At 47.0% G+C, this 72,089-nt stretch overlaps 1 protein-coding gene across 1 annotated transcript; it reads right to left on the bottom strand.

Annotated features, from left to right (window-relative positions):
* Window positions 1-24,112: 24,112 nt before the first annotated feature.
* Window positions 24,113-28,223, bottom strand: LOC143363291 (uncharacterized). The gene is made up of 3 exons (XM_076803904.1): window positions 26,650-28,223; window positions 25,718-26,603; window positions 24,113-24,937 (listed from the first exon to the last, which is right to left on the bottom strand). Exons 1-3 carry the CDS (start codon window positions 28,221-28,223, stop codon window positions 24,113-24,115), a joined length of 3,285 nt encoding a protein of 1,094 aa, XP_076660019.1.
* Between the last annotated feature and the right edge of the window lie 43,866 nt (window positions 28,224-72,089).

Here is a 72,089-nt window from a genome sequence, read left to right on the forward strand (position 1 = left end):
GTGCAAAAGGTAGACTTATGGATAAAAGGGAATTGGAGGGCACCAGAAAGGGAAACATAGAAAAACGTAAAAAGAAACAGAGAATAAAAAGAAAAGAAGAAGGAAAAGAAAAGGAGATAGGAGAATTACCTTTTAAGATAAGCGGAACCATTTGCACTGTGTCAGTAGATAGTTTAAACAAACTGATAGGAATAAATAGAAATAAGAAATAAGACGCAGCTAAGGATTGTCATGGAAACGGGTTCGAAATCCGAGAGAGAAGTAAATTTTTAAATACTTATATACAAGAAAGAAAAAGAATCGGCAAAGAGAGGAAATAAAAAAAGGCAATTAAGATTGTAAGTTAGATAATAAACGCGATAGAATCCAGTTCAAAAATAAAACGATAGAGATTAATCTGAGAGATTAGGAAATGAATAATCAAATAATAAGGGGTACGGCACGTACGCACAGACTATGTACGTGTGTAAGTGCATTAAAGAGATATAGCAGAATAAGAACCGTTTCCCATGACAAGGAGCTTGGCTAACGAACAAAGTTTAAAAAGGGGGGAGTAACCTCTATATAAACACGAAAGTAAGAAAAAGACCGGGAGCAACGGCAACCCCGAGGTCGCCGGGAACCCCCCAAGGGTAAGACAGTCGACTAAAGATAGTGTAACCGTTCTTTCCTACCTTTTCTTTCTATCCGAATACGTTGTTACCCGTATCTCTACTTCGCGTCTCGAGACTATCCCTTACCGTCTCGTAGGGCCGGTTACTACCCTAATTTCTCGAAGCTCGCAAGTTCGCGAGATGGGATGGATTCGTGCCTCCAGGCACTGGAAAGCGGCGAGGTATGGACGAGTTAAATGAGATATTCGAAGCCCAGATAAAGTAACAAAGATGATGTATTCTCGTAAGAACCGTTATGTGTGTGTTTGTATACAGTTAATTACCGTTATAATTGTATTAATAAATATTAATTGTACCGTGTGGAACAATAGGTCGGCCTCCCCTGCCGACGGCTCGCGACGCGTACACAAAGTATAATGAACGCGTGAAAAAAGCTCGCGGTACGCTCGCTCGACTCTACGTCCGGTTTTCAGAATCGGTTTGGAAAATTCACTCAGCACGGATCGCGCCCCGCGATGAGCAGTTCGTGACCCGTCTGACCGTCCCTACACTCGGCCGGATAATCGTACGAGTGATCAGGATGGAGACAAACACGAAATCGCAGTCACTCCACGCTTCCAATGAGTCTGCCCTTCGGCACGTAATCGTGGCCTCTAAGCAATCTCGGACGAGGCGGCGGCAGAGTGTCAGTGACCGTGCAAAGTCCGATCGCTCCTATCTGACCCGACATCCGCGATCGAACGACGTCGTACCCGTCAGACCATCCAGGCACCTGGACGATGTTCGTACAAGTGGCCTGGGTGGAGACGCAAACTAAACCTTGGTCACTCCACGGAACGCACGAGTCTACCCTTTGGCATGATACATGGCCTCGGAGTATTCTCGGGTATTGGTCACGGCAGAGTGTCCACGATCGTGCAAGGCCCGATCGTCTCGATTCAGTAGAGCCGTACACTAAACCTCGATTATTCCCCGGGACCTATAAGTTCACCCTTCGGGACGATACGTGGCCTCGGAGCAATCTCTGATAAGGTCACGACAGAGTATCCGCGATCGTACGAAGTACAATCGCCTCGAATCTGGTCGAGGCCCACACCAAGACCTCGGTAATTCCACGGGACCCAGAAGTGTACCCTCTGGCACGGTGCGTGGCCTTGGAGTACCCTCGATTAAGGTCACGGCAGAAAAACCATGATTGTGTGAAATGAAATAGTCCCGATCCAGACGAGACTCACGGAAAACCTCGGCAGTTCCTCGGAACCCAGGAGTTTACCCTTTGGTACGTTTCGTAGCCTCAGAGTACGCTCTGTCGAGGTTTCGGAAGAACCACCGCGATCATGCGATGATTGACTGTCTCGCTTCGACCCGTATAGTACGTACAGTATCTTTGAAACGATACTTCTACGTATCCTATAATAATATTTATACTTTGAAAGACTAAGCGAACCTACTGTGTCTGTTCGACGCGATTATCGCACGCTTCGCGAAGCGTTTCTATCTCTGCGCGACGCAGTTCTCTAAATTTTACAAAATTGTGTCATGCGGACACACGGCGCTTTCCACTCGCCGTCGCTCCTAGTACTCGCGACTTGCTCGCTGCAAGTGATCTACACTGACAATAGTAACACTTTACTTCGTAATTGATAATTAAACATTTCCCGATCAATCTTTAAGCGAGTGAAAATTCTATGATTTTGTTTGACTACTACGCGGTCACGTCCGAGAGTCACGGAGCTTTATATAAAATGTTGCGACAGTGCCACGGCGCGGTTTGTGCTCGTGACTCCTCGGTTTGAGGCGCGTACGTGTTGAGAGCAGGAAGGACGGTTTGCCTTGCTCTGCCGAGTCGGTTTGACTCCTCTAACGCGTACCGTGTTTCGTCGAACAGACACTCTTCCTAAACGCGTGTTTCCCGGACCGCTTCCAGACGTAGAGTGCTGGATCGCTGGCTCGCATCGACCTCCTTCGATCGTTATCGAGTGGGGATCGATGCGTGCGCAACTTGACAAGGATCGCGATATCTCGCGATCCCTCGCTATCTCCGGACTCGCGAACAACGTAGTGGGATATGGTGGTGGGATCAGTATCGCCGATCGAGACGTGCGATGTATCGATGTGTAATCGACACGGTTACATATTACCCCCACCTCCACTTTCGAGATTACCCGTGCAACACGCAGTATCGATGCATGGTAATCTCGAACACTACCGAATACGAATACGAAGGAAAACAAACGAAAACGTTAAACTAAACGCAGTCTTTTCGTAATAATCAACTGAACTCAACTTTTCGCATTAACTAAACGCAATCTTTTGTGTTAACTTAAACGCAGTCCTTTTTCAAAAGTAAATGAAACGCATGTTAAACTAAAACGCAGTAACGAGAAAAAAAAAACAAAATCAGTCTTTTATCACATGACGGAAATAAACACTTGTTTAATCGTTTCTCAAAATTAACCGCACGCCGTAAGTAAAGAGAAAGAAAAAATTTAAACAAAGCACAGTGAGTGAATAATAAAAAAAAACACTTCTTTATATTAAATGTCTAACGACACGCAGTATACAATCAACCAAAACTGAATCGTTTCTTTGCTCTCGGTGACAAACAGAAAAATTGTCTCTTCAAAAAAAAAAACACAACTAAAAGAAAATTAATGTATACACTCTTATGTACGCGAAAAGAAAATAAATAGTCTTTGGCATTCAATAAATCGCAAACGCATTGTCTGTTCAAAAAAAAATTTTAACGTACGCATTCTTATGTAAGTGAGAGAGAGAGAAAAAAAAATATGCACATTGTTAGGTAAACGAAACGAAAATCAAAATTCACGTTCTTGCTTCACTCACACAATTAGAATTTCTTAGAACTTGTCCATTGAATTCTTTTTGAGCACGTCACTGGTTGCCTTTTGGTGACTCAAGGAGTTCCTCGATGAGGCTTTCCGTCATGGACAGCAATCCCAGCGGGTCCCGTGCACCCACGGTCGGCACTGGAAGCCGCGGGTCCGGATCCAGGTCACTGGAGGTCCAGGATATGTCCGGGTCCCCGGTTTCCTGCTGCTGTTGTTGCCGCTGCTGGTCCTTGGGTTCGGGAATCACTTCCCACGACATTTCTAGCTCGGCTGCACCCGGGCTCCTGGCAATGGTCGCGCCTGGACGCGCTTCCTCCGGATCGGGAGAGTCCTGGGTCTGGGTCGTGCCTCGCCGGAGGCTTCCCCAGCTTCTTCGTGCCCTCTCTGGTCCCCCTTTCGGCGTTTGCGTCTGTGCGGGAGCGCGGTTAACCCTGGCTTGGGTCGGCACGCCGTGCGCGCACCGTCGTTTCTACCACCTTCCCTGTTTCCAGGGGCCCGCAGTCTTCGTATTGAGCGCTGTTGGAGGTGGCTCATGGAATTTAATGTCCATGCCTCTTTTTGTGTCGGGCGGCTGACCATGGCCAACGCGGCGTGCGCCTGGTTGCTAGCGTCGACGGTGGCGTGGTTCGTTTTAACGGACAAGATGGTGTTTGATGGTGGTCCTGCCATGCTGACGACTAATTTGCGATTGCCTTCGCTGGGCTTCGTTTGTCCTTATAATTTGGGACGGAGTCGGGGTTTCTCAGAATCCCCACCCGGCACGACCCTGATGAAGTGTACTCCGGATCTCTTGATGACATCATGGGTCCTTGTCCGGTGGCTGTCCTTGTTGGCGGTAGTGTCGTAAACACGAAGCGTGGAATGTGCCACGGATTTCCTTCGTGTTAGGGGTTTCCAACATGTACGTCGAAGGTCCCTTTTTTCGTACTATCTTGTACGGACCTTCGTACAAATGGAAGAACTTGGCTATCTCCCGGTCGGCGGCATTTGACACCGGGTTGGTTTTTACCAACACATGGTCACCCAGTTCATATTCTACATGTGTTTTTCCAGTGTTAGCTCGCTCGCACCGCTTCCGTGCTTTGTTTGTCATGTGCCGGAACGCGAGCTGTAGCTTGTCGTGATGTGGCTCGTCACCTGTCGTTCCAAACTCGGTGGTGTGCTGGACCCACTTTGCCCACGGACGCATGGGTTTTTTATTTAGCAGGAGTTCGGTTGGCGTGAACCCTGTGCCGTCGTGCACCACTTCGTTGCAGCAGGTTTCGATGACGTCGACCCACTTGGCCCAGGAGGCGTGTGCATGGGCTGCCACCGTGCGAATGATCCGTCCGATCTCGCGGTTTACCCTTTCTACCGGGTTGCTCTGGGGGTGTCGGATGGAGGAGAGCACGTGGTGGATGCCTTCCCTCTGTAGAGCTTCCGTCCACTTCCTTGAGGTAAATTGCGTCCCGTGGTCGGTGATGATCTTCTTGGGTTTCCCGTACGTCGGGATGTACCGCGTGAAGATTCGCGCGAGCGTTACGCAGGTACTCGCGTTTCGCATGGGATACAGTTTAACAAATTTTGTGAACAGTTCCTCCACTACGAGAATATATCTGACTCCCCCCCTTGATATCGGCAACGGGCCGTAGAAATCGATAGACAACACGTCGAGCGGACACTTCGGTATGATACTCTGCATATCGGCATGGGTCGCGTATGTAGGAATTTTGACTCGTTGGCATGTATCACACGTGGATACCAGTTTTCTCACATGTCGATGTAGTTTCTGTACGTAAAAGGATTCGGATACGAGTCTTACGGTTTTATCTCCACCAACATGTGCGTAAACTTTGTGTATCTCACGTATGAGATTGTCGCGTAAAGCTGCGGGGATGACCGTTCGTTCCCCACCACTTTTGTTCACGTGATACAACGTGCCATTATAGAGACGATACCGAGATTTTCCGTTAGCGCCTTGTTTTACGCACTCTTCGCGAATGTGACGCAATTTATCGTCCTTCTGCTGCCATTCAGGTAGCCGCTTCAGGGCCGTCGCTAGGGCTGGTGATATTGCTCGGGCAAGTGCTGTCATAATTGGTATGCAAGTCTGTCGATCTGCCCTCTCTCCACTCCAATCGACTCATGATATCTGCCGGGATGTTTTCTTTCCCTGGGCGGAACTGTATTTCTAGATGGTAGTCTTGTATCGACAATATCCACCGAGTAAGGCGTTGATTTAATAGCTTGCTATTCATGAGGAACGTAATGGCTTTGTGATCGGTGAAAAGTACGACCGTAGCCCCGTACAAGTATGTCCTAAGCTTCCCTAGCGCCCATACTATTGCCAGGAGCTCTTTCTCGGTGGTAAAATATGCTAGTTCCGGCCCTTTTAGTGTTCGGCTCGCGAAGGTGATTTCCTTAGTTCGCCATTCGCGTTATTTTGCTCAATTACTGCTCCGATTGCCGACGAACTTGCATCCGTGGATAGGAAGAACGGTTTGCGCGTATCCGCGTATTGCAGTACCACCTCGGTACAAAAAGTGTTTTTTATTTTGTCGAACGTCGCTTGCAACGTGTCGTTCCATGTCCAGCGTTGTCCCTTTTTAAGCAGGGCGAGCAGCGGTGCCGTTGTCTCGGCATGCTTATCGGTGAACTTGCTATAATAGTTCACAAGCCTGAGGAAACCTCGTAGTTGTTTGACGTTTCGAGGAGATGGAAACGCACTGATTGAGGCGAGTTTTTCGGGATCTTGTTTTAGGCCTTCTGTCGACAAGATGTGCCCGAGGAATTTTATTTCGCGCCTCATGAATTTACATTTCTCGAGGTTTAGCGTGACATTATGGTCCCTTAACCGTTTTAATAGGGCGGAAAGATGTTTGATGTGTTCCTCGAATGTTGTAGAGAAACAAAGGATATCATCGATGAAATTGACGACGTATCCATCCATGCCCTCCAGAATTTGCCTCAGCGCTCTCACAAGGCTTGCGCTACTTGTCTTGAGACCGAAAGGTGTCACTACGTACTCGTAACACCGCCCGCGGTACAAGAAAGCCGTGTATTTCCGCGAAGCTTTACTCAGGGGCACTTGCCAGAAACTATTGGTCAAGTCGAGGCTCGTCAGATAATCCACTCTCTGGAAGCGTTGGAAAATCGCATCTGGAGTCTCTGACATTTCGTGATCGTCGACAAGATATTCGTTTAACTTCCTCGCATCGAGACAGAGCCGTAGCGTCCCGTTTTTCTTCAGCACCGGCACCACCGGGTTCAAGTACGGGCTGGTGCTCGATCGGATGATATCGTTCTTTAACATTCTTTGGATTTCCGCATCTGCCGCTTCCATGTGCTTTAGCGGTATCGGATACGTCCGGCTGCAGTATGGCTTAGGAGTTTTCACGTGTAGGTGATGCTCGTAACACGCTACTCTTCCTATTTCCTCCCTCCATACTTCTGGAAAGGCCTTGATGACACGACGCAGCGCGGATTTTTCTGTTGGCGTCGCAGGCACGGTTTTTAGGAGGTGTGTTAACGTCTCGCTCGATGTCCTTTTCAGCTCGTCGGTTTGTTTCGTGGCTTCTCCCACCGTTCTTATCATGGGGTCAGCTGGTTCCGTTTCTTCGGACATTTTGATCGTAATTTGCCCGTCCCTGGTGTTTAACAAGAGCGAATCTTGCTGGAAATTTACCGTAGCCTGTGCCTGTCTCAGCGCATCGACGCCGAGAATCATCTCGCAAATTAGACCAGGTACAATCACTGCCGACGTCTCGATCGTCTTGTCGTTATGGCTGAGAGTCACCCAGATTTGTTTTTCCAATCTGGCCGACCTGCTTCCCGTCGCTCCAATTACAACGGCCCCCGTCACCGGCAATGTTGGGCACGTGCGCAGTTGATCTTGGTGCGACGTGTACCATGCCTCTGAAACCGCTGTGACCGTACTTCCCGTGTCCACGAGGGCTCTGACTGGGATGCCTTCGACCTTCAACGGCACTTCCGGACAGCGATTTACTTCTTTACGTGGTGGTGGCGATTCTTCGTCCTCTTTGAGCTCCTGGCGCGTGTCCGGAAACAGCGAGCCGATGGTCAGATGAACATTTTCCCCGTTTTCGTCCGAGGAGATACCTCTCGTCTGAGGGGGGGAACTGCTCAGACGAATCGCTGAGGCTCCCCTTAGTCGTTTTCCGCGGTCGCTTCCAATTCAGGGGCGTCCGCCTCCTCTTCAGGAACGTCTTCGTCGATTTGCGCCGTTCGGATGCGAGTTGGTGTCGAATCCCTCGGTCGATCTGGTGGCCGCCTGTAGTCTTGCCAGGGACGAGTAGTTTCGTACCTCTGTCTCTGGTATTCTGCTGCGGGTCGCGGTTATTCTGTCATCGGACGTTGGCCTTCCCGGCTATCTCCGGACTCGCGAACAACGTAGTGGGATATGGTGGTGGGGTCAGTATTGGTGGTGGGGGCAAATTTAAATTCCGGAAATAAGATCCGGAAGGAAGGGAAATAAGACGAGAAGAGAAAAGAGAGCACGTGGTAGAAAAAGAAGGCACGGTAAGAGATTTCTTTAGTTTATTGGTAGATAAATTGAAGTAAGTTTAAAGTGTGGTTTAACCAACACCGTAGCCGGTTCTGCTCTTGCTCGTTATTAAAAATAAAAACTGGAAAGTTGCATAAAACAGATATATAAAATCATAAATTTATGTAGCAGAGGGATAGAAACGGTAGACTCTGGGCCCTTTTATTACGTAAAAGGGATAAAACGAAGAGACAAAGGAGTTTATCCACCGGATTCGCCCTCGAAATAACGGAAAATTTTGTAATAAAATAATTTCACGGGGAAATTCTGAAAAGGGTAGAAAACTGCATGTAGCGGCCAGCCTGGGACATCTGGTTATGGCATGGGTACTGCTTTACGCTCTTGGAACGTGACTTTGGGGATTTTTAGAAATTAGGTACGGAGTGGCCTTGTCACCGTTTTAGCTAATGTCCCATTCGTGTCCGTTCCCAGGGCATAGCACTTGTATATAGTGTAGTATATGGTTTGTAATGTTTGTTTATTAAAAAATATAAAAAGGTATTGAATAGATAACTACACGATGGTGGAAACTCTCATACAACGCACACGCGTATGTGTCTTTTGCAATCCCTGACACCTGCTTGATCATCCTCATCTTCGCTTTCGTCACGTTCGCTTTCATCTTCATCTTCACCATGCTCGATCTCTAATGTCAGCGCTGCTCTTAAACGATCTTGCAACTCTTTTTTGTTTCCACTCATCTTTAGTTTCCGTTTCCTTAATTCTTCTTTTAGTTCGATCAGCTTCATTGATTCTACGGCATTCAACCTGTCTGCGGCACTACCTTGTACTGTAACATCAATTACTGTATCATTGCCTTCCGACATGTTGGACAATTTTTCAAAGTCAACTCTTTCCACAAATGCAACTTGGATAAACTGCAGCGCAGCTACTTCAACACGTTCAACTCAACACAGTTTGTTCAACACAGACGACACTGTCAATCCAATACACTTGCTTCAACACGACTAATACAACACAGTTTATTCAACGCAGACAACACAGTCAATTTGCTCTATTCAAATCCCGGACGAGCCCCCAAAAATATGTAGTATATGGTTTGTAATGTTTGTTTATTAAAAAATATAAAAAGGTATTGAATAGATAACTACACGATGTTGGAAACTCTCATACAACGCACACGCCCTTCGCTCTCCGCAGTCAACGCAAAGTCTGCTCTTTCTCCCCAAAGATGTCCTTTTATACGTTTCACTTACACACCCGCACTCATCCCCAAATCCTGTGTGTGCCCCTCGAAAATCCCGGCCTACCCTTGGGTCTGTTTTTCGTCAGGGATACTTTCTTTTTTATGGCCCTCATCCCTTGGGCCTGGTCTTCGTCAGGCCTCGATGTTCTACGGCCCTCTTCCGTTGGGTCTGGCTTTCGTCGGGACTCGGGGTTTTATGGCCCTCTTCCTGCCATTGGAGACCCAACGACATTTTGCCCAAATGTATGATACTACAATAGTTTTCTAGGCCCATGCCATAAATCTGCCGGAGGTCCCATCCTGCCCTTCTCTAGTTTCGCACTTGACGATTGCCAGACGCCCTGGGTCTTTCCCAGGCTCTGGCAACTCTTCACCCGTGATGAGTGGTTGATGGCCCTTGGTTCATCAGGATGGCCTTGGGGCCATCAGGATGTTCCTCGGTCCCATCTTCCACTTTCCAACCGTCCACCCCCCAATTGGTCCTCGTCTTGGCCAATCCGGGATATCTCTCGTCATCCAGGGAAGGGAGGAAAATCCCGAAGTAGAGGGAGGATCTACCCTTACGTGGGTTCTTGGCTCGATCCTCCCAATCAATTCGACTCCAAGCACGCTAGGGAAAACGACGTTCTCTAAGTGCTCTCTTGTACGCTATTCGTTTGTATTCGACCGGCTCAATCATTGTAAATACAGTCCACTTTCTTAGTTTGCTATATTTGGTCTTGCTTTATTACACAAGGAAAACTCCTACCATTAGTCGACACATCGCGTGTAAATCAACATCATAAGCTCGAACATCCTTCGGGATAATCACGAGCAATTAAACACTGCACATTCACATTCACAGTCACAGTCACAGTTACATTTACATTTACATTTACATTTACATTTAAATTTACATTTACATTAGCATTTACATATACATTTGCATTTACATATACATTGACAAAGATGTTTAGGATAATGATATATGCAGGGTGAATATAAAGCAGAAAATAAGGCAAAAAATTTACAAAAATTTTATTATAATAGTATCTCACATTACATTGCATGACATTTTATTACAGTACATTACACAATAGTAGTATAAATAAATAGAGGAATAAATAAATAAATAAATAGATAAATAAATGAATAAATAAATGAATAGTTTAAGTATGTAATAAATAAATAACTTCGCGTACACTCTTGAAAAAACTTCCTGAGTAGTCGTCGAGAACGGCAACGGGAAGCATACCTGAAAATAAAAATAAAAATATAGATTAGAAATTGATCCGTAGAAGATTAAAGATAGGAATAGAATAATAAATAATTAATTAACTATAAGTGGAATTAGACAAGAATATACCACTCCGCTTAGGACCGAAAAGGAGAAGAACTCCGAGGCAATTTAATTTAGTTATAAATTATAGTAGTTTAGACTAGAATTAGAGTAGTTTAGAGTAGAATTAAAAATATAAATAGCATAATAAGAGAATATAGAAAAGCGAAAAAATTCTCCGATCGGGCCAAAAATTTATAACGGACTATTTCCGAGGGTAAGGAACAAATAAGGGGGAATTGGAAGAAATTTGCTCCCCCTGCGAAAAAAATTTTAAAATCCCCACTCCCTCGCGAGATATTGGCGATAGGAGGGCAGTTTTGGAGGGAAATTGGGAAAGAGACCGGAGGAACACACAGGGTTCGGCTAGGGCTTTACAACGAGCCGACGCACGAGCGAATCGGAGTACTTTTAGGATAATCGTATAACGGGTGTCCAAAAAGTAACCCGGAAGGAAAAAAATTCTGAGGGCGTGGGTCGTTTAGGTAGGGGATTTTGGGCAAGCAGCCCGGGGCGGGCAACTAATAGTTCCCCGTCGTGAAAAAATCACTCCTCTACCCCCCCCCCCCCCGTTCGCGAGGTATACGCATTTGCTAGGTGAAGGAAACGATTTAAGAAAAAACGCAAGATACGCCGTTTGGTGGGTAGCCCCAGGGCTATTCAATTCGGCAGAAAAAAGTGGGGTGTTATTATCTGTTAGAGATTTATTTCATTATACATCCATTGGACATAATTCCTCATCTCATTATAACAAGTTTTACAACGTACAATTTTATACCAATGCACAATGTATACGAAACACGAAAATAAACAACGACAACGATCTATCGATCGGCCTCGGCACGCTGCTGTCCCCGCACCGCGCCTCTCGCTCCCCGCGAACGCCACGGGTGGATCGAGCAGCTCGAGCCTCGCGGGTGCGGCGGGGGGGCAGAGGCGGCGGATCGACGCGACCTGCTGATCCATCAGTTCGTCTATTGACACTACAACCGACAGTTCTTACGTGATTCAAACCCATCCCGCCTGATCACCTAGAGTTTCGTCGATCTTTAGCTATCGCATTTATCTTAGACTGACCGGTAAGATTTCAATACTGAAATCCCCCAGAAGTCTAAAACAGGACTCGTTACACATATACAGGGTGAGTCACCAAACGTTAGCACCTCAAATATCTTTGTTGTTTCTAAAGATACGTAAAATATGGTAAGTACAAAGTTGAATGGTACAATGGGGCTGACACGATGCAAAAAAAATTTTGTTTCTATGTCACTTTTTTGGAGATATCAAGGTCACCTTGATTTTTTTAAATGGAACCACCCTTTTCTAAACACCTACAATGATAGTCCCTTTTATTAGGAATTCAGTGACTATAATTAGTCCTAGGTCATTCAAGGTCAAGGACTGAAAAAACGTATAAAACTAAAATATGGAAGCAGAATACCTGTATTTTATAAATGTTCGAAATGATGGCCGTCTGCGTCGATACATTGTTGTAAACGAGCTCTGAAGGAATGTTGAACTCTGATAAGTGTATCCGACGTGATATTCGTACATGCTGTGATGATACGCTGACGCATATCTTCAACTGTTGTTGGAGCATCCGTGTACACGGTCTCTTTTAGCAGACCCCATAAAAAGAAATCCAGTGGATTTAAATCAGGCGAACGTGCTGGCCATGAAACTGTTCCGCCTCGTCCAATCCATCGGTTTGGATATCGAGAATCCAACGTTTCTCTTGCTACTCGTGCATAATGAGCAGGACAACCGTCATGTTGGTACCACATATCGTAACGATTTTGTAAAGGGACATCTTCTAACAAAATTGGCAGATCTTCCCGGTCCCGTCATCATTCCGTTAACGAAATATGGTCCAATTACTTTGTCGTTCAAAATACCACACCACACGTTTACGCTCCATTGTCTTTGATGATCAATTTCTCGCAGCCAGTGCGGATTATCCACAGACCAATAATGGGCGTTCCGTAGATTAATTGAGCCATGATTAGTAAATGTTGCTTCGTCCGTAAACAAGACATTAGAAAAAAATGAATGATTTTGAAGCAATCCCCATTGACAAAAGTTAATTCTATTTTGAAAATCATTCCCGTGCAATTCTTGATGGAGCGATATGTGGAACGGATGAAATTTATGTCGGGCCAGAATTTGTATTACGCTACTTTGACTTATGCCTGCTTCCCGGGCAATTTTTCTCGTACTCACTTGAGGATTGACAGCTATAGCTGCTAAAATATTAATTTCATTGTCTTCATTAGTCGTGGGATTCTTCCGTTTGTACTGTCTTGCATGTACACTTCCAGTACTTCGAAACAACCTGTACGTATTAGTGAAAGTATGTCTAGAAGGAGTGTTTCGCTCGGGGTACCTTTCTTCATAAAGTAGTCGGGCCTGCACTGCATTTTTCTACATTCACAGTAAATCGTGATCATACCACACTTTTCAGTAATCGAATATACCATAGCGGAATCGCGTTTGGAAACATTCTGATAGTAAATAAGAATGTTGAATAACATTGAAGGACCTTAGTATGTTTACTTTAACTACGACCATAGTATGTTTACTATTTCCTACAAGTCTCAACCGTGATTATTGGGATATGGGTGTTTATAATGAAATCACACTCTTTATCTGTATACGAAATAATTCTTATATTTCAATCGATTCTCTAAAAGCACGTCGTCAGACACGTCTTCACGGTTTGAGAGAAACGTCGCGAATGAAACAAGGAAATGAAACAGAGGAGCAACAGTCCAATATGAACAACTGAGGATCGAGGGTCCCATGCCGGGGACAACATACAATGTATATTAACTGCAGATACAATGTATATCAAAAGCCGATTCAAACGATCCTTGCTTCTAAAGAAATAACAGATTCATTTTGTTCTATTTATGAAATAAAATCCAACAGTGATAAACGTATTCTGCATCCATATTTTAGTTTTATACGTTTTTTCTGTCCTTGACCTTGAATGACCTTGGACTAATTATAGTCACTGAATTCCTAATGAAAGGGACTATCATTGTAGGTGTTTAAAAAAGGGTGGTTCCATTTAAAAAAGTCAAGGTGACCTTGATATCTCCAAAAAAATGACATAAAAACAAAATTTTTTTTTGCATCGTGTCAGCCCCATTGTACCATTCAACTTTGTCCTTACCATATTTTACGTATCTTTAGAAACAACAAAGATATTTGAGGTGCTAACGTTTGGTGACTCACCCTGTATAAGGAATACAATGTGCGGGGGCGAAGGCCCGACAGAAAAGAAAAGATAAGGTGGCATTTTGTCTTTGTAAGCAAAAAAGAAAAATAGAAACAAATACGACTTTAAAAAAAAAAGACGTAGAGTGATCTATCTGCGGCACGCATCGACCTCCTTCGATCGATATCGAGTGGAGATCGATGCGTGCACATTGTGATTGTGACCCTACGTGACATTAAATCTTAAACAGAGTATCCCCTTCATTTTCAAGGTATATAAACCCGTACATTTTCGTCATCTTTGGTTCAGTAGCGGTTCAGTAGTCGATCAGTAATCGTGCAGTCACGTCGCGTTATACGCACAAGAGTCAATTCTAGTGAGATCGGGTTCAAGTCCCTTTCGAATCAAATCGTTACCTTATAGATTCAGTTGGTTCGGTATATATTCTATTTTTCATTCAACAATTGTTCTCTGACCCCGCATAGACATCGCGTCAAAACCGTGCATCATAGATAACAATTCCTTCAATTTTACACTTGTAATTATTTCCATTCAGAATATATTTGTCTTGTTTGTTAACTCGCGTAATCTACAACCCTTAATTATTGCCTAATATTCTAATCTAATAATTGACCGGTCCCACACGATAAAATCTTACCGCTCGGATTGTATCAATTGAATTATATATAAGTTACGAGGCTTACTAAACTTAAACTTAAATCAACAGAGATTTCTCCAACCTAGTGGCTCCCCGGTTTAGCATTGGGTGCGTCCGCTTACCTAACTAACAAATTGAAACCATATTCCTGGGTTAATAACCACTCGCTGGCCTCTCGCGTTGCTCGCAGCCCTGGCTCGTAACACTCGTATATTCTGGTACATATATTCTTGTAGGATCAATTATATTCCGGTACATTCTATTATATTCTGTTATTTTCTGATATATTCAGCTATATTCTAGTATGGTCTGGTATATTCCGGTATACTCTTGTGTATTCTTGTATATTCTAGTATATTCTGGTATATCGTATTATATTCTGGAATATTCTAGTATATTCAGTTATATTCCGGTATATTCAGGTGTATTAAATTATAGTCTAATATATTATGGTATAATCGGTATGTCCGAATATAGTTTGCTATATTCTGGTATAGTCGGAATATTCCAGTATAGTCTGGTATATTGAATTATATTCTGTGACTTCCTGATATGTTCATGTATATTCAGGTGTATTCAAGCATAGTCTGGCATATGCTAGTATATTCTAGTACATTCTGGTATATTCTCATATATTCGTGTATATTCTTGTATATTCTTCTATATTTTTATATATTCTATTATATTCTGTTATATTCTATTATATTCTAGTATATTCAGTTATATTTTGGAATATTCTAGTATATTCTGTTATATTCTGGAATATTCAAGTATATTCTGTTATATTTTGATAGTTTCAGGTATCTTTAAGCATAGTCTGGTACATTCTAATATATATTGCAGTATATTCTCGTATATTTTGGTATATTCATGTAGATGTAGGAACAGGATTCTTAGTATAAAAAGTATGTGCCCTTTATTCAGAATAGCGGCGGAAGCTACAATGATATCGCGAAAAGTATAATAAAACGTGTCCGTATTCGTAATCCTTAAACGTGTGCCGTAAGTCGTATTCGCAATCGTAAATCCTTAATCGTAAGCCGTGATACGTAGTCGTTAATCGTGTTTCCGTGGTGCTGTTCGTATCGTCGCGTTTCACCAAAAAAGCTGTTCCGCGTCCTCCGCGGCCTGTCTTTATTGCTGTACACACAGGTGCGATCGAATGCACCTACATGGGTTTTTTCCGTGACCCGGTTGGGGTACGGGCGATGACACTGGCCTATGTTTATAGGCCAGTTCATTCCCCCGGTCCCCAGCCGTTTACATTGTGTCAAGAAACGTGCGACATTAGACGGTCGGGCGCGCGGGCAGTGACTCGGCCGGTTGGTGGCCTTCGCGGTGCAGTCATTCCCACACTCGGCCGTCCTGCATCGATAGCTGCCCTCAGCTATCTTCCTCCACTTCGCCCTCATCCTCTCCGCTTTCGTCGTCTGCGCTGATCCATCTTTTCATGTGGTCCGTCGAGGTTGAGGTTTGCCGGGGTCCTTCGTGCTCTCCGACTTTTGTCACTAGGTAACGGCCGTTTCGTAGTACGCGCGTCACCTCGTACAGTCCCAGGAACTTCCCGGCCAGTTTCAGCCCTGGTCCAGCCTGGGTGCGTTGCACGGAGACCAAGTCTCCCTCCTGGTACACGGTGGCCTTTTTCCCTCGCCGGTCGTACTGCCGTTGGTTCTCCTGCTGGATACGTTGCAGCCTTTCCTTGGCTTGCTGGCGCATTTCGTCCCAGTCTGTCTGAAACATAACTGACAGCTCGGACTCGAGGATATCACGCACCTGAGGGTCGTCTTTAAGATGCATCTGCGTTCCGAAGAGCAGCGTGAAAGGTGATACCTCTGTGCTTCGGTGGAGTGTGGCGTTGAGCAGCATCTGGGCCCTCTTGAGATGCTTGTACCATTCGGTGGCATTTGGTGCGGATATTTTCGTTAGCAACGGGATCAGCGTTCGATTCACTCGGTCCACCTGCCCGTTACCTCGTGGTACGCCGGTGGTGATGAGGGAATGTTCGATTCCTTCGTCGCTGCAGTAGTCCCTGAAGGCGTGAGACATGAAGGCCGTGCCTCTATCGGAGATTATCCTCCGGAGGTTCCCGAAGACCTCTGCCTGCTTACGCAGGCGGTCCATGACCTCTTCCGCGCTCGTGGTCTTGTTGGCATACAGCCATACAAATTTCGTGAACGCGTCCACCACGACGAAGATGTGCCGGTACTGTTTGCGCGTCGACGGAAGAGGACCGAGGAGGTCGACGTGGTACGTCTCGAGCGGCCGATCTCCCTTCTCGATCGCGTGTAGGAACCCTTCTTGCCGTCCTTTTTCCCGTTCTGCGAGGATACAGTCGATGCAATTATCGATTACCCTGTCGACTTTCGCTCGCATGGAAGGGAACCAGTAGTCGCGTTTGAGCAGCGCCTCGGTTTTTACGGCCGAAAAGTGCCCGTTTTCGTGTGCTTTCCGTGTGACCTGCGTTTGTATTTCCCGGATCACGACAATACGCAGGTCACCGTCTACTTCCCGCATTAGCAGCCCCCGTCGTATCACGTATCCGTCGACCCCTCGTTTCTTGATGCCCGTTATTATTTTTTGCAAGGCGTCATCGCGTTCCTGCGCCCGGCGGACTCGCGCTGTAACGCTTTCCTCGCTCTCAATTGCGAGGCATGTTGACCCGGGGTTGCGACTGAGCGCATCGACGTGTTGCATCGTGCTTCCTGGACGATGCTCGATCGAGTACTGGAATTCCTCCAGCAGCAGTGCCTAGCGCGCGACCCGAGGAAGCTCTGCACCTGCCTAACCGTGGTCGGTGTCGGAAACCGAGCTACCGCTTTGGTTTTACTTTCCGAGGGGCGCACGGTGCCTCCCTCCACTATGTGCCCGAGATACTCCACGCGTGTCTTAAGGAACTCGCATTTGGTCCAGTTAATTCGTAGCTCGCATTCTGCCGTGCGCTTGAGAACCGCTATGAGCCGTTGTGTGCCGTCCTCGTGATCCGTTACGGGTATGACTATGTCGTCTATGTACGTTAGTACCGTCTTTTCCGTGATCAGGTACCTGAACGCAACGTTTATGAATCGCTGAAAGACCGCCGGCGAATTGCAAAGGCCGAACGGGACCTTCAGGAATTCGTTTTGCCCGTCGGGTGTGATAAAAGACGTGTATTTCCGGCTTTACTGCTCGACCGGTACGTGGAAAAACGCGTTCCGCAGGTCGATCGTGCTGTACACCGAGGCACCTTGCAGCAAATCGAGCTGGACCTCGATTAGCGGGGGGGGGGGGGTACCGATCTCGAACTATCTTCGCGTTCAGTTGCCGATAGTCTACGCACAGGCGGGTGGTATTGACCTTCTTCTTGACCAGGACGACTGGGCTCGCGTACTCCGAAAGAGAGGGTTGCGCGACACCGTCGCATACCCACTCGCTGATCTGTCGGTTGACCTGGTCCCTTTCGGAGGGAGAGAGCCTTCTCGGCCGCTGGTAAACCGGCTCGTTATCTTTTAAGATTATCCGCATCGTGACTCTGAACTCCCGAATCGCGTTTGGCTTATAATCGCGTACGGCCGTTTCTATCTCGTCGCGTAATTCCGTATGATCGATGTGTGAGACGTTGATCGAGTCGCGTGAGGGTTCGTGCCGTATGTGTAGGATTTCGGGGATGCTATCTACCACTCGTGACCGCGTTGCCAACGTCATTGACGTCGAAGCCGAGCAACACACCGTATTCCAAGACCGTGTTCTCCACGACGCGCAGCGTTGCCTCTCGTATTTCCTCGTCGACGATTATTTCGGCCCTGAATTTCCCCAACGTGCTGCAGCGTTCCCCGCCTATCCCGCGTAAGTACAGTTCTTCGCGTGTTAACGTGGGTGCCCCGACTTCGCGGTATATATCCTCGCGGATCAGCGACACGTCACTACCGGTGCCGTCACGGCGACCGCGGCGCATCCGTTGACGCGAACGTCTTTGCAGTATTTGTTCGCGGTGGACGCCGCGACGGCGAGGACGTCTTTCGCGGGCGTTTTCTTGGGGCATTCGCGCGAGATGTGACCGTAGTCGTTGCAGTTGAAGCACTTACGACCTCTGCTTTGGGCGGGGCAGCTCGCTGCGGGGTGTCCTCGGTTGCCGCAGTTGGTGCATCGCCTCGGCGTGGCGCTCGCTGCGCTGGCGGGCCGGGGTGCTGGCGCTGCAGTTGCTCTCTTGGGCGGCGCGTTCGTAGCCGTCGTCCGGATCGCGATCTTCTCGAATGCCTCCAGCAGATCCGTCATGGTCCGGAACCGCTGTAGCCGGGCCTGGTCTTGGAGGACGGGATCGGGTAGCCCGTTTATGATACAGTCTATTAGCTCCTCTTCTTCTATGGAGCCGCGGGTTGCCAGGATCACCTTCTGGTGGAGGTAATCGGCGAAGGACTCCCCTCGTTGCCATGTCCTTCCCTCGAAGAGCCGCCTTGCCTGTAGACGGTTGGGCCTCAGATAGAACATGGAGCCCATATGCTGCTATTCTGGTGTCTTCTGTTATGTTTTGGTATATTCAGGTGTATTGAAGTAAAGTCTGGTATATTCTTGTATATTCTTTGTATTATATCCGTATATATTCTAGTATGTTCTGTTATATTTAAGTATATTCGGGTATAATCTTATACATTCTTGTATATTATTGTATTTTCCTGTATAATCTAGTATATTCTGTCATTTTCTGTTATATTCCGGTATATTCAAGTATGATCTGGTATATTCCAGTGTATTTTGGTATTCTCTTGTATATTCTTGTATATTTTTGTATTTTCTAGGATAACCTAATTCTGGTATAACCTAAGTAGGTATATAAGGCGGTTTCTAACTCAGGGGCGAGGGGGGTTATTCTCTTGCGGAGCGAGGGGGGATCGCTCCGGCGCTATCGCTCTGGCGCCGAGGTGCGGTGGTGGGGGTTATCGCCTTGCAGTTTCGGCACATCCATTATCGGGATAGCGTTTCTTATCGCTGCATCCGGATTTCGTCGACGCCGAAGTAGCTCATTATCGTTGCAACCGTATTCTGCAATATGATTTGACCTTGAAGGTTGCGATATATTTCGCTGGGAGATAGAGAGAGGTCGTTTCTCTCTCACGCTTGCGTCTTCTTGGCGCGCGGCCATTTTTTATAATATTTCGCGGGAGAGAGGGGTCTCTCTCTCAATCTTGCCGCGCGGCAATTTTTATAATATTTCGCGGGAGATAGAGAGAGAGGTCGTTTCTCTCTCGCGGTTTCATGTCGCGAGGCCGTTGCATTTTGGCGAGACGGCGTCTCTCTCGCAGAACCGCATCCTTTTGCCAGTTGCGATTGCGCCAACGGTTTTTTCATTATCGCGCTGTTTTTTATTCTACAGCACCAAATCCCTTCGTTAATTGCATTCGCGCTTTTCGCGGGGAGATAGAGATTGGCTCTTTCTCTCTCGATCTTGCGTTGGCGGTTTCTAGCCGCGGGCCGTTACATTTTCGCGAGACGGCGTCTCTCTCTCTCTCTCTCGTGTCAACGGTTTTTTATTCCACATCCCTTCGTTAATTGCATTCATGCTTTTCGCGGCGAGATCGAGAGAAGTTGTTTTTTCTCTCGCTCTTGTAAATTTGCGAGCGGATACATTTTATCGCTCGAGACGCATTTAAATAGGTGGCGGTTCATCGCTACGCGTATTTCAAGTTTCGTTTTAAGTAGTGAAATCAACGAAAGCGGTCGTATAGATATGTAAACTGTATAGCTACAACCGCGTGTGCGTTCTGTTTGCCACTTTATCCGTTTACCGCTGTTGTCTGTTTTTGCAGTACTCCGTCATTATGTCGAATGCTGGTTCTGCGCATAAAAATTTATTTAATAACGCCGAAGGTGCGCGCATGTATGTGAAAAAAGGAAAGCTGACTCGTAAGTAGAAAAAAATGAATAAGATTTGTTCGAAAGCATTCAGCTATTGTGAAAATATCTTTGTAGAGTTCATCCGCAGGAGTCGCAATAAGAACAGCGACCGCAGATCTCCGTAGTTCCGAACAAAAGTCTGATGCCGCCGCCGCCGCCACCGCCACGCAATATTCGAACGCGAATCCTTTGTCGGAGGTATTCGATCGCTGGCAATTATTTTGTGGCGGCCGTTAACGCGTCAGCAAAAACAGCTGACAGCGAAGGCTAGGAAAGAAACCGAGAACATGTATTCGCGTAAGCAAATCCGCGATGACTCATCGACGTGCGAGCACGTAGACGCATCATCCAACGGTCATTAATCCGTCAGCAAAACATCTGATGGTTGCGATTCCAATAAAGAGTTCACACGTCAGACATCTAGAATGTTCGACCCAGCGCAAGTTTATAAACGCGAGCGGACGCGCGCTAAGGGCTTCTTGTGTGTAACTCCTCAAAGGGATACCTCTCTCAATAAAGAATAAATCGCTGTGGTTGCCGAACACATATAATTCCCTTCAATTTTAAATATCTCGAAATTGGTATACGCGTCGATGACAGTCTATTCGTAGAAATAAGTATTGGTGATAACAGAGGTAACGAAATTTCATTTTTGATGTCAGCTTGGAAAGAGCTGATGAGCACCAAAGAGTATGTAACTAATTAGCCGAGATAGGGTAAGCCGATCAATGAATCTGTAATGTTGTATGCGGTTAACGTCGAGGGGATGAATTTGTTAAAATTTGTCGATTCTCTTACTGCGATTTACATTACAGAAAAGACGATGAGAAATTTATACAAATTAGAATTTTGTATCGAGAATATTTATTCATGGCTAACAGACATAGTACCAGAGATTGCGGAGAAATTTATGAAATTTGTGCATGCGATACATAAAAACGTTAATGCGAAAAATTACGCGCAAATAATTCTTTGCGACGCACAGTGGGGTATTTACACCGGAAAGTCGGAAAAAATTACTTTTACATGGAAACCATTTTCAAATGTGCTAGAATATAATTGTAATGCAGAATGTATATATATATATATATATATATATATATATATATATAAATAACATTTTAATAAGAATATATATAAATAATATTTTTCAATGAATAAAATCAATTTTCGTCAGACAATGCGTTCGAAGTTTCTTCTTCAGATATTTCTTCTTCTGCATATTCGGTCTCGCTTTCATTTGTAGAATTTATAGGCTCAAAGGGGAGAAATAAATCCAAACTTTCTTTCAGGAACGACATTGTCTTTTTTCTTCTAGGTTGTCTTAAACTTGTTAAAAGGGGATCAGAAGTAAGAGTCTGTTGATGACATCCAGATTACATGCCTTCCTGGAAAACTTTCTGACATAACTCCGTCTATACTGGCGAAAATGTTTGTTTCTCGCCTCGGCTGCTTCTGATAATTGCCCAATAGGCAAAATTGTATTTTCTATGACTTTTGGTCCGAGAATTAATATTTTGTGTGTTGTGGGTGACATGGGATACCACCCATATAATGAAACGTACATTTCTGCTGTCTCTGTTGTATACGTTGCAAATTTTTGTTTATAATTTTTGTTTAAATTTGTTAAATATTTTTAATTTTCAGATCTTACTTGCAACTTCATGATTGGTAGTTTGTAGGATACATGTACTAAATGTTCAAATAACCGTATTCGAGCATGTAAAATTGATAAACCTAATTCCAGTGATTTCGGATTCACTTCGTTTTTCACTATTAAATTATTTAATTTTCTACCAGTAGCTCCGCAAATGTAGCATCTCATTGTTGAAGAAGTGCTTGTAACAGCATTGCATATTTTACCACTGTAGCGGCCAGCCTGGGACATCTGGTTATGGCATGGGTACTGCTTTACGCTCTTGGAACGTGACTTTGGGGATTTTTAGAAATTAGGTACGGAGTGGCCTTGTCACCGTTTTAGCTAATTTCCCATTCGTGTCCGTTCCCAGGGCGAAGCTGCCCTTCTCTAGTTTCGCACTTGACGATTGCCAGACGCCCTGGGTCTTTCCCAGGCTCTGGCAACTCTTCACCCGTGGTGAGTGGTTGATGGCCCTTGGTTCATCAGGATGGCTTTGGGGCCATCAGAATGTTCCTCGGTCCCATCTTCCACTTTCCAACCGTCCACCCCCCAATTGGTCCTCGTCTTGGCCAATCCGGGATATCTCTCGTCATCCAAGGAAGGGAGGAAAATCCCGAAGTAGAGGGAGGATCTACCCTTACGTGGGTTCTTGGCTCGATCCTTCCAATCAATTGGCTTCCAAGCACGCTAGGGAAAACGACGTTCTCTAGCTGCTCTTTTGTACGCTATTCATTTGTATTCGGTTACGGTTCAAATCACCATTGTAAATACAGTCCACTGCTTTAGTTTGTTATATTTGGTCTTCCTTTATTACACGAGGAAAACTCCTATCATTAGTCGACACATCGCGTGTAAATCAACATCACAGGCTCGAACATCCTTCGGGATAATCACGAGCAACAAACAACCACCAAGCATAGTGAATATCAAATTATGCTTGACAGATATGGATCTGTTATTTTCTGTAGTTTTCGTTTCTTGTAAACTCCTTATCTTCGTTTGTATATAATTTACTTCTTCATTTATAATATTAGTAGTTTCCTTCACGAATCTTATTCTTATAGGCCTGCAATATCCCGGGGATGATGGTACCGGATTTTTCCACACGACTCCTTTATCAGTGGAATTGATTAATTGTAATGGTACTAACGAACATTGAAATATACTCGCATCAGTATCAGAGCTATTTTCAAATTTTTGTTTATATAGTGACTGCTGTGAACCGTCACACGCCCACTTACTTACCAATTCAAATGTATTGCTATTATTTAAATTACTTACTACCTCTTTTAAATATAGTAATAAGCGGGCTGCCGTATGGTTTAATAAATTTTGTAAGTGTTTGGGAATGGGTGGCTGGGACAGCCTTATCGGAAGGCTTGGAAATTCGAGGCGGATGTTCGGAAACGGTTTGGGCGAAAACTCCGTGCGCGACGATACGATACGTGCGGAAAGGTAGGAGAGAGCACGTGGTCGGTTAGTTTGTACGAGAATTCATGTAACACTTTGTTGAATCACTCTTGTATTTGGTAACAGCAAGGTACACAGTCGAAAATAAATGACACGTGTGATCCACTTGACTGAGTTTGCGATTTACGCGCGATGCGGTACAGATAAACTGTTAAAACGACGAAATCGATTCTCAAGACACGTGGTTGTGCGCCGACGGTTCGCGGAAAAAGAAGGCCGATTCCGGGAATCGCTCGCGGATGTCGTCACTCGCGAGTGCGACGATTGGCTGGTGTACCGTGGGCTGATTCGCGGAGAGGAACGTGTTCGGGAACTAATTAGCGCCGCGCTTGAGCGCGCGCAGATTGAATTTCGGCGCCGATTCCCAAACACACCGCCCCCCCCCCACCCCCCGTTGAACGGATACGTTCAACACGGAATTGCCGTGGCGCAAGCGTGGCGATGTTCGCGCGTGCGTGTCTTCTCGGTGGCCGAAACGGGTGATCGGCGGAATCGGCTGGTGTCGCGGGTATTCGGGTGCGGTCGGTCGCCCGCTGTCACACGACGAACTGCGTAGATGCGTTGAGATTTTGTGTCGTAGTGATTATATCGCGTACAGGTAGGTGGATTTGGTCGGTGTACCGGCTAGACATATCCAAATATACAACATATACTCAACCTACAGCTAATTAATTCTAACTTAAATCTACGCGGTATGTACAATTGTGCAAGCAGCACGTGTCTTCATGTGCTCGTCGACGCGTCGCTCACCTCGTTGATCGCGACCGGGAGGAAGCAGATTTTCGCGATCGGGCGTTTGAACTCGCCATGGGCTGTCTTTACGGAGACGACTCGCACCAGCCCATCGTCGCCCGGATGGCAGGCTACGATCCGGCCCAGTTCCCACGTGCTCGGAGGGGTGTTGGCGTTGCGCAGCAGGACGATCTGCCCGACTCTCGTCAGTGTTCCCTTAACCTTCCATTTGGGAGTCTGGTGGAGTGTCTGCAGGTAGTCATTCGTCCAGGCTTTCCAGAAGTTTTCCGTAAGGCGGTGGATGAGCTGCCATCGGGACAGCCGGTGTTCCGCCAGGTGGAGGACGCTGGGTTCCGGACTCGCGACGAGAGCGGCACCGATTAGGAAATGCCCCGGTGTGAGAACGGAATAATCGTCGAAGCAGTCGGACGTCGATGCTATCGGGCGGGAGTTGAGGCAAGCCTCGACGCGGCAGAGGAAGGTCGACAGCTCCTCAAAGGTGAGGGTATGTGCCCCGATGCACCGTCTAAGGTGGTGCTTGACACTTTTGATCGCTGCCTCCCACAGTCCTCCAAAATGAGGGGCTGCGGGGGGTAGAAAGTGCCACGATACGCCGTCGATCGCGAATTTATTTCGGACATTGGTGTCGCGAGTGGCAGCGCGGTACGCTGCGGTTAGTTCACGGTTCGCCCCTTGGAAGGTGGTGCCGTTATCGGAGGCCATGGAGCGCGGTATGCCTCTTCGGGAAACGAACCGGTGATAAGCGGCAAGAAATGCTGCAGACGAATAGTCGGAAACCACTTCCAAGTGAATTGCCTTTGTGGTGAGGCATACAAATACGGCTATGTACGCCTTTCGTGATTTGTGCCCCCTTCCACGGGCGGTGCGAACTTGGATTGGGCCTGCGTAGTCGACGCCTGTGTGAACGAATGCTCTTTCGGTTTTAGTGGTGCGCGAGGCCGGCAGATCCCCCATGAGCTGGTGTGGGATGGCGGCCTTCTCCCGGGTGCATGGAACGCACCCGTACAAGACGGCTCGTACTGTTGCGCGTGCTCGCAAGATCCAATATTCGTGTCTGAGGCACGCGAGGGTGAGCTGCGGGCCTGCATGAAGGTGAGTGAGATGGGTGTGGTGTATAAGGAGGGATAGGAGAGGATGGGAGCGGAGGATGATAGGTTCTTTTGCGGTTTCAGGGAGCTGCGCCTTCGACAGCCGTCCTTTGGCTCGGATGAGCCCGTCAGAATCGAGGTACGGGTTCAAGGATGATAACGGACTCGATTTTGGGACGGTTCCGTGAGCGGCGAGTGTGCGCAGTTCTTGCGGAAAGGTGTCGGCTTGGATCCGCTTGAGCCAGTGGCTTTTTGCGCTGGCGACCTTGTCGGGAAGGAGCGCCGTCGTTTCGTAGCCGCAAGGTTGTGACCGCAGCCTTTTAATGAATCGCTACACATACGCGGTTACACGGATCAACTTCGGCCACGAGGAGTAGCGCGATGCCAAGTCGAACGGGTCAAGGGTTGAGACCATGCTGGCGACTGAGACGGGACGCGCTTCGCATTCGGTGTGGTCGGTTGAGTCGAAGGTGCGAATCGGCCAAACCTCGGGGGTTTCTTTGAGCCATGCTGGCCCATGCCACCAGAGTGGGTGACTCTGGAGTTGGCGTGGAGAAATGCCTCGTGAAGCACAGTCGGCGGGATTGTCCTGCGTGGGGACATGGTGCCAGTACACGTCAGGGAGAGTGGTCTGAATTTTGGCGACCCGGTTGGCGACGAAAGTCTTCCATTTCGCCGGAGATTGGCTGAGCCAGGTGAGGACGATGCTCAAGTCGGTCCAACAGTGGGTTTCGCACTGTTCGCATCGGAGCGATAGGCGTACGAATGCAACGAGGTTGGCTAGCAAGAGCGTGGCACTCAGCTCCAGGCGAGGCACACTGATGGTCTTCACGGGGGCCACCCGTGACTTCGCCACGAGGAGGGCAACTTCGACGCGTCCGTCCCGAAGCACGCTGCGGATATAAACGGCTGCAGCGTAGACCATAGAGGAGGCGTCGGCGAAGCCGTGAAGACTTCGTCTTAGGACCGGGCCAGACGCTATTGGACGAGGGATCTGGGTGGCGGCGAGATCCGGAAGCTGTCCGAGATACGTCTGCCACTCGAGGTGAAGCTTATCCGGGATAGGTTCGTCCCAGTCGCACCGTGCCGCCCACAGTCGCTGCATGATCAGCTTGGCCGTGACAACGACCGGAGCGATCCTGCCCAGCGGGTCGAAGAGACGTGCCAGGGCTGACAGGACTGCTCTCTTGGTGTTGGTCGGCTCGGTGGGGTGATGGAGCCGAACCAGGAAGCGGTCGAACGCTGGGATCCACGCGATCCCGAGGATCGGGATCGAGAGGTGGCGTATGTCGAAATGGTAGGCGGACGATGTAGCGTCCAGCTGGATCACGGGTATGTGTATTACGGAAGTGGTGCTCGCACCGTTCGTCGTCCTTTGACAGGAGACTACATGTTGAGATTTCTTCAATTTCCCAGAACCGTCTGAGGGCTTGGTCGAGCGGCTCAATACTGGCGCAGTGATGGACACCGATGGAAGGTAGGGTTTGAGAGGATGCGATGGGACCGGATAGGATCCACCCGAGAGTGGTATTCTGGGCAACCGGAGTTGCAGGTAAGCCCCTTCGTATGCCTCCGACGATGAGTTGGCTGTATAGATCGGCCCCGATAATCAGGTCGATCGGCTCCGAGCTCATGGGGTTGCTGTCGGCCAGCTCCAGGTCTGAAATATGAGACCAATTAATTTCGGTTCGTTTTCTAGGTGGGACGTAATTAGTGAGCGTTTTCAAGATCACCGCGGTCGTCGAGTACGCAGGTCGATCCTTCATCGCTGGAGAAACGGTGATCCGGACCGTGGAGTGTGCGACGGATTGCGCTTCGCCGATACCGGTGACTCGAATAAGTTGCCGCGTTCGGTTGAGGCGCAGCAACTGAGCGGTCCTCTCCGAAATCAACGTCGCCGCGGAGCCCTGGTCCAGGAGCGCTCGGACGGTGGTACGCCAACCGTGTTGTGAATGGACCTGTACATGGGCAGTTGATAAGAGCACGCCGTAACGAGTTGGCGAGTCGGAGACCAGATTGGCGCTGATCGTGGGCTTGTTTTCGGAAGCGACGGCTAGGCTTGGGTTGGCGGCGCGCGGATTTTCGGAAACGCGTGGAAAATGCAGGAGCGTGTGATGCCGCTGCTTGCATTCCTTACAATGGTGTTGGCTCGGGCATTGCGCGTTCGCGGGTTTTGCCGAAAAACAGTTAATACAACGTCGTTGTGTTTTTATGATGTTGTAGCGATCGGACGGCGATTGGGCGACGAACGCCGGGCACCGGTAAATAAGGTGGTTCTGTCGACAAACAGGGCAGGTCACGGTCGAAACAGCGGTTGCGTGCGTCGCGAGTGACTTTGCTTTCGGTCGTTTAACGGTCAAAGTTTCGGTTGGAGCGCCAATTTGAATAGGCGCCATTGCTTCGAGCGCTCGCGATCGCGATTCGAGGAACGTGTCGAATTCGGCGTACGTGGGAAACTCGCTCGCGGTTTCGAGTTTGAGCTCCCACGCTTTCCGGGACGATCCATCTAAATTTTGAACGCCGAGGAATACAATAATGGCGCTTTTGAGCGCTTGCGTGGAGGCATTGATTCGGTCGCGTAGATTACGTAATTCCGGCGCGGATTCGGAGGTTACTTTCGGGAGCGAGAATAACGTGGTAAGGTGCGTCGTGGTCAAGCGGCGCTTATTCTCGTACCGCGACGTAATTAACTTCCACGCGACTGCGAAATTATTGTCGGTAATCGGTAGATGCGCGATCGCGTTGCTCGCTTCGCCCTTTAACGACGAGCATAAAAAATGTAACCGGTCAACGTTGGCTAGAGAGGGTTCGTCGATAACCATTGACGTAAAGCGGTCGCGAAAGCTTTCCCAAGCCTCGAACGATCCGTCGAACGACGGCAGCTGGATTCGCGGTAGATGCGCGGTCGGCCTGGACGTTGGTATTGGAGAGGTACTTACTCCTTTGCTGGATGCCGCATCGGCGCTTGTGGTGGTTTTAAGTACCTCTGCCATGAAGTCCGACGCCTCCAGGTAGTTTTCTAAATCAGGGAACCTCTGGGAGGTTGGAGTCAAACGCAGACGCACCCGATGCGAAACCGAGGAGCTACTAGGAGGATGAAACTTCGCGAACGCACCCAATGCGAAATCGGGGAGTCACTAGGTTGGACACGCGGCGAACCCGATATGAAAGGAAGGTGGAAAACTCACAGACGCACCTGATGCAAAATCAGGGAGCTGCTAGGATACGGAAGAACCCAATGCGAAATCGGGGACCCGCTAGGATGGTATAGTTTTCGTGGAAGCACCCAATGCGGAACCGGGGATCCACTAGGTGGGAGAAATCTTCGTTGATTTGAATTTAAGATTAGTAAGCCTCGTAACTTATATAATTTTAATTGATACAATCCGAGCGGTAAGATTGTATCATGTGGGAACGTTCAATTATTAGATTAGGATATTGGGCAATAATTAAGGGTTGTAGATTACGCGAGTTAACAAACAAGACAAATATATTGTAACGGTATACGCCTCGTGCGGGAAGCGCTGCGAGGCGTGCGAGCCCTCCCCGGATTGGCTCAGCGGCCAGGGTTCTTTGGGGAGGGAGGATAAGGTAACTAAATAAGAAACGCTAATTTATAGTGAAAGAAACAAAAATGCTTTATTTATTGACTCCGGTCGCCTGGGTTCCCGGACGGTCCGGCGACAGGTTCACGGTGGTAACCTGCCTCTCCACCGGCCTGGTTATATAATAGAACAAAAGAAAACAGAATCGTGAGGGTGGACGCCCGGTAATGAACAATGAAAAATTAATACAACTATTCCCTAACGACGCGAACTTAGACTAATTGAACCGCGGGGCATCGGTATCCCCGGGCGCGAATCGAACGAACGCAGTGGACTTAACCTAATTTCTTCGCGGAGCGTCGGTATCTCCGGTCTCGGTACGGTTCGCGGTGGTCCGGAGTGTCACGGTGAAGAACCGGAGTTTTCCTCGGTGCTCGCTGGCGTGGTGCTTTGTTCGGGCGCTCTCGGCGCGGTCCCGAACTCTCCCGACTCTCGCTGCGCGATCGCCTCGGCCAGGTGTTGTTACGGCCGCGGCCCAGCGAGTTGTAGTGAATTGACGTGGGTTTCCTCCGTCGGCTGGGCGCGGAGAGGAGAGGCACGGGATCCGCGGAACTCCTCGTCCGCCGTCCCCGCACAACCGTAGCTCGAGCACGTAGGCACAGACGTAAACCTAATGCCTACGACTCGAAACCGGCGATGTCGCTCGTCTCCGGTAGTATACCGAGAGGCGAGCTCCACACGCTGCTGCGGTCGATTGGAGACTGAACGTCTGGAGCGCGACGCGGGATCCCGGAGGGGAGGGCGGGACGCGGGAACGGGTCCGGGTGGTGGGGATGACGGTCCGGAGTGTCGAAGCTACGGTGCTCTGAAAAGAGCAGGCCGTTGATCGACTGCCTCCCAGAACCTGATCGCGGTCTCGGTCTCGACGTATGGGACGTAAACCCACGTACTCTTCGGCCGATCCCAGCACTTCGGCGTGTTCGCCCGATAGTATACCGAGGCTAGCACGATTCAGCGCGGCTGCGAGAGGATCTGGGCTCGGGTGTTCGCCCGAGAGCTGCTCCAGACCAACTCCGGTCTCGGATGGTTCCGTCGCGATCTTTATAGCCCAAACGCGGACCTCGTGTGCTCGTTCGCGAATCTTCGGTGTAACAGACCTGGCTGCGCCAGGCCTGTTCCGAGCCGAACACGGCCGACGGATACCGAGATCCGCCGGCACCCGCGAGCGCCCCCGCGACCCCCGCACCGCCGAACCGATCTTGGCAGGAACCGGAACCCGCCATGATGCGACACCGTCGCGCCGGATGCGTGACGACACCGGAAAAGCCGGCCGCGATCCGTACCGCACCGCACCCCCTCGCCCGGCAAGACGAGAGAGACGAACCGGAAAACGCTCTCTTCGGTTTTCCGCCGTCATAGCGACCAGTCGTATTATCGAACCGTATGTAACGGGTATATAGAAGGCCCGCGACTTCCCCGCCTAACACCGCGCCTCCCACCGCCCCACTCCCAGCGAGAGCGCCGAGACCGCGGCCGAGCACAGCCTCCCGTCGCGGCCGCGAGGTGGCCGCCGCGACGAGCCGGCTGCTCGCGAGTGGAAGTGAGCGGTGGGAAGGATAAGTAGGCCGCGAGAAGTAGGAATCGGGGCAGTTGAGGCCAGGCATGCGAGACCGAGAGTTACCGCCAAGTAAGCCCTCCGCTGTACCTCCAACCCGACCGTACCCCGTTCCTGCCGTAACCACCGTTCCCGCCGAACACCCTCGTTCCCGTATCCGAGCCTGCACCGTGCAAACGGGCAGGAATCCCTCCCCCGAGGGGCGCAAGCCTACGGGAACTCTATCCGAGCCGGCACCGTGCAAACGGGCCGGAATCCCTCCCCCGAGGGGCGCAAGCCTACGGGAAAATCGTCCGAGCCGGCACCGTGCAAACGGGCCGGAATCCCTCCCCCGAGGGGCGCAAGCCTACGGGAAAATCGTCCGAGCCGACACCGTGCAAACGGGCCGGAATCCCTCCCCCGAGGGGCGCAAGCCCGCGGGACCGTCCTGCAAACCCCTGACCGATTCCCCGACGCCGAGGCGATACCGCGCCGAGGCGATACCGACGCCGCGGCGATACCGCGCCGAGGCGATACCGCGCCGCCGCGCTACCGATCCGCCGCGCTACCGATCCGCCACGCTACCGATCCGCCGCGATACCACCGCGATACCGCCGCCATCGAGCCACTGTAAATAACGAACATACGGACAATAAACGAATATTTTACCCGAAAACAACTCTACAAGTTATTCCTCCTCGAGGCGCTACCGACCCCTGGCAGCCGGCTGAGTCGGCACTCCCTCCACACCGACGGATACCCGTCACAAATGGCGCCCGAACAGTCGAAACAAGGAGGAACCTCGAGGAAGGATCAAGTAGAGGAAAAACGCAGAAGATTTCCTGGACCGACTGAGAGACCTGGAAAGGAGCTACAAGGTCGCACCGGAACAAATCCTGGGGTGCCTCTCGGAAATATTCCGGGGACCTGCTCTACAATGGCTCCACAACGAGCAGGAAGATTGGAGCACATGGAACGACTTCCAGAAGGCCTTCGAGGCACAATACCTCCCGCGAAACCGTCGAAGAGACCTCGAAGAGGCTATACGCGATCGCCTGCAGAAACCAGGAGAACGGGCGAGAGACTACATAACGGAGATGCAAACGATGATGAGACGCCATGGAGGCTTCTCGACGGAAGAGAAACTGGAGAGACTCTACGTCAATCTCCGGGTAGAGTACCAACGGTACTTCAGGCAAACCGAGGTCCGGGACATGGCAGAACTCCTAAGCCATACGGACGAGTACGAAGAGCTCCTGGAACGAGAGAAACGCCGAAAGGCACCGGTAGAAAACCAGAACCAGGTATACCAGGGCCCACGCATAAATAGCCTAGCCGCCTACAACAGGGAAACCTGCTGTTGGAGATGCGGGCAACGAGGCCACCACCGGCAAGAATGCCAACGTTCGCCCCGGCTCTTCTGCTCATATTGCGGAACCGAAGGACGAACCACCGCCCAATGCACATGCAATCCCGTGGCGGGAAACGCCAACTGGATCGGCGGAAGAGGCACCGACCGATCGAACACCCGGCCAACGCCTCCGAGGGGACACACCCCGATAACCGGCTCTTCATCAGGCTGGAAACCTACGGACGGCGGTTCCCGGCACTAGTAGACACAGGGGCCACACGCACCTACATTCGGCAGGATGTAGCCGACTGGTGCCAAAAGCAAGGAGCCCACGTCAAACAAGGGAACCCGTCAGTCCGGGTCGCCGACGGTTCATCCGCGAGGCTAGAAGGAGAAATGGAGATACCGGCAATAATCTGCGAGAAAGAAATCCAACTAGCCTGCGCGATCCTGCCGACACTCTCACAGGCAGTCATTCTGGGGGTAGATGCACTCCACACGCTAGGAGTTACAATCACCCTCGGGCCACACCGCTGGACCTTCGAACCGTGGGAGGAAAATGATACGCTGGAGGACAAGCAGGGCCTCACAGAATGCACAGAGGAGGAGGAGGACCGACTCCTAGAACTCCTAGACGAGGAGCTACCACGGTTCGAGAGAATAACGGGCACAACACACCTCATCGAACACCACATACGCACAGGCAACGCCGAACCGGTGAAACAACGATACACACCACGAAACCCGGCGACCCAGGCAATCATCAACGAGGAAGTAGACCGAATGCTCCAAGAGGGGATTATCGAACCATCGGCCAGCCCCTGGAGCTCGCCCATCGTCATCGTCCGTAAAGCTAACGGAAAACCCCGCTTCTGCATCGACTTCCGACGGGTAAACAACGTAACGGAGAAAGATGCATACCCTCTACCGCAAGTCCAGGCGACACTAGAAAAACTCAGGGGGGCAAAATACCTGTCAACTATCGATTTAGCAAACGGATACTGGCAGGTACCACTGGCAAAACAGAGCAGACCGGTCACCGCATTCACCGTTCCCGGGCGCGGGCTGTTCCAATTTAAAGTAATGCCATTCGGGCTACACTCAGCGCCAGCAACATTTCAACGGCTACTGGACACAGTAATCGGCCCACAACTCGAGCCTCGGGCGTTTGCATACCTCGATGACATCATAGTACTCGGGGCTACATTCGAGGAACACCTGGCAAACCTACGAGAGGTACTGCAACGCCTACAGCAAGCAAACCTGCGAGTAAACGCAGAGAAATGCCGGTTTTGCCGCACTGAGCTCCGCTACCTCGGACACATGGTCACACGAGAAGGGGTCAGAACCGATCCGGACAAGGTGGAAGCTATCCGAAGCGTACCAGCCCCAACAAACATCAAAGGACTACGGAGATTCCTGGGGATGGTCTCCTGGTACCGACGATTCGTGCCACGCTTCGCAGACACGGCCGAACCACTACACCGTTTGCTACAGAAGCGTCAGAAATGGCACTGGGGAGAAACCGAGAACCAGGCGTTCGAAACCTTGAGAACGCAACTAGCCACCGCACCGGTCCTAGCTTGTCCGGACTTCAATCAACCGTTCTGCCTACAAACCGACGCAAGCCAGAATGGCCTAGGAGTAGTCCTCACCCAAGAGGTAAACGAAGAGGAACGGGTGATCGCGTATGCGAGCAGGACACTAAATAAGGCCGAAAGAAACTACTCGGTCACCGAACAGGAGTGTCTTGCCGTAGTATGGGGCATACGGAAAATGAGACCATACCTGGAAGGGTACAAATTCACGGTCATCACCGATCACCAGGCACTCAAATGGCTGCAGCAGATGGATAACCCATCAGGAAGACTAGCCCGCTGGGGCCTTGAACTGCAGCAATACGATTTCGACATCCGTTACCGCAAGGGAGAGCAGAACTTGGTGGCCGATGCTCTCTCCCGCCAACCAGAAGTGGCGAGCACACTCGAACCACCCAAACTGCCGTGGTATGAAAGGGTAAAAGCCACCGTAAGGGAAGATCCCAAGAAACTCCCAGAATATAGGATACACCAGGAAAACCTGTACCGCCACATACCGGACAATGCGGGACTAAGCACCGAATGGGAGTGGAAGCGCTGCATCCCGGCAACCGAAAGGAACGGAATACTAAAGAAAATGCATGACGATCCCAAGGCAGGACACCTCGGAAGGGCAAAAACACTGGCCAGACTCGGCCAGCGATACTTCTGGCCAGGGATGAGACGCGACGCAGCAGCATACGTCCGTCGCTGCCTCAGCTGCCTAAAATACAAGGCACTGCAACAGGCACCAGCCGGGGAAATGTTCTCCACCCCGGCAATAGCCCCGGGGGATGTTATAACAGCTGACCTGGTAGGCCCGCTCCCCCGAACCAGCCAGGGATACAGCACGATCATCATGCTACAGGATAAATTCTCGAAGTGGACCGAAGCAAGGCCACTCCGACAGGCAACCGCCCCAGCAGTCACCAGAGCACTCGAGGAACTCATATTCCTCAGACATGGATGCCCCCGGGTAGTCATAACGGACAACGGACGGCAATTCGAAAGCCATGAGTTCCGTAAACTCCTCCAACAATATGGAGTGGAACATAAGAAAACGCCGCCGTATACACCACAGTGTAACCCGGTAGAGCGGACAAACCGGGTAGTAAAAACAATAATAGCCCAAACCACAGACGGCAATCACCGAGCCTGGGATCGCAGCCTAGCAACCGCAGTGTTCGCATACAACACGGCCCGACACGAAGCAACCGGATTAACACCAGCGTACCTAACGTACGGCCGGGAATTACCGATCGAGGGAACAGACCGCCCTCCCACCGAAACGTACCGGGAAAACACCACCAACACAGACCTTCAAACACGAGTCGACACCATAGAGCGGTTACACGAAGGTCGAAAAATGGCACGAACTGCGCAGGCACAGGCGACCGAAACACAACGTAAAAACTACAACCGGCACCGACGGAAATGGGCGCCACAAATCGGCGACGCAGTAATGCGACGAGAGCACCCTCTGTCGGCAGCAGCAGACGGCTTCTGCGCGAAACTCGCGCCAAAATTCTCCGGCCCGTATCGCGTCCGCGCAATCCTCGGCCCAACGGTAGTCGTAGTCCAAGCCGGTAGAGGGACACGCCACCGAGCCCACATCCAGGATCTTAAGCCGTGCGACCTGGAGGGGGATTTCCGGGAGGAAATATTAAGTCGCAGAGAAGCGAGCGGAGCAGTCAGTCTGCAACGAGATGCCGAAGCAAAAGGACAAGCCGACAGCAGCGTGCAGGGAAGGAGCAGTCCAACTGCGAAGAGAGGAGAGCAGCCGACCAACGGAAGCCCGAATCCGGCAAAGGCTGAGAGACGGGACAGTAAGATGGCCGAACCCGTCAAACCGACGAACACCAGCCGCAGGGCCACCGGTACGGCGAGGACCACCGCCGCGGATGAGGCCGCCGCCAAGAACACCGGGCGAGATGATGGCCATGACAGAGAAGCGGAAGGGGCCAGGACACCAAGCCACCAGCGCCGCCGAGGGCGCCCCAGGAAGCAGCCGAACCGGGCCGAAGGAGGCAGCCTGGACAGCGACCGGAGGGGCACCGCCAACGGCCACCAACACCACGGGTACCGCCAGCCACCACGTGGCAGGACCGGCGGGGGCCAGCGACACAGACGACACCCTCCGGGAGTTGGAGGAACTGCTGGCGCAATACACGGTAACCGCGCCAGAACCTCCGGCCGTACCACCACCGCTGACCGGGACGGCAGCGCCACCGGGTGGGACAACGGGGACAACAGCCCCACCGGCCGGGCCAGTAAGAGAACAGCCAGGCAGACCACCAGCCGAGCAGTGGGGAACGACGGCCCAGCAGGGAATACAAGGAGTGCGGCCAACCGAAGGCGACCGACCAGAGGGCCGACGACTGCCAGCCTCGGTCATGGAGGACGCGGGCCGGCCAAATAGTTTTAATATCCGCCTGGACCAGCTACCGCCGGGAGAGCGTCACCGCCTGCCGATCCCAGGAGGGTGGGTCTACCTCCGTCTATCCCGCGGAGGGATATTGAATATGACCTTCAAATGGCCAGCCAACCAGCCTCCCGGACCCACCCCATAGGTCGCACGTAGACCGGGAACCGTAGGTATAAGTCGTAGAGCGTAGGTTGTACATAGCGATAGGTATAAGTTGTAGAGTATAGGTTGTACATAGCGATAGGTATAAGTTGTAGAGTATAGGTTGTACATAGCGATAGGTATAAGTTGTAACCGTAGAGATAAGTTGTACAATTAGAATATAAGCAGTAGGATATAAGCCGTTAGTAGGTAAACCGACAACCGTTAGTATGTAAGCCGACAACCGTTAGGATATAAGCCGTTAGTATGTAAGCCGACAACCGTTAGGATATAAGCCGTTAGTATATAAGCCAATAACCGTTAGCTTGGAAACCGAAAAAAAAAAAGAGAAATAAAAATGTAAATAGTACCGGCGAGGAAGTCTCGCGCCCCGAAGTAGGAGGGGGATGTAACGGGTATATAGAAGGCCCGCGACTTCCCCGCCTAACACCGCGCCTCCCACCGCCCCACTCCCAGCGAGAGCGCCGAGACCGCGGCCGAGCACAGCCTCCCGTCGCGGCCGCGAGGTGGCCGCCGCGACGAGCCGGCTGCTCGCGAGTGGAAGTGAGCGGTGGGAAGGATAAGTAGGCCGCGAGAAGTAGGAATCGGGGCAGTTGAGGCCAGGCATGCGAGACCGAGAGTTACCGCCAAGTAAGCCCTCCGCTGTACCTCCAACCCGACCGTACCCCGTTCCTGCCGTAACCACCGTTCCCGCCGAACACCCTCGTTCCCGTATCCGAGCCTGCACCGTGCAAACGGGCAGGAATCCCTCCCCCGAGGGGCGCAAGCCTACGGGAACTCTATCCGAGCCGGCACCGTGCAAACGGGCCGGAATCCCTCCCCCGAGGGGCGCAAGCCTACGGGAAAATCGTCCGAGCCGGCACCGTGCAAACGGGCCGGAATCCCTCCCCCGAGGGGCGCAAGCCTACGGGAAAATCGTCCGAGCCGACACCGTGCAAACGGGCCGGAATCCCTCCCCCGAGGGGCGCAAGCCCGCGGGACCGTCCTGCAAACCCCTGACCGATTCCCCGACGCCGAGGCGATACCGCGCCGAGGCGATACCGACGCCGCGGCGATACCGCGCCGAGGCGATACCGCGCCGCCGCGCTACCGATCCGCCGCGCTACCGATCCGCCACGCTACCGATCCGCCGCGATACCACCGCGATACCGCCGCCATCGAGCCACTGTAAATAACGAACATACGGACAATAAACGAATATTTTACCCGAAAACAACTCTACAAGTTATTCCTCCTCGAGGCGCTACCGACCCCTGGCAGCCGGCTGAGTCGGCACTCCCTCCACACCGACGGATACCCGTCACACGTATTCTCCAGCCGCCGATACCGACCGCACGGATACGCTCGAACTCGCGCTGTTCCGACGCCGAGAAACCGCCCGCCGATTCTCGCAGAGTATTATTTTACCCGCGGATCTTATAACCGCGAGTGTGACGAGTTACTCGCGACCCGCGAACACCGATCTACGCCGCTGCGTACCAGACCACCTGGAGAGCCGCCCCGAACGCCGAGCGATCGAGGACCGGACCCAGGGTAAGTACCTTTCTTTCCCGTTAACCCGATACCTCCGCTTCCGCCCACACACCCACGGAGAGCGAACCACCCGCAGCCGGCCCCACGCCGGCCGTCCTGGGGCACGGGCTCTCCGCCCGCCGAAATTACCCTGGTCCGGATACGCCGCCGCGTACGGCCCCGACCCCGCCGTAACCTGAGTCACGAACCGCGACCGCCGACCGCCGAAACGCGAAGCCGGGACAGTGACGAACATTTTGACTACTCGTGTCGTTAATCACCCGTGCCCGTCCGTCCGCGTCCCGCCGCAACCCTCGCGTTATCCTGCGCGAACCCTGGCACGGCGAGCCACATCCGGCCGCGAGGGATCCGTTGTACGGGATCCGCCGGGAAACGGACCCGTTACATCGGCACACGCCGATTGGTCCGCGCCCGGGCTGGATTCGCGGATTGGCGCGCGGCTGGCCCGCGCCGGTGATTGGTGCGGGTTAAGGTACAACTCGACTCGCAACGAGACACATGCGTCTCGTTGCAATATTCTGATTTAAGATAATTACAAATGTTGTTGTTTGTGTCGCGAGTGAATGTAATAAGTATACAATTTGAGAATTAGATAGCGATTGTTAAATGCCAAATAGAATATATACCGAACTAACGGAATCTATAAGGTTACGAATTGATTCGAAAGGGACTTTAACCCGATCTCACTAGACTTGACGCGACGTGACTGCACGAGTACTGAACCGCGTCTGAATCTTGACTGAACCGCTTCTCAACTGAACCAAAGAGGATGAAAACGAATTTCTTTATACACCTTGAAAATGGAAGGGGTACTCTGTTTAAGATTTGATGTCGCGTAGGGTCACAGTCACATTTTTTGTCACTTCTAATGAAAAGCAGGCCTCAGTTAGATTTTCGTTAAAAGGGATTAATGAAGGTTATCCGGGCTATTTCCTATCAGAATATTGATTAACGGATGCCAGAAGGGAGTGTCTAGAGATTTTGATATAAAGAAGGCATACAGTATCTTTCGTTAATAAAAGGGGCCTGTTGGGACGCTTTTCGTTCTCAGAAAAGAGATTAGAAATTCTAATCGAAATAAACGTGGAGAACGTCTCCATACGTAACATCCTCGAAAATAGTAATTGGTTCCTGTATGTCTATTTTTATACTCGATAACAAAGATTTTATCCAACAAGCTTCTTTAATCCCTTCATATAACGCCATATACTCAGTTTCAGTTGAGGAAGTTGCAACTGAGTTTTGTTTCCTTGTATTCCAACAGATCGTATTCATCTCAAACATTTTAAAAATATATCCAGTCGTACTCTTCCTGTCGATTTCATTACCTGCCCAATCAGAGTCTACACAACCAGTCAATATAGTTTTGTAATCATTTCTTTTATAAATTAAACGGTATCTTAACGATCCTTTCACATATCTTAAGACCCTTTTTAGATTCTGCCAGAGTGCCTTATTATTTTTATTTTGATATCTGCTAAGCAAGTTCACAGCGAAACATAAATCAGGTCGCGTGCATAGCATAGCATACATTAAGCAGCCAATAAGGTTCCTACATGGTACATCAAAATATTCATCCGAATCTAAGGATGTGTAGTCTAATTTTGCAGGCAATGGAGTACTTACACTATTACACTCACTCATTTTGTACTTTTGCAAAACATTCTGTAAATAGATACTTTGATCTAGAATGATTATATCGTCTTTTCTTTCAATGTTTATTCCTAGGAATAATCTCATTTCGTTCATATCTGTCATTGAAAACTTCTTTTTTAAATAATCTTTAATGTTTTTTAATGTGCTTCTATCGTATGTAACTATTAAAAGATCGTCAACGTACAAAATGACATATATTTTTACAAATATGATTCCTATCGAGGAAATATAAACAGCGATCTACAGAAGAGTTTTGAAAATTATGGTTTTTGAGAGTGACTTCAAAAAGTTGAAACCAGCATCTGGCCGATTGTTTTAAGCCATATAATGCTTTATTCAACTTGCATACTTGATTTTCTTGCGCTTGAATACCTTCTGGTACACGCATATAAATCTCCTCTTTCAGTAGACCATTCAAAAAGGCTGTCTTAACGTCCATTTGGTGAATTAATAAATTATACTGATTTGCAAAGGCCAAAAGCATTCGAAAAGTTGCAATGCGAGCTACAGGGGCAAAGGTCTCATTATAGTCTAATAAATGTTGTTGACTAATACCTCTTGCAACCAATCTCGCTTTAAATTTGCATGGATTTGCTTTTCCATCCATTTTAATGCTAAAAACCCATTTGCAATCAACTATATTTTTATTATTTGGACGGGGAACTAGGTTCCACGTATTGTTATATATTAGGGAGTCGATTTTATCTTTTATCGCTTTCTCCCACTGAATCTTATCATCACGGTCTTTTATCTCACTATACGATTTGGGAACTTCACAAGTTGTTACGAGTGCATAAGCATGATAATCATGCTCCTCATTATAATTTATATGAGGTTTGACTTGTAACCGTTCTTTCCTACCTATTCTTTCTATTCGCATACGCTGTTACCCGTATCTCTACTTCGCGTCTCGAGACTATCCCTAACGGTCTCGCAGGGCCGGTTACTACCATAATTTCTTGAAGCTTCCACGTTCGCGAGGAGGAATGGATTCGTGCCTCCAGGCACTGGAAAGCGGCGAGGTATGGACGAGTTAAATGAGATATTCGAAGCCCAGATAAAGTAACAAAAGGTGATACAAATTTTCGTGTCGTGCGGACACACGGCGCTCTCCACTCGCCGTCGCTCCTAGTACTCGCGACTTGCTCGCTGCAAGTGATCTACACTAACACTAGTAACGCCTTACTTCGTAATGGATAATTAAACATTTCCCGATCAATCTTTACGCGAGTAGAAATTGTATAATTTCGTTTGACTACTACGCGGTCACGTCCGAGAGTCACGGAGCTTTATATAAAATGTTACGACAGTGCCACGGCGCGGTTTGTGCTCGTGACTCCTCGGTTTGAGGCGCGTACGCGTTGAGAGCAGGAAGGACGGTTTGCCTTGCTCTGCCGAGTCGGTTTGACTCCTCGAACGGGTACCGTGTTTCGTCGAACAGACACTATTCTTAAACGCGTGTTTCTCGGACCGCTTCCAGACGTAGAGTGCTGGATCGCTGGCTCGCATCGACCTCCTTCGATCGTTATCGAGTGGGGATCGATGCGTGCGCAACTCGACCTCACTATCTCCGGACTCGCGAACAACGTAGTATGGTACGGTGGTGGGGTCAGTATCGCCGATCGATACGTGCGGTATATGTATATGTAACCGACACGGTTACAATACACTATTAGTAGAAATAGAACATTCCGTTAACTCACGACCTTTGACGCATATATTGGTAGACCCGGGCGATGAGGAAGCATTGACACCGAACCATTTTTTGCTGGGTACGTCATCAGGGGAAGTTCAATTAGGAAGATATGACGCTCAAGCCACGTGTCCTAAAAGACAGTGGAAAATCGCGCAGTCTTTTGCGGAATCGTTCTGGCGACATTGGCTGCGCGAATATTTACCCACCTTGATTTCGCGTCCGAAGTGGCATAAATCAGATACGTACTTAAAAAAAGGGGATCTCGTGCTAATCGTCGACTTCCAAATGCCGCGAAACTCGTGGAATACGGGAACTATCGATGAAGTATACCCTCGAGCGGATGGCGTAATTAGAATCGCCAAGGTGCGTACGGCAAATGGTGAATTGATACGACCCACCAGAAAATTAATCAAACTAACAAGCGATACCGATGACAAACACAATTAGTAAATATACTGTTTCGTTTTAGCGTTTAATTATATCGTTTACGTTTGTAAATAAAGATAGGTGCGATTGTATGTAATCTAAGGTAAAATTTAAAAAAAAAAAAAAAACGTTTAATTTTAAGGGGAGAATGTTACAGATAGAAATGCGTATTTTTGTTTCTAACTGCAGAATTCATGTATGCGAAATTGACACGGAATGAGATGTGAAATATTGTAAGAGATTAGTGGAGGATGGCTACTGCTAGTCATTTGATACGAAAATTGTGTATACCACAAAGAGTAAACACCCGAATCTCGTTGACTTTGGCGACTACGCGATAGCGTTTGTTGCATCTCAAGCCAATAGCGTGTAAAGATAGTCACAATGTGTCTATCATAGGCCGCAAAAACACCTCAATTTGGAGAACTTTCTCACATGAAGGGTTCTAGCGAGCACGGAAAAACCGAAAGGTGGATCCGAGGCCGCCAGGCTACAAAGGGTCGCGAGGTTCGGGTAAAAGGTAATATGATTGTAAATTAAAGCGATTAACCGTCTGGTGAAAGTCATTGCGCATGTGGCATGCAAGGATGAGCCCAGAATTTGTATACCTGGGACGACGGTTTAAAATAAACAGTACAAAGCGACAGCTTTAGCCTTTTCCACGAATCTCAGTTTAGTTGATAAAAGTAGGGGAACAGTATGTAAAGCGCGCGAGCGAACTTTCAGTTCAGTTGTCCATTCGTCATCGAACCACTACGCAAATCCGAATTTGTTAAACGGGTGAAAATAAAGTTGTGTTCAGATACACAGGGTGTTCGCGATAATTTGTACCAGCGTTTTTCTTTTTAATATTTTTCTAGAAATAAAGAGGATCTTCCTTTTTTTTAATGGAATGCTACATATTGGTTTACGTCATATGAAAGCGAACATTGAGACGAGTTCTACCATTTAGTATACTATTGTCTTCAGGGTCATACAAGGGCAGAAATAAAAGAAACATTTAACATTTCGTAATGTTGTATTTACCAATATGTTGTAGTAATAAGACTACATCTCGTGTTCAATGTGAACCTCGAAAAGTGCATTACGGTTTGCACGCAATTGGCAAGCTCGTGCATCTTCAGGGGCCTAGCCTTCGAGTAAACCGATAAAGCATACAGTGCTAAAAAATGATAGGACGATCGATGTATTTGTACATTTCAAATAACATAATAAGATGTACGTACATTTTACACGCCCCACATATTAGATACATTCACCAAAGTGTCCATATAGAATTTAAAGTTTGCATCTTGTGCACCAAAAGAAGCTGAAGAAAGAAATGTTAAAACATAGGATGACCTTACTCGGCCAAAAAGATAGGACTCGTGTAATATTTTCGATTATTATGTGCTCTGGTGGTAGCCTATCAGCAGTGACTAGAAGTAGACGTGTAAATTTTTGCATTCAGCTAAAACATTTTGTTTCCTGAATGGGTAAAGAAGAAACTTAGATAAAACCAAATTCGACCGAATCTTGTTCTTTAATTTTATGTTTGATAATGTTCTATAAATTTGTCCGGCTAAAACCAATACATGCCTACATTATTTTCTCTAATTTCTTTCATGTACAAGATAGAAACTTGCAATTTTTTATACATATTTTGTAGGACATAAAATATGTAGGGTGAATACAATGTATACATATATGAAACAAAGTAAAGAAACAAAGTAAATATATGAAACGTCCCATCATTTTGTCCAGCACTCTACACCACCAGGTCACCAGCAATACCTGCCCGTGCCCGTTCATGAACCCTCCCCACCCATACCTTTGCATTTTGCTATATAAGCGTCGGCATTCGGGTACGATTTCCATAGTACGACTAGTATAATGCATTACAACGATATTACATTAGACAAAATTATTTTGTAAAATAATAACTATGTATTGTTTTGTCCAGATTTGAAAGAAAGCAGAGATGGCAGAAAAGTTAGAGATGGCAGCGGCGACGGCGGCAGCGACGGCGGTGTCCAAGGCCGTCGTAGAAGCCGAGTTGGCTTTGGCTAGAGCCAAAGCGGAGGAATCGGTCGCGAATGCGACGTTGAAGGCGACCGCAAAAGCGGCCGGCGTAGAAGCGGCGCCAAACTCAAGATCTATCTGGCAGCGCCTGGGACCGGTGAGTAAACATTCCAGATGCATTCAATTTGACATTTCGGTTCATTGCATCGAAATCGGACACTCTTTGGAAGAATGTTTCGGATTTTGTTCAAATTTGAATATATTGTAGTCTTCAGTGAACAACGAAGGAATCTCGGAGGATTTTTTGATACCTTAAAAAGTGTTCGACTACGACATATTCAAATTTGAACAATATCCGGAACATTACTCCAACAAGTGTTTGATTTCGCATGAAATGACCCCATTTCCCAATTAGTGCATTTGTAATCATTCCTACTAAAATTTACTATGCCCATTATCCCAAATATAGCATCCACAAAGCAGCGCCGAAGAAGTAGGAAGCAAAAAACAAACAGACGACACGAAAGAAATGGTGAGTTTCAAAGTCTGATTTTACCACATCACTAAATGTCTATAATTTGTTTGCGCTATTTTCTTAAATCACTTCTCATATGTTACAGGCAAAAAGGTTGCGAGAACAACGAAATCGAATTTATTCGCGCCTGCGAGGCAACCGCGGCGCAAGCCGGCGAGGAGGATACCGGGGAGCCTACCGGGGAGCCTACCGGGGAGGCAATCGGCAGGAAAGAGGCGCAAAAGGCGGTATAAAAATCTACCATGTATACAAAACATGAACAAGAATAAAATATTTATTAATCAAAATTGAGGTGATGAGTCATGGTCTCTCTCTTTCTCTCTCTCCTAAAACTACCCACTCCTTCGTCAGAATTCCAGAAATATGCAATTTAATTTAATTTAATTTAATTTAATTTAAAAAATTTATATAAAAAGTCACGTTTTAAGTTGTGAATGAAGTACCGTTATTACTATCAGCGGGAAAGAGGCGCGAAGGAAAAATCTACAATGTATACAAAAAATAGAGAAAAATAAAATATTTATTAACCAAAATTGAGGTGATAAGTCGTGGTGTCTCTCTCTCTCTCTCTCTCTCTCTCTCTCTCTCTCCTAAAAGTACCCTCTCCTTCGTCGGAATTCCAGAAATATTCAATTTAGTTTAATTTAATTTAATTTAATTTAATACAAAATTTAATACAAATAAAGATTATGCACGCGTTTGCTGAATATACCTACTGTAGTCATTAAAAAAAACCAAGTATATTAAAAGTTACGTCGTAAGTTATGTATGAAGTACTATTATTACCGTTACGTATATCATAAAAACGCAGAAACTCTCGGGCCGCACTATGTGTTAGCAAGACGCCACGGCGCCCCGCGTAACAGTAGGGCAAGAGAACGTGTTGCCGCTCGTTCCTTTCCGATCAACGTAACAAATATCCTAATCCCACAGGCATTCTGTGTCCCTTAGCTCTGTTATGTGGGGTTATATTGGGACGGCTAGTTTCTGACACCCTCAAGAGTGTACCTGTCGGAAGGCCCAGAAGCTAGACCGCCGAAGGGTGTAACATTGTGCAAGGTCAGGTATACCGGTGAGATAATCCTGACGCAATGTCATCATTTTTTTTGTTTTCCATTATTCTTTCACGAAACCTCTCTCAACACATTCGCGGAATGTTTCTGATAAAAATGATACCAAACATGGTATAATGTGCATCATATTTACTATGCATTCGTACATTTGTTCGAAGCGACGATGTTTCAGATTTCAGAGCATGACTGTGTTTCGCACCGAGGCTGCATGCCAGCTCTTTCGTCTTCGGCAGGACATTGTCGGAGAAGGGCTAATTTATGACGCCCCCAAGTGTCTACCTTTCGAAGGGGCCAGAAGCTAGAACGCCGAAGAGTGTAACATTATGCGGGGTCAGGTATATCGGTGAAACAATACTAATGCAATGTCCCAATTCTTTTGTTTTTCATAATATATTCATGAAACTTCACCCAACACATTCGTGTCATTTTCCTGATAAAATTGACACCAAACATGACATAATTTGGATCATATTTACTAGGCAATCGTACATTCGTGCGAACCAGCGATGTTTCAGACTTTAGAGAATGACTGTGTTTTGCACTGAGGTTACAGGAAAGTTCTTTCGTCTTCGGCGAGACAGTGTCGTGGGAGGGCTAATTTATGACACCCTCCAGTGTCAATGTTATGGAGCGGGCCATCGACGCAAGATACTAATTCGCAACAGGTTGCTTTCAAACCATTAGAGATATTGAAATCAAATTTTTACAGAAAATATTTAGAATATATTCATTTTTATCTGGAGATAAAAACTAGAAAAAATCAATTGATAAATATAGTTTGTCCAACTATTTGTTACATTTCGCGAACAATAAAATTTAGGGATTTTTGAGGGATTCAGCATGTTAGGTTGATCTTTTTATCTAGTGCCATTACTGAAAATTCACATCCTTGTATTATCCAACCTTCCAAGATGCTAATTGGCTAAAGCGCTTTTCACTATGAAAAAGTCCCGTCTCTGCATTATTGGGAAATATTTACAGGCATCCTAGACCCTTGCGATCGCGGTCGGCACACGTACACGCCGACCAGGCGGTGTGTGAGTGTGCCGCCATGTCAGTTCCCTTAGCCTCCCTGACAAACGACATGCTGCCGAATATTGCTAACCATTTCACAATGTTGCAAAAGTAGGACTGCTGAGGATCTTTCCCGCCTAGATTGAACTTTTATCTAGCTCTTTTCACTATGGAAAAGTCCCGTCTCTGCATTATTGGGAAATATTTACAGGCATCCCGGACCCTTGCGATCGCGGTCGGCACACGTACACGCCGACCAGGCGGTGTGTGAGTGTACCGCGGCACGGCTATTCGAACGAAGCTACGAGAGCGCCATCCACGCTGTCGCGCTGCGCATGATCCTATGGCCTCTGTTTTACCGATACAGTAACTGCTGACGATGAGAGAGATCGGGAACACAGTACAGCGCTCGTAGCGAAAAATGCCGGAAATATATTTTGATGAAATATCCAATGTTCCCTCAATGATGCAATGTTTGTGGGATCCCGCAATTATTTGATTAATACGTAAGCATACCATGTGATTGGCGTTGCATTGAGATCCTATATGTTCCCGCTAGGCGGGAAAGGTCCTACGAACTCCATACGAGCTCTAAATCTCTCGATATTTACGATAATGTCACTCGACAACACACGAAATCAGCATGCTGCTGATATTGCAAATTACGGCTAAAAAACGCAAAAGTAGGACTTCTGAGGACCTTTGCCGCCTAGATTGAACCTTTATCTAACGCTTTTGACTACAAAACAGTAGTATCTTTGCATTATTAAGAAATGAAAGCGGGACTCCCGTACCCTTGCAAATCTCGTGTACGCGTACGGAGTTAGGGAGGGGATGCACGGCGTGGCCACCGCCTTAAGTTCCAGCCTGGGGATGGAGAGTATCCTGACCGGGGCTACTCGAGTCTTCGCTGCGAGAAGCGTGGTGTACGTTTCGCCGGTGAGAGCCGTCACACGTGCATAAACGGCACACGAATAGGCGGCACGTGACGCGTCGCTGAACGCGTGTATTTGTAGTTCGCGCGTGTCCGGAGCGTACCGAATCCATCGGGGAATCCGCATGGTGTTTAACACGCGCCAATCAATGCAGAATTGATTCCAGCTATCCCTAGTCGCGTCTGATACATTGTCGTCCCAATGTATTTTTTCCAGCCGCTGTTGCTGCATCAGGATTTTAGCGCGAACGATTATCGGAGACAGCCAACCTAGGGGGTCGAATAACTTCGCGATTTTGGACAGCAATTCGCATTTGCTGAAGTTTCCGTGCCTAACCGCAAAGCTTTGCAAAATGAAATAGAAGGCGTCGTCCGACGGGATCCACCTGATGCCAAGAACTTTTACTTTCTGTTCGTCAAATATTCGCAGGTCAATGGCGTGTGAATGTTCTGTCTCCGGGATGTTTCGTAGGGTTTGGACGTCCTTCCCTGCCCACTTCCGGAGGTGGAACCCACCCCGAGCGAGAAGACGACAGAGTTGAATTCGAGTCTGCTCGAGCAGGTGTTTATCTGGCGCTCCCATGAACACGTCGTCGACATAGACGCTGTTCTTGATGATCGGGGAGGCGAGGGGGTAATTCGAGCCTTCCAAACTGTTTATCTCTTGAATGACGCGCATCGACAGGTACGGAGCGCAGGCGGTTCCATACGTAACGGTATTTAATTCGTACGCTTCGAGATTGCCGTTGCATTCGTTTTTCCACAAGACACATTGGTACTTACGATCTTGTGGGTGGACGAAGATCTGGCGGAACATTTTCTCGATATCCGCGACGAGTACAAATTTGTGGAGGCGCCATTCTAACAATATTCGCGAAATGTCCAGTTGCAGCTTCGGTCCGGTATGGAGAATATCGTTAAGCGAATAACCACTCGATGTACGGTGTGACGCGTTAAATACGACTCGCAGTTTAGTCGTCAAACTGTCCTCCCGCAGAACGGCGCGATGCGGAATATACGTCCGTAAACTGTCAATGCGGTGGAGGCGCGTCATATGCCCGAGTGATTCGTATTCGCGAATGAACTGCGTATACTGTCGGTTGACCCTTTCGTCATCGCGTAGTTGAAGGGTCAAACGCTTAAGGGACGCAGATGCTCCTCTGAGGGAATCGCCGAGAAAGTCGTCGGGGAGCGGTTTTGAAAACGGCAGTCGCACGATGAATCGACCGGTAGTGTCCCGCGAATATGTTGACCGGAAATGTCGCTCGCATTCGTTCTCTAGCGGAGTAAGAGTACGCGATTCGGGGACCGCTTCCGTTTCCCAAAATCGAGACAACGCGCGCTCCAGTGGATCCACGGTTACTCCGTGATGCGAGGTGATCGCGAAGGTGGGGGCGTCTGCAGGGTTGGTGCGTCCAGATAAGACCCATCCGAAGACGGTATTTTGTGCTACCGGTCCGTTATTCCGCGTATTCCGGATACCTGGACGGATAACCTGGGCGAATACGTCCGCTCCGAGCAACAGCTCGATGCGTTGCTTCGAGGCGGGGGTGGGGTCAGCCAGCGTAAGGTTGGACAGCTCTTGGTAAAGGTCAACGTCGATCGGCGGCGGTACGTACTGGGAGATATTCGGTACTATAAACGCGCGGGTAGAAAAGACAGACGAAGACTTCGGGGAAGTTCCTACGCGCAGTTGCACACTATAATCGATGTGACTCGTGTGCTCGCCGCCGAGGCCCGTCACCGAGATGAGCGTTCGGATTTTATGCAAGCGCAATTGTTACACTAGGTTCGTGGAGACGAACGAAGATTGAGAGCCCTGGTCGAGGGGCGCGCGAGCCAATCGCGACTGGCCGTTCGGCGCGAAAACGGTTACTATCGCGGTCGCTAGCAGGACGGTTTTTCCGCCGTTCGGGCCGGCTTCGGCGAAGTGGGTCGCGACATTCTCGCATGTTCCTTCACGGACCGAGGGTCGCGCTGTCTGGCCAGATGACGCGAGCGTAGGGGGTCCCTGCGCAAGGTCAGACGATTCTGCCCTCGGTGGCTTGTATTGGGCAGCTTGGCCGAAATGGCCAGTTGATTTGGGTCTGCTGGGGGCCCGCTGTTCCCCTCGATGCAATAACGTGTGGTGTTTCCCGCCACATTGTCGACAAACATTCGTGCTCGGACAATTCGACACGGTATGATCGGCGCTTAGACAGTTAATGCACACATGCTGTGTTTTTATCGTTTCGAACCGAGCAAGGGGGGAAAGCTTTCGGAACGTGCTGCAATCCCGAGGTGAATGTGCTTCCTTGCATAAGAAGCATAGAGCGGAGGGACGTATTTCTTCAACTACGTGCGCGGTCGACTTTTGCCGGGAGAAACTCGACGATCCTGCGGGGGAGGGAAGCTGCTGTTTCGGCTGACAGGACATCTTAACCGACGCTGTTTGTGCCAGGACAAACTTTTCAAAGGTCGCGTATGACGGATAGGTTTTAGAATCGCCGAGGGATTTATTCCACTCTACTTCCATATCGGGGTCGAATTTACTCGATACAAAGTTGTAACAGACCTGGCTGCGCCAGGCCTGTTCCTAGCCGAACACGACCGACGGATACCGAGATCCGCCGGCACCCGCGAGCGCCCCCGCGATCCCCGCGCCACCGAGCCGATCTTGGCGGGAACCGGAACCCGCCATGATGGAATACCGTCGCGCCGGATGCGTGACGACGCCGGAAAAGCCGGCCGCGAACCGTACCGCACCGCACCCCCTCGCCTAGGAGACGAGAGAGACGAGCCGGAAAACGCTCTCTTTGGCCTTCCGCCACGCTCACGTACGGACGTTTTCCAGAGCTAAGATCGCCAGCCGATATTACCGAACCGACCAATCCCGCCGAGAACCGTCTTGCCGCGACGCCGAAAACGCCGAGGATAAATCCGCGCCGTCAGCGCAGAGTTCACCCGCGGAATTATCGCCGCGAGTGTACCGACGTGTGCCCGCGAACCGCAAACCCCGGACACGCCGCAGCGTGCCGAAGTACCTGGAGCGCCGACCCGAACGCCGAGCGATCGAGACCGGAACCAGGGTAAGTAGCCTTCCGTCCTGTTAAACCCGACATCTCCGCCTCCGTCCTGCACCCTCGGAGAGCGAACCACCCGCGACCGGCGACACGCCGGCCGCCCTGGGGCACGGGCTCTCCGTCCGCCGAGGTTGCCCTGGTCCGGATGCGCCGCTGCGTACGGCCATGACCCCGCCGTGATACGAGTCTCGAATCGCGACCGCCGACCACCGAAATGCGAAGCCGGGACAGCGACGAACATTGCGAATAATCGTGTCGTTAATCAACCGTGCTCGACCGCCCGCGTCCCGCCGTAACCCTTGCGTTACCCCGTCGCGAACCCTGGCACGGCGAGCCAAATCCGGCCGCGAGGAACCCGTTGTATCGAGGTCCGCCGGGAAACGGACTCGTCACAAAGTAAACGAGGTGATCCTCCTCGGATTTTCTGCCCAATCGGTGCAATGCCTCGAGAGTGTTACGATAATGAATTGAGAATTGATTCAGCGAATCGAGCTGTGTCAGTTTGATCGGTTTTAAGGAATATAGTGTAACCGTACATTCCTTACTGGACTACGTTAATTCGAGTTTATCCCTGTCCCGACGACTCAAGGGTTATTTATACTATGACACGGGGGCCGGTTACTACCCCCAATTCCCTACGCGTGTCAATTCGCGAAGGAGATGGATTCGTGCCTCCAGACACTGGAAAGCGGCGAGGTTTGGACGAGACAAATAAAGCTTGTAGACAAATTTCTGGTAAAAGGGCAGTATATTCTTGGAAGAACTATTTATACTTTCGAAGAGCGATCTCTCCGATATGCTCGGAAACGAGCTATTTGTTTACAGGACGGCCCGTGATCTTTCCCGACATACAGGGCAATAAATTCCTTTATGATGACGCGCTGAATACCGCGTATCGGTAATCCGCACTGAATTCTCGTAACACGTAAACACGCAGTGTATACCGTGTTACGACGCACGCAGTTCCCTCGCATTGTCTCTACACCTGGTTTTTCAATGAACGATTTTAACGATTTAAATGTGGATCGCGCCTCGCGATATGCGAATTCGTGACCTGTCTAACCAACCGTGCACCCGGCCGCAAATACGTACGAGTAGTCCGGTTGGAGACACACACTAAAAACCCCTGGCACTCCAAGCGACCAAGAAGTTTACTCTTCAGCACGATACGTGGTCTCCGAGCAATCTCCGTGTAAGTAGCGGCAGAATGACAAGGATTGTGCAGGGTTCGGTCGTATCGAATCGACCCGAAGGGAAATTGTGAGTTCGTTCGAACAATCCGTATGCGTACGACGCACTGCACGATTGTGGACTTGTCAAACCATCCATACACTCGTCCGAATGCTCGTATGAGTGGTATGGATAGAGACGCACACCAAGCCGTAGGTCACGCTACGCTACCAAGGACTATGCTCTTCAGCACGATACGTGGCCTCCGAACGTATTCCTTGTTGATAGCGGCAGAATGATCACGACCGTGCAAATCCTACCGAAGCAGTGATGGGCATTTCGAACGAGAACCACGAAATTTACGATGACGAAGTGTTCACTCGGTACCACGATTACGACGAACGATTTATAAATTCTAAATAACCCGTGATAATTCCACAGAACACAAACTGCGTCTTAATCGTCGGCAATGCCACAGCGCAGTTTGCACCTGTGACTCCTCGGTTTGAGGTGCTTACGCGTCGAGGATAGAACAGTCGGTTTGCCTGTTCTATCGGGTCGGTTTCACCCCTCGATCGCGTACCGTGTTTCGCCGACGGGACACTTCGCGAACGCGTGCGGCTAGAACCGCTTCCAGATGTAGAGTGATCTATCTGCGGCACGCATCGACCTCCTTCGATCGGTATCGAGTGGGGATCGATGCGTGCGCATCGCGACAAGTGTCGCGATATCTCGCGGTCCTTTTCCCCGTCAGGACTCGCGGGTTACGTCACCGAGTGTTACGGTGGGGTTGACATCGACGTTCGATATATGGGGTGTATGGATATGTAACCTGTACGGTTACAATAGTTGTTGCATCAATGAATGCACGATGACTCTTTCATTATCGTAAATCTCTTTCAGGCGCGTCCAGCCGATCTGGAAATTCGCGTTGGTGACGTCGAGATGCCGGACCGTCGCGAGTGCTTCGCCTGACAGAGAGCTAAGCAGATACTGCAGTCGATCCGCATCCGACAACGTTTCGTTTTTTATTCAGCGGAGCTGAAGCGCGATTCGAACGACTTCCACGACGCGTATTCGCCGTCGAATTTCGGTAGTTCGACCCGTGGTAATTTTATGTGTGTGACGCTGTTTACCGGAGGTGCAGGAAACGCTAACGATGAATTTGCCTGAGGGGGGGTCATCGGGGGTCGCAGGCGTGCGATCGCGTCCCGTAGGTAGGCCCAGCCCTCGAGGTACGCGTCCTCCATCCTATCCATGGAGTCAGCTTTAAAATACGGAACGTCCGCCTTCGATTTGTCCGCCTTTCGGTACGCCTGTAGATAGCCGTTGAAGAGGGTAATCCGTGTCCAAGTTTCCTGGTACATGGTCAACCTGGAGTCCAAGTACTCCACCGTGTCCACCCCTTTCTTCTTGGTGTTGGTCAGTATTTTTGTCAACTGTGTGAACGCCTGGGTTTGGCGCTCGAGGACCGCCTCGAAGGTCTCCGTGACACTCGTGTTCATTGTGCAATCTTTTGTCACTTTTGAAAGTCACGAAACACAATACGTACTCCCGTTTGAAATCGACGGTTTGTTAGCGGCCGTACACTGGTTCCGAATGTTCTTTGTCTATCCGCGTATCCGGCTCGAAGGACCAAAAACTGTTTCGCCGATACTTTTCCGGGAAACGATAAACGCCGGGATAGTGATGCAGGAAGACTAGGAACAGGAGTTTGAACCGAGGGTACCGAATTAACCGAACTCACTGGTCAGAATTCCAAACCGGGTTTCTGCGGTTTGTTCGTCTCGTTCAATTTTCACTAATTTACAAACGAGCAGATCGTACGTTGCACGACTTCGCGGTTACTCTCAGAGTAGTAACGTACATCAGATAGAATGAAAACTCGATAATGCTTCGCTTGAACTCGCAGAGGAGAGAAAACGAACGATCGTGTAAGATTCGCGTGTATTCGCAGAGGAAAGTACAACGGAACTGATTTGAATTTCTCCAAACTATGATGTTACCCGTTTCGACGGGTAACACCACCAGTTCCACGCACGGGAGCTCGTTTCGCGGAATCTAAAAACGCTCCGCTGCTAGGATGACGCGTGGGTCGCGGCGACAAACCCGAAGATACAATAATCGTGTCTAACAGTTCAAATGATACATAATAATGAATACGCATTTATATATATGTGTATTTATTTATATTTATTTATATATATATGTATATATATTTATATTTATTTATTACATCCTAGACTTGGCTGTCGCTAAAAATAAAGACACGTGTTGTCGAATCTCTACCTCCGTAATTGCGTTTTGTCTTCTTCTTGTGGCAGCTGTAAAATTAAAATTAAAAATGAAACAAAATACATATGTATTACGTATAGTTCGTGGCAATACCACATAAAAGTAATAAGTGTAGGTACTTACTCATTACAGCATCACATAATTTTAAATTAACGAAATGTAATTTTTTCTTCCGTCCTTGCCCGGAATAATATGACCAGAATAAGAGATATCCTGCTGTTCACTGCTTAAACAGGACACCCTGAATATTCTATTTCTTTTATTAAGTAAAGATTCATTTTATAATGAGAAAAAAATATTTTTTTAATAATATGAAATAAATATTATTTGTACATTAGGAAAAAATATTCTATTTCTAATATGAAATAAAAATTCATTTTATAATTAGAAAAAAATATTTTTCTCCTAACATGAAATAAATATTTCCTGCATAATAAAAAAAATATATTTGTTACTTAATGTCAAATAAATATTGTATGTATATTTGAATATTAAAAACAGATTGAATCTCTTTTTAATAATATATGAATGTGTATACAATATTTTGTGCTACTAGGGTAGGATCTGTTGTCTCAGTGTGACAAGGCTCTAAACTCTAAGGAAATCGCTTGTAATAAGTTCTGCTTCCTATTTAATATTTTGATATCTTTGATGCAATGATTTGATGAAATGATATCATTTAATAATGATTACTGTAAATAATCTATTTAAAAAATAATATTGAATGCAGAAGGGAAAATTTGTAAATACTTTTACGTTCAGAAAGACATCTTCTAAGTTGCAAAAAGTTAACCATCCGGACAAATCGGAACATTTTCAGTATATTTTTCCCTACATATTTATGCAAGAATAGTAAACCACGTCAAACCACTTTGCAAGTTATTGTTGTTCTAACTTCGCGACGCGTCTTACAGTACATGTATACATTCGTATATTTGATTAAATGTTCTTTAAATATGTAAATTTTTAGAATAATTTTACGTTTATATCTGATGTAACTTATATAGCCATTTTAAGAAATAATTTTTTTATTATCTTACTTAAGAAAGATAATAAACAATAACAGTTTTTTAATGCTATTGCTACATTTACCTATTGCTATTTATACATATCTATCATCGTCGAAGGCTTGTGAAACATGAAACTGATTCTAAACACTCGTAACGAACTGTTTAGATTACATATAGAGTATAATGTATTGTTTGCCACTACATTTAGAAAAAGTTTATATCTCGTAGGAGGCAGTCAGTTGCTATTGCCATTTAGTTGAAAGAACATCATTAAGAGAGGCTCGTTTTGAAAGATTCAAGATATTTTTTCTATTACTTAAACCTTATATTCTATTTTTTTCGTTTCGTTGCATTTATGTCTTTGTGTGTGATATATACTTATTCTATGTATAATTAAGTTATATTCAGTGCATTTAATTGAGTGTTTTTTAATACATTACCTACATTTCATAAACAATTAAGTAATAAAAAACCAAAATCGTTGGACCCAGAAGCACTAGAACTATTAATTTAATAAATGAAAAAACAGTTTAAAAGTCTATCATTCGTCTATTACCAATTTAATAACGTAATTATTGATATTATTCATTTGATACTATCCATTCTTATTATAACTTAATTTTAATATTATTTTTATTACTTTAATTAAGATATTTCATATTTGTACGCGGTAGATACAAAAAGATTTCTCGAATCTACATTGTACGTGTTCCATAAAACATTACAAGAATGAATCATAAATGTAATATACATACATAAAAGTTAAAAATAGTTTGAAATATTATATTTAAACGATTTTTATTTTAATCAAAAATATTAATGAAAGTAAATTAAAAATTATTATTTAACAAATGCAAAACATTTAATTATCAACCATTAAAAAATGGCTATTTTAAAAATATTTTTGGTAAAGATTTCATTGCAATATCTCTAATAGTTCAAAGTTATAACAAAATGTCACTTACTTTTCTGATACGGACCACTGAGGGCCGCCGAGAAGTGTGAACATGACACGAGTTGGGTATATCGATGTGAGACCAGGAGACCACTACTAATCCAGTAACAAAACTTCTTTATTTTTCATTATTTTTTCTGTGGGACTATCACCAAAATATTCGTGGCATTTTTCTAATGAAAATGAAACCAAATATGATATGATTCCGATAATAATTACGTGTGTAACGGTCAATCTTTCGGACGCAAAGAAGGACAAGGTACGGAAAAGAAAGAGACGCGTTAAGGGGGCCGGCAAGGTTTAAAATCCATATGCTTATGCATGGGTCAAAACCTTTTCAAACTATCGCTTCAATATTCCAATGAGCAGTTTAAAAGTGGTCACTTGTGTTTCCTAAAAGTCCAATTTATGTCTCTATAGAGCCCAAATTTCGAATTTCTACCTGATCGTGGAGTAATTAACAATATTCGGCAGAAAATTCGAATTCTGAAGCAAGTATGACGTCACAAGATGGCTGCCGCTGAGAGATTCTCTTAATTTCGCGAGATTTAGTGTTCGTATCGAAAAAAGGGATCTATACAGACATAGCGAAGACATGTACAAACACGGTGGTATGCATTTTTAATTGATTACTTACTTATTTAAGACGTAAAATGACTAGAAAAAAAGGCACAATTTTGCGGTTCCGGTTACTAGCGCCACGGTCTCTCCGCGGCAAACACTGTACGTTGCGATAGAATACGGTCGATAATGCAGATCGATAGTACAGGTTTACGTATGTACGATATGTATGCTGCCGAATATTGTAAATTACTCCCCGATGAGGTAGAAATTCGAAATTTGGGCTCTGTACAGACATGTATTGAACCTTTGGGAATGGCAATTGACCATTTATAAACTGCTCGTTGCAACATTGAAGCGGCAATTTGGAAAGGTTTCTGACCCTTGCACGTGTCGCTACGCGTTTCGTAACGTCAGGTTGCTTCGAAATATCCGTTATATTCCAGTAACTAACTAGAATGAAATATGTTGTTGTCCATGTGACAGTAGAAGAGGTTTAGCAATAATTTCTTTTTTGCAGCTTGAGGACTATTTTTAGAAATTACAGGTAAAGTTTGCAATTTCTGCCGACATTGTCGATGAACGGGCTTCGCTTGCGAATTATGGAAAAAATGTGGTCACTTTCCCTGAAATTTCCCCTTCAAAATGAACCGTTCAGAAGAATGGAAAATTCTGATTGATTATGTATAGATGCTAGTTTGTATGTGAATTGAATATGTTCTACAAGAAAGGTGTCATTGCTCAATGAAAACCACGAGAACGTGGTGATTATTTACTTGACAATTAGGGTTTCATAAAATATACTTCAAAACCAGAATTTCATGTTGTCGGCTTTGCAGTCTGCAAGGTACTGTCTGCAAAATATATGTATAAATAAAAATTTCAAATAACGAATAAAAGATAAAAAAAATTTTATTCGTCATTCGAAGGTCATATCGTCGGTTTGGGAGTTCTAGTCTTAGAATTTAATGGAAAAAGGGCGATACGTTTTTTGAAATGTCTGTAAAATCAACAATTTATAAGAGATCGAAAAATCCTTTGAGATTCGGTCACTAAACACTACATATATTAAAATTTGAATAAAAGCCGAAACATTACTACAACAGGGATGACCCATAGTTCTCGAGGTAAAAAAAGGGTCATTTAGTCGTAAATAGGGATGTGCGGGTCGCCCGATTGTCGGGTCGCAGAAAGTCGGGCGCGCGATACGTCATGACACATCGGGCGGCCCGAGCGTTTCGGGCTACCCGAGAGTTTCGGGAAGCCTGCTCGACTTCGTCGGGCGGGTTCGGAATGAATCGGACAAGTTCGGGCGAGCGAGTTATCGCGATACCTGAGATTCAACTCTGCGTTCTTATGAAATACATAATGGTAACAATGATATATGATTTTGAAATAATGCACGTTACACGTGAAAAATTTAAGAGAAAACAGCACAAAATGTAAAAAATCGTCATAATTTACCTTATTTTCATACGTTCTAGTTGTATGTAATTTCGTAAGGATATTTTAACGACATTATCGATACATATGCAAGTCATTCGGAGGAACAAATTCGTCAGAATGCCAGAAATATTGTCTCTTAAATTTTTCACGTGTAACGTGCATTATTTCAAAATTTAATACAAATAAAGATTATGCATATGTTTGCCAATTATACCTACGGTAATTATGAAAAACCCAAGTATATTAAAAATTACGTTAATTAAGCTATGAAAGAAGTATCATTATTGCCATTATGTATTTCATAAGAACGCAGAGTTGAATCTCAGGTATCGCGATAACTCGCTCGCTCGAACTTGTCCGATTCATTCCGAACCCGCCCGACGAAGTCGAGCAGGGAGCCCGAAACTCTCGGGTAGCCCGAATCGAGCCCGCCCGACTTTCTGCGACCCGACCCGAACCCGAATACCGGGCGGCCCGCACATGTCTAGTCGTAAACGAAGTCTGCAGGTATTGCGGAGCGCACCACTCACCTACCTGAAACGGGGACACTCCGCGTCCTTTTCCAGCTCATTATGAAGCCAATGTTCAATTCTCCATCCTTCTAAAGGGGTCATTACGAAGGGGAAACATTTTTAGTAGATACTTTTATGGTTTTACTTTTCTGACTTTATAATGTAATGAAGAAAGGGTGATCCTTTTTTTAACACGTCTATTTAAAATCAACAATTTTTAAGATATCGAGAAATCCTTTGACATTCTTTCATAGGTCGCCAAAGACTACAACATATTCAAATTTGAACAAAATCCCACAGCAGTACTCGAAAATGTGCCCGATTTCGCGTGGAATGACCTCGGTACACAAATGACTGATGAAAACTCCGGAAGGGGCGAGCGTGGGGATGAACCGAGTCTTGCTAGATGAGGGATGAGTCAGTCGTAGTCGTTGTCTGAGAGTCGTGGTCGTTGTCCGAAAGTTGTAGAGTAAGTTGTGGGAAGTTGAGGGTTGAAGTTGTACAGTTGTCATCGTGTAGTTTAGATTAACAGTTAGTAACTAAGCGCGCATCTATTGTACACTTAAGTCTATTTCTTTTCTATTCATTAAATAAATAATTAATTATACGTGATACCACAATATAAATAACAATATATGATAATAGTAAATAATCCTGTTGTTAGTAAATAAATACATGTTATTTATAATTCAGAATGCAATTTTATGCGTGTTAATCGATTGAAAATATAAATACATAATGATAACACATAATAAAATTTTTAAAAAATGCGTTAGTAGGCAGCATTTGAACCCTGGTCGTCGGGGTGAAAGCTTGGCACGCTACCGTCGCGCCACACCAATTTTTGTAGTCTAGACTTTTGTAGTCTAGAACAAATACGGCATGACATAGAAGATATATACATTTATATATATATATACAATTTATAATATCGTAATATGAGACATATACAGGGTGGCCCACATAACTCTGAACAGCTCAATATCTCGAAAACTATGCCATCGATTTTAAAGTTCTTAGTCTTAAATTGCATGGAACTGAAGGGCCTTTCTGACTACATAAACATGAAGTGGCCTCCCTTCCCCTTTACCGGGGAGGGGAGGTACCTTTGTAATTTTAAATGGAACCCCCTATAAAATGTTACATATTTAGATTCTACCGGAAAAAACAAGTCAATTTTGTCTGAAACATTTTTTTGTCAGATACTTCCATGATGAGATATAACAGTGTAATGCTCGGCGGTGCGGGAGAATCGTGCCGGCTCAGTCGGTCGCCCGGGTTCCTGAGCCGCGAATGAGTGAGGCGTGTTTCGGCTGAGTAAACTTTATATTTCCTTATCGTCTACGGAGACAAAACAACGGTGACGGTGTCACGTTCCCATGCATTAACACATGTGCACGTGCCCGATTCCTTTGCAGAATCGTACGCTTTCCCCCTATCTCCGTCGCACGCACAGGTAGATCCTGCAGCGGCGCGCTCTCTCTCCCTCGCACGGACGGCCAGCATAGGCCTAGCGCTCCCCCTCTCTCTCTCTCGCACAGGGAAAACCCAAGGCGATGCGCCCGCACAGCAATTAGCCTGCAAAAAACCCACCCTCAATAAACACCCCGTACAACAGTTCCGAAAATATCCGTCAGATGCTACTTGAGACGAAGACTTTCTCGAAGTCAAAAGTATGCTCTGACGGATATACCTCCCCCGGAAAAAAACAGGAAAATCGGAATTCACTCCAACAAGTACTTGGCTTAAAAGTGAAACCCCAGACACGTGCAAGAACGTTTAGCACTGTCTGCCCACACCTTCCTACTCCGTGCAAGAACGTTTAGCACGAGTTTCCTCATTTCCGCCTAAACCCCCCCCCACCAATGAAAACCACCTCCGCGAAGAAGGATACCGGACCATCAGGACCACCCACAAGAACCAAGAAGATTCGGAGGGCAGGACGGAAGGTTCAGGAGAACCGCCGTTTCAAAATCCAGAGACGAGCCCAGCAGCTGGAAACCGGATCATCGCCCAACCCACTCCCCTCCCCGCACTGGAAACTCATCCCTCTCACCCCTTGCTATCCGAGTTTTCCAGAGTTTTTCAAAATCACCGAGACAGATCCCCGCTTCACCTTTTACGCGAACAAATTGTTCCCCCAGCCACCTAGCAAGTGTTAATATTTAGCTATAGTTACATTTATACCTCGTTTCCTATTATTGTTTATATTCTCACTCTCCGTTATATTTATTATTTTTGTAAAACTTTCACTGTGGTGGCGGCGGAGCGGGCGAAGCTATACCACATCGCCCGCTCCTTCCGCCGCCCGCCGGGGGTGGAACTCACGCGCGAGGAGGAGGAGGAGCTCGAGGGCCAGAATCGCCAGGCCCGGACGGAAAGTTTATCGGAGTGGAGGGCGCTGCTAACGCCCTCCACACGTCCGATTGTCCGGGCCCTCCTGCCCATATTTTATATATGGTGCGGGAGGCGGGGAAGGTTGACCTTCCGCCTCACGCAGGTGCTCTCCGGCCACGGCTGTTTTGGAGAGTACCTGCACAGAATGGGGCGGGAGCCGACGGCGCAGTGCCACCACTGCGGCGAAGATGTCGACACGGCGCGGCACACTCTGGAGGAGTGCCCTGCTTGGGCCGGGCCGCGCCGTGTCCTGCGAGCCGCAGTGGGCGGGTGGGACCTCGCGCTGCCGACCGTGGTCGACCACATGGTCGACAGCGTGGGGTCGTGGAATGCGGTGGCCTCCTTCTGCGAGGAAGTTATCGGGCAGAAGGAGGCCGCCGAGCGGGCCCGGGAACGGGACCCGGGCTCCGCGAGGAGGGTGTGGGCGCGGGGACGACCCCCGCGCCGGCGTGTGCCCCCCACGAGGGGGGCGGTGAGGGATGGGAGGGCGCGGGGGTCTCCCCCGCGTCAACCATTGCCCCCGGGAGTGGGGGGCGGAGGGGGTTTGGCGCGGGGAGCATCCCCGCGCCCTGTTTCGCCCCCACCTGTGGGGGCGCTGAATTTGGGGGCCCGGGGTGCGAGCTGACCCGGGCCCCCGGGGGGAGTGTACCTCCCCCCGTGATTGGCCGACACCCCCCGGGATAGTTTCCCGGTTAGTGGGGGGTGTCGGTCCCCCCTCCCCCCGATAGGGGAGGGGGACCGTGGGTGGTTTTTGGGGAAAGGAAGGGTCGGGGCGTGCCGGATCGCGCCTCCGACGGCCCTTCCTTCCGGTGGCGGCGTCCTCTTGCTCTGGCCGGGGCTGGTTCCTTCGGGACACCGGCCCCGAGCGGGGTACGAGGACTCCGGGAGCTGTGGGTGGACCGAGCTGGGGCTCGGGAAGCCCAATCCGAAGGCTCCAGGGATGGGGACACCGGGCGGGTCCCTCCGCCCGGGGTCTTATAGAGTAGGCAGTGGGGGAGGCTAACCCCCTCCCCCGGGGTGGCATGTATTAGCTGGGAGGTGTCCTGTTGAATACTCGCGTGATCCAGGCACCTCCCGTGTAGCTTAGGTGGGCGTGAGGTTTTAGTGGGTAGTCTCCGGGGGCTCCGCCCCCCGGAGAGAATCCCACATAACCCCGGCTTCCCCCAGGGAGTCGGGGTATGTATAAAACATTTCCTCACGATAAAAAAAAAAAAAAAAAAAAAAAAAAAAAAAAGGGTTAGGGTTAGGGTTAGGGTTAGGGTTAGGGTTCAGATCGAATCGAGTTACCACTCAGTGCGCATACCAGCTGAGCAACTTTCGGAATTTTGAACTTCGAGTTTAGACTACGAACGCTTTTCATTCTTTGAGTTACCAAGTTAAAAGAGAAAGAAAAGAACCACAAGTTATCGCGCGTAGGCTGAAAAGCCCCCCTCTGTATAAGGGCGGACACCGCGGTATTATTTCGGTAGAAATACGATTAAATCTACGATAAAACGGGCGAAATAAAAATAAAGTAAATTCAGTGCGCAGAAATAGAATAATCTCACGCGATCGCAGTAAAGACGTGCGGTGAATATATGTATGCTCCGATGCATACAGTGAGAAAGACAGAGTGAGAATAATACACAGTTTTAGTGAAAGACAAGGACGAAAAGAGAAAGGGAGAGAGAGTTCGCAAGGGGTCGGTCAAAAAAAAAAACCACAAGGTAGGAAAAAGACTCAGTACTATCGCAGGTTTAAAGCAAAGGAACAGATCCCCCTCGAATAAAATCTTTTTTAAAAAATTTATGAATTAGGCCAATTGCGAAAAATCATAGTAGGCCCCTGAAATTCGAGATCGGGGTATTTCCGAGGAAGGCCTACAAGTGACGCAAAAAGCGGAGAAGTCTTCTCCCCCCTGAAATAAATTTTCCAATCTAACCATCCGTTTCCGAGATATCGCGAAGGGGAGGGGGATTTTGGGAAGTGATTCAGGGCCGTGCACTGCTAAAAGAACACCGAAGCCAAGACGGATAGATCGAGCCCAGTAACGCCTCAATCGGACAAACTTCAGGTTTAGTGTATATAGGGTGACCGAAAAGTAAGTTAGAAAAATAATAAAATCCGAGTACGTGGTCCCCTTTGGTGCCGGGTATCGGGTAGTAGGTGTGGGGGGGGGTTTGGAAAAACCCCGTGATTGCGTCACGGATCGCCTACCCCCACTACTTTATCAAAAAACCACTTTTACGGACAAAAGGACACGTTTTTTGGAAAAATTTTCTACAGGCCGCGGAACAAGGAGTCAAAGGGCTATACGCTAAAGAAAGGAAAAGTGGGGGTTTATTATAGAAAAACCCCCACTTCCCTCTTGAGGTCTCCTAAAAATACCAGGCGAACATGTAGTGTAGACAGGTGCCGGGTAGGATAGGACGATAAATGAGAAAAGGATAGGAAGAACAAACGACATACCGAATATAAAAGAGGGAAAAGGTAGTCTACCGATTAGGGGAATAACGAAAAATAATAGGATCGGAACGAAATTTAAAAGATAGGTATTTCCGAGGACGGGCATCAACCAGGGGCGGAAGTGGAGAAGTCTTCTCCCCCCTGAAAACGATTTTCGAAAATTCCCCCCCGGTTTCGAGAAAACAAGGAGAAGGGGTAAACGTTTAGGACCTATCGAGATAGAAAATAAAGAATAGAAAACAGGAAGCCGAGACCTATCCAACGAGCCGTCGCACGAAGGAATCGGACCAAGTAGAGTTTAGAGTTATATAGGGTGTCCAAGAAATAACCGAAGAAAAAATAGCAAACCGAGGGCGTGGCCCCCTTCGAAATCGGATTTTTGGAAATAGGTAGGGGGAGGGGTTCACAGAAACCCCGTCGTGGGGAAAAAACCCGGCTACCCCCACTATTTTCCGAGAAAAACGCCTTTTGCACAAGAAGGAACCGTTTTTTGGAAAAATTTTTCACAAGCCGCGTTCCGCATGCACAAAGGGCTGTACAATAGGAAAAGGAAAAGGGGGGGTTAATAATCCAAAAAACCTCACTTCTCTCTTGAGAAAATTCAGAAAACAAAAAATATTAGCACCCCGAGTAGCCAGGAAAACGGAATAAACTATTTACAGGAAGATAACCTGTAAATAAAAAATTCTCCGTTTACGAATTCTCCAAAAAAATACGAAAAGTTAGATAAAACATTTAGTATAGGAATAATATATAGAATAACCATATGTATAGGAGTAGTATATAGATAATTACCTTTAAGGCGTACTTAATTAGTTAAGCTAGATTTAAGTAGGCTGTAGGATAAGCGAAGATTAGGCTAGACTAGAAAAGTATACTATATTATAGTTTATTAGGAACTTAGTTAATCTAGATTTAAGTAGGCTGTAGGACAAGCGAAGATTAGGCTAGACTAGGAAAGTATATTATATAATAGTTTATTATAAGGATTAAATATAAAGACGTAGCGAGCGTCAGAATTAGAGGTACAAAATCAAATGATATTAGACTCCCTAGCGTTAAGCAGAACTTAGAATACACGAATCTACAACGATTATTGTATATGAACAAAATATATTTAGACAAATACCTTAATTCTGTATCTATTTTCAATAACCTTCCTTCCCCAAAACAATACCTACTCCCGAAAAACAATATCTACTGCTATTGAAAAAACAATAACTACTCTTGGAAAACATAATTAATAAACAAATAGATAAAACTAAACTTAAAACTACATTGAATAAAATAGATAAATGAATCAATCAACAAATACAAGCAGACCACACTTCTCAAATTCTATTTGAAAACCGTTATTAATAAATAATAAATAAATAAATAATACATATCTCAAACTCTCAATATTATAATTAACCTCACTGCTCTATTGCATACTTCCATTCCAAGTCAAGAAATTTATATTTTCACTTTTCTTTTACTCTAAACTTAAAACTAAAATGAATAAAATAGACAAATGAATCAATCAATAAATACAAGCATAAATAACTAAGAACAGACACAGTAAATAGATAGAAAAATAGAATAAAATATAATTTAATAATAAACAATAGTATAAATTAGAATAAATAACTAAGAGAATAATAAATAAATTAACATACCAAATAAACAAGACAGATGATAAAAGTAGAGGTACACTAACAAATAGTTTTTCCACTAGTAAATAGATATTAAATAAATACTTACCGGAAACATATAGAACTACATAAGAAAATATATATAAAGATAGATCTGCGAATATAGACATATAAGAATAGAATACAAATAAATAAATAAACACATATATATATATAGCTATGGATACTCATAAATAAATAAATTAAGAAATAGTCACTTACCTGCAGAAAGAAAGAGCGGAAAAAGCATTACAATCCACTAGGATAAACTCGAGCAATAGAATTTAGAATTCAACCAACCTGAAAATAAAAGATAAAGATAAAGTTTAAGATAAAAGAAAGTTTAAATAAAAAATTAGAATCTAAAGTTAAAAAATTTAATACAACAAGAGTAGGAAATAAACAAGAGCATCAGAAAAGAAACAAACAAACAAACCTAGTAGACAAAAGCTGAAATAATAAAAAAGGTAGACTCTGCAATAAAAAGATAGTAAATTCCGATAACAAAGTTAAAAATAAAAGGCACTAGTATTACTGCACACCTACCCAGTTACTGCACACTTATCCAGTTAGGAAAAATAACCAGCTAGAAGCTCCTATAAAACAATAAGCGTGTTATCATAAATAGGAAAGGAAAAGGCTTAAATCAGGGAAAATTATCTGAAAAGTAGAAAAAAAAATTCTAACATAAGATAGCGGCGCGGGGAAAGACGAACAGAAGTAAATCAGTGGGAAACAAAAAACCAAAAGAAAGAGAGAGCTCACATAACGAAGAGACAACCTAGGTAGGACACGGGGAGAGCAAGGGGGGGGGGGTAGAAACGTTACATAGTGAGATAACCGACCGACCCCGAGCGACGAAGAAGGAAGGACAAATAGAAAGAGACAAAAGCGCTCAGGCGCGAAACAGAGGACGATATAACCGCCACGACAACTGACAATCACATACGGGCAAAACATCGACACACTCACAACCATAAACACACCCATTGGCACACACACATTCAACCCAAGCCGACATAGACTACAGAACAGAACAGACAGAGCATAATCAGAACAGACAGAGCACAATCAGATACAACGGATAGAAAAGAAGGAAAGAAGATGGAAGAAGAAGAACAATGGTTAACACCAACTCAACCCATAGAGAGGAGAGAAAAAGAAAATATATTCAAAAGAAGCGGAAAAACAAAACGCAGTGGGGAAAAAGAAAGATCAAAGAGAGTAAGGGAGGAAGAAAAATATGATGAGACCGACTCAGAGTCTCAACTTTCGGACATCATCATACTGGGAAATACAACAATAAAAAAGAAAAAGACAGAAGACCCGCTAAACTCTTCCGCCCTATCAAGTAAAGGAAACTTGAAAGACAGAGAAAAAGAAAAAGATAAGGGAACAGAAGAAAGAGAAAAAGAGAAAGAAGAAGAGGAGGATGTCCTCATGTTGATTGGCGAACTAACAACCCTCCTAAAGAAAACTAAAAACTCAACGAGGGAGGTAAAAACATATTGTGTCGACCCTCTCATGGAAGTCAAGAGTTTCACTAAAATGCATGCGGCACAAGCGGATAGGCAGCTTGAAGCAGCGATTACCAGACTAAAAAATATCGAGCTCATAATCGAGAATAAAAATTTAAAAAACAGCTTTATGCATAGGGATATGGGCACTCAATGTTCCCTGATAAGACCTGGCATGAATAAAGGAACCCAAATACTCGGTAAAAACAGAGCAGAAGCAACAGAGGCAACGAGAAAAATCTTGACGTACGAGAGCGAAATAGAAGACGCTTTAGAGGGAAAGAGCAGTACGGAAAATCAGGAAGCCGAATGGACAACGGTAGAAAACAGAAGAAAAGCAGAAGAAAAGAAGAATATTAAGAAGAGGAAAAAAGAAGAGGCGGCGGAAGCCGAAAGAAGAAAAATAGAACAAGATAAGGAAAGAGAAAAAGAAAAGGAAAGGGAGAGAAGAAACAGACCCCCACCACCTCCGAAATCAGAAGCCATCATCATAAAAACTTCCGAGACTAGAACCTTTGCAGACCTGTTCAAGCAGTTAAAAACCAACGCAGGAGAGAACATGAAGGGAATACACACGGTCAGGAAGTCCAGAGGGGGGGACATCGTGATCGAGATGGAAAGAGGAACGAACGGAGGAGCGTTAGAAAAATTCGCTAAAGATACTCTAGGAGAGGAGTGTAAAATTAAAAGAATGGCCCCTAAAGTAATCTACGAAATAAAAGATTTAGACCCAACGATAGACAGGGAAGAGCTGAAAGACGAGCTAGCGAGGATATTAAATCGACAAAAAGAAGAAATTGAAATAAAGACAATGAGATTCGGGTACGGTGGGACGAAAACCGCAATAGTAACCCTCCCGGCTAGCGAATTGGAAAATCTAGGGCAAGAGAATAAACTTAAAATAGGTTTCACGAATTGTAGGATTAAGAGAACTCAAAACATTCTAAGATGTTTCAAATGCCACTCTTTCGGACATCTATCATACAATTGCGCCGTAGACCTGAAAGGGCAAGAGCTATGCAGGCGATGTGGAGGATTAGGACATCAAATCAACGGGTGCGAAGCAATAAGGTGCTGCATTTTATGCACCAGAGAAGGCATTCACGCTACACAAGCGGAACATATAGCAGGGGCGGCAAACTGCCCTCAATATAAAAAATATTTGGAGCGAACGGCTAAAAGTACGCAGAACTAAAATTCAAGCTCAAGATACTTCAAATAAACTTGAACCACTGTCGGCTAGCTCATTGCCTGCTCAACCAAACGACGGAAGAGCTAGGAGCGGACATAGTTCTTATTTCAGAACCGCTATATAACCCGGGAAGCTGGACGTTCTCACCAGGAGGAAAAACAGCGATTTGGACTACTAATAAAAATGGCATAAAACGACTCGAGGACAAGGACTATGCTGAAGAAGACTTCTCGGCGGTAAGAATAAAAGAATTAACAATAGTAAGTACGTACTTCTCGCCAAATATTACAACAGATGTATTTACACACAAAGTTAAAAAATTATTCGAGTATGTAAGCCAGGAGATCTCTCAAGGAAACCAGATACTAATAGGAGGAGACTTCAACGCTAAATCCCCAGCCTGGGGCTCGAACGTGCAAGATCTGAGAGGAACAATCCTGCTGGAAGAAATGCTTAGAATAAATATCTTCCCATGCGTTCCCGAAGGCGGCCATACATTTGAAAGAGGAAATTCTACCTCGAATATAGATTTCATCGCAACGACCAGAGACCTACAAATACAGAAATATGAGCTTACAAATAAAGTAATTAACATAGAGTCAGCCTCAGACCATAAATATCTTCTTACAGAACTTAATAGCACAGAGGACAACCAGACAACCAGAACGCATACAGGGGCCAAATGGAGAATAACCAGAGCAGGCATTACCAGGCTGGGGATAGCGATGGAACGAACCCTCAGAGAGGAAGGGATAAACGAAAAAAGTACGTACAACACTGACGAAGAAAACAAATTTCTAAACTCTATTTTTAGAATATGTGACGAGGCACTAGACAAAGCGGATAATACGAACTCAAGAGACAAAGGAATCCCATGGTGGAACCCGGAAATCAAAAAACAAAGAGGGAAGGTACAAAAGCTGAGGAGAGCGGCACAAAAGGCAAGGAAGAAAGGAAAAACCGATGAAAGAGAGGCTTTAACTTTCTTGTACAAGCTAGCGAAGAAAAATCTCCAGAAACTCATAAGCAGAGCCAAGGAAAAATCATGGAAAGAGTTATGCGAAACGATAGACAGAGATATATGGGGAAAACCATATAAAGCAGTAATAAGGCAAGTAAAAAATAATAATCTACCTGCAGCCCTCTCCTTAACTTTTGCAGACACAATATTAAAAGGACTATTCCCGCAAGGAAGCAACCCGTCGCTTACTCAAAGACAACACGTAAGTGAAGAGGACGAACTACAAAATGAGGATCAAGAAGAAGACCCGGAAATGACTTACGCTGAAGTAACAACCGAGGAAATCTTAAAGGCTGCTAAGTTATTAAAAATTGGAAAAGCTCCGGGCATAGACGGACTTCAACCAGAAATCATCAAGGCATTGGTAGAATTTAGACCAGACAGATTCACGGCCCTCTTTAACGGCATCCTGAAAAGAGGAAGACTTCCGAAGCACTGGAAAAAAGCACGAACCATATTATTAAGAAAAGAAGGTAAGGACCCCTCCACCCCAGCAGCTTACAGGCCGATATGTATTCTAGATGCAGCAGCAAAGCTCTTCGAATATGTAATAAGAGCAAGACTCCACGACGAACTGGGGGCAAAGCCCTTTAATATAAATCAATTCGGCTTCACAAAAGGAACCTCCACCATACACGCAATGGAGGAAGTAAGAACTGCTGCAATAGAAGCATCAAGGAAGAATAGGTTCGCTGTGATGGTGGCTCTAGATGTAAAAAATGCCTTCAATACACTAAGCTGGACTGCGATAAATAAGGAATTAAAAAGCAGGAACACTTCCGAGTACTTAGTTCGTCTCATAGACGACTACTTCAAGGACAGAACAATTCATTACCATGCTCCGGAAGGAAACATATCCTTAAACATGACTATGGGAGTCCCGCAGGGATCTGTTCTGGGGCCCTTCCTATGGAATGTAGTTTATGACGGCCTCCTCAACAGGACAAACCCTCCGATGACTAAAAAGATAGCTTTTGCAGACGACATCGCTATAATAGTACAAGCAGCCACGGAAAATAGATTAAAAATAAGAACGGAGGATATCATAGAAGATACAAGACAATGGATGACCACCGCAGGATTATCACTAGCGGAAAACAAATCGGAAATCATGATGCTAAATTGTAAAAGGGTGGAGGAAGATCTCTCCTTCAAGATAGGCGAAGCCCTAATAAAACCTAAAACAGAGGTGAAGTATCTCGGAATAATTTTCGAATCGAGTAAATCTTTCAGGCAACAAATTGAGAAGTCAACCAACAAAGCCATAAAGGTAATGGCAGCGCTTAGCAGGATCATGACGAACAGCATGAGAACAAAACAATCTGCGCGAAAGCTCTACTACCTTACGATGGAATCAATCGTACTATATGGAGCCCCCATCTGGTATGAAGCCGCGGAAACGATCTCTATCAGAAGGATTTTGAGAAAAACACAGAAGATTGGGCTGACTAGAGTAATATCGGCGTATCGATCAGTACCATTGGAAACGCTGGCAGTTCTTTCAGGGGTCATCCCATGGGACCTCAAAATTATAGAAAGGAGAGAAATATTCGACGAGGAAAAAATAATGAACGAAACCTTGTTAAGAAACGAAAATGAGAACAACATAACAGGAGAAGAACAACGACGTAACCTCGAGGTAAACGAGGAGACCAATGAAACCGAGGATAACGTGGAGATGCCAACAGACAGACTAAGAAACCGATTAAAGAAAATCATAAGAAGTCAAGCTCGGGAAAGAACGCTGGCAAGATGGCAAGAAAAATGGGAATCAGACGCAGTAGGAAGATGGACCCATAAAATCATTCCACAAATTGAGCCTTGGTTAAACAGGAAACATGGAGAATTAAATTTTTATTTGACTCAAGCATTAACCGGGCACGGAGTATTTAATGTTTTCAGATTCCGAATAGGCAAAGCAGAATCGACCGACTGCTGGTTCCACCAAGGAGTAGAGGACTCCCCGGAGCACACTCTGGTAAACTGTGGCAGATGGGACGAAGAGAGAAAAGATTTACTCGAGGCGTTAAAAACCAGACCGGAAAATCTGACTATGCAGAGAATTATGGAGGGAATACTGACAAATGAAGCCATCTGGATTACATTCTCGGAAATGTGTAAAAACATTCTGAAGAAAAAAGAAGAAGAAGAGAGACGCAGAGAAAAAGATCTCATAGATAACCCAATCATGAGAAACATTGACGACGATCTGGAATCGGCTGACGCTGAAAGAATGACAGGATTATAACAAATATTAAGTTAAGTAATTGACAGGCGATGTATGTAAAAACAGAAATAGAATAAATAAAAATAAATATGTAAAAAGTGCTGAAATATTTTTTCAATGTGTTGCAGCTGATGCCGGGGGGCGGCGAGGGGGAGAGGAGCGGGCGGGAGAGGATAACAAGGATTCCGGAGGCCGAAGGAACAACGGAGGAACATCCAAGTAATTCCAGCTGACGCCTGTGATAAGCGAACTTCGCGGGACCAGGCTAGGCGGAATTAAACAAGGACAAGGACCACCGGGACTCATGCAACGACTTCCGGACACCCGGTACATTCATCTGCATCCGAAGCCCTTCCTCTCCCCGCACCCGCACGCCCGCGGGCGAGGCTGCAACACTGAGAAAAAATACAGCACGGATAGCAAGTACCAGCGGCATAGTGCTTGCTGCACCGGTTGCAGCAGCAAAGGCGCAATATACCGATAACGAATAGATCCCTACTGCGAGAGGTGAAAGATATAGTAGAGTTCTGTAGAAGAGATAGGAAACGTGTAAGACAGGCAAAGGTGAGCAAGGGGCCGACTCGCCAGCGGCATATTGCTTAATAACCGACAAGATGGCGGACGGCGACAGGCACACGCGTAACATCACATTTTAATTAATTATACATGAACGAAAGCTGGTACAAAGACCGAAATGTAATCTCGACGGTTTCTGGGGACGGCGGACATAATGGGACAAGTTTCAAACTCCAAAAACTCCTAAATTAGAAGATATTTTTCAGGGGGGAGGGGGGGAAAAAATGAAGACCTGAAAAGAAAAAGACAGATTAAGAAAGTATATAACTGATGTTAGATTCACGATAGGACAAATAATAAGAATTTGAGAACTAATTGAAAATTTAGAAGATAACCAGAAGGAGGGTAAAGGCCTCTTAAAGGCAGATATATCCATCCACCGCCTTCTCCAAAAACCGGACGAGTGGGCCAGAGAAACCAGCACGCAAATCTTAAATTCTAGTACGAGAGATAATATAGTTAAAATCACACTTACCTATAATCTATCTGGACAACCTTCTCGGAAAAAATGTAAATGTACTCTGAAGAAGAAGAAAAAGAAGAAGAAGAAAGACGCAGAGAAAATGAACTCATAGACAACCCGAGTATGAAAAACACTAACGAAGAACTATATTCGGACGAAGCAGAGAGAAGGATGGGACCTTAACAAAAAACCAAGTTAAGTAATAACTATACGACTTATTTATATAAGAACAGAAAGAGAATATATAAAACGATTATGTGAAAGGTGCTGAAATGTTTTTCAATGTGTTGCAGCTGAGGCCGGAAGGCGGCGGTGGGGAGAGGAGCGAGCAGGAGAGGATGACAAGGATTCCGGAGGCCGAGGGAACAACGGAGGAACATCCAAGTAATTCCAGCTGACGCCTGTGATAAGCGGACTTCGCGGGACCAGGCTAGGCGGAATCAAACAAGGACAAGGACCACCGGGATTCATGCAACGACTTCCGGACACCCGGTACATTCATCTGCATCCGAAGCCCTTCCTCTCCCCGCACCCGCACGCCCACGGGCGAGGCTGCAATACTGAGAAAAATACAGCACGGATAGTAAGTACCAGCGGCGTAGTGCTTGCTGCACCGGTTGCAGCAGCAAAGGCGCAATATACCGATAACGAATAGATTCCTACTGCGAGAGGTGAAAGATATAGTAGAGTTCTGTAGAAGAGATAGGAAACGTGTTAGCCAGGCAAAGGTGAGCAAGGGGCCGACTCGCCAGCGGCATATTGCTTAATAGCCGACAAGATGGCGGACGGCGACAGGCACACGCGTAACATCACAT

This window comes from Halictus rubicundus, unplaced genomic scaffold, assembly GCF_050948215.1.
Source record: "Halictus rubicundus isolate RS-2024b unplaced genomic scaffold, iyHalRubi1_principal scaffold0029, whole genome shotgun sequence".
NCBI classification, from domain to species: domain Eukaryota; kingdom Metazoa; phylum Arthropoda; class Insecta; order Hymenoptera; family Halictidae; genus Halictus; species Halictus rubicundus.

What these genes read in the sequence shown, in the direction of transcription:
- LOC143363291 (XM_076803904.1), bottom strand. Translation starts at nt 28,223, where the DNA reads ATGGCAGAGGTACTTAAAACCACCACAAGCGCCGATGCGGCATCCAGC. An exon ending in CTCGACCAAGCCCTCAGACG is followed by an intron (nt 26,604 to 26,649) that starts GTTCTGGGAAAT and finishes CTCCTGTCAAAG; the next exon opens with GACGACGAACGGTGCGAGCA. An exon ending in GGCTCAAAGAAACCCCCGAG is followed by an intron (nt 24,938 to 25,717) that starts GTTTGGCCGATT and finishes CTCACCACAAAG; the next exon opens with GCAATTCACTTGGAAGTGGT.